The sequence below is a fragment of the Zea mays genome, chromosome 2 (assembly GCF_902167145.1).
Source record: "Zea mays cultivar B73 chromosome 2, Zm-B73-REFERENCE-NAM-5.0, whole genome shotgun sequence".
In the NCBI taxonomy this organism is placed as follows: domain Eukaryota; kingdom Viridiplantae; phylum Streptophyta; class Magnoliopsida; order Poales; family Poaceae; genus Zea; species Zea mays.
Window position 1 is genome coordinate 16,727,083 of NC_050097.1, and position 71,534 is coordinate 16,798,616.

At 47.8% G+C, this 71,534-nt stretch overlaps 2 protein-coding genes and 1 long non-coding RNA gene across 4 annotated transcripts; 1 reads left to right on the plus strand and 2 right to left on the minus strand.

The window, feature by feature from the left end:
• The first annotated feature begins 11,948 nt into the window (after positions 1 to 11,948).
• Positions 11,949 to 27,199, plus strand: LOC100282239 (dihydrodipicolinate synthase 2). 2 transcript variants are annotated; one of them, NM_001155151.2, is made up of 3 exons: positions 11,949 to 12,207; positions 13,245 to 13,331; positions 26,073 to 27,199. In NM_001155151.2, the coding sequence occupies exons 1-3, from the start codon at positions 12,089 to 12,091 to the stop codon at positions 26,998 to 27,000; spliced, it is 1,134 nt and encodes a 377-aa protein (NP_001148623.1). In that variant the 5' UTR covers positions 11,949 to 12,088; the 3' UTR covers positions 27,001 to 27,199. The 2 variants fall into 2 exon arrangements, with proteins under 2 accessions (NP_001148623.1, NP_001399027.1); NM_001412098.1 differs by lacking the exon at positions 13,245 to 13,331.
• LOC103648441 (uncharacterized) lies at positions 27,114 to 35,965 on the minus strand. The gene is made up of 10 exons (XM_035965045.1): positions 35,488 to 35,965; positions 32,198 to 32,652; positions 31,688 to 31,802; positions 30,935 to 31,588; positions 30,735 to 30,836; positions 30,360 to 30,488; positions 29,982 to 30,248; positions 28,682 to 29,263; positions 27,768 to 28,573; positions 27,114 to 27,680 (listed from the first exon to the last, which is right to left on the minus strand). The coding sequence occupies exons 1-10, from the start codon at positions 35,779 to 35,781 to the stop codon at positions 27,296 to 27,298; spliced, it is 3,789 nt and encodes a 1,262-aa protein (XP_035820938.1). The 5' UTR covers positions 35,782 to 35,965; the 3' UTR covers positions 27,114 to 27,295.
• Positions 35,966 to 44,798: 8,833 nt separating this feature from the next.
• On the minus strand, positions 44,799 to 45,287 carry LOC103646051 (uncharacterized). Its single transcript, XR_561958.1, has 2 exons — positions 45,198 to 45,287; positions 44,799 to 44,851 (listed from the first exon to the last, which is right to left on the minus strand). It is a non-coding gene; the product is annotated as an uncharacterized lncRNA (long non-coding RNA).
• Positions 45,288 to 71,534: the final 26,247 nt, after the last annotated feature.

The following is a 71,534-nucleotide window of genomic DNA, read 5'->3' on the forward strand; positions in this document are numbered from 1 at the left end:
TCATGTAAAAACTTGAAACTTAATCCACAAAACTTGATTAGGAGTTAGCACAATTAAGCCAAGTGGCTAGAGAGGAGAGCTTGCACAACACGATAACCACAAAGAGATCAACACAGAGATGGCACAGTGGTTTATCCCGTGGTTCGGCCAAGTCCAACACTTGCCTACTCCACGTTGTGGCGTCCCAATGGATGAGGGTTGCAATCAACCCCTTTCAAGCGGCCCAAAGACCCACTTGAATACCACGGTGCTTTGCTTTCACTTTACTATATCCCACTTGCGAGGAATCTCCACAACTTGGAGCCTCTCGCCCTTACACTTTGATGTTCACAAAGAAGCACAGAGTAAGGGAGGGATGAGCAACACACACAAGACACGAAATGAGAGTACCAACACGCACACAAGTCACAACAAGAGCTCACAACACAACCCGACGAGTTCACAACTCAAATGGAGCTCTAGTTGCTATCACAAAGAATCAAATGCACGGAATCGAAGTCTTGGTGCTTAGGAATGCTTAGAGAATACTTGGTGTGCTCCTCCATGCGCCTAGGGGTCTCTTTTATAGCCCCAAGGCAGCTAGGAGCTGTTGAGAGCATTCCAGGAAGGCAATTCTTACCTTTTGTCGCCTGGCGCACCGGACAGTCCGGTGCACCACCGGACACTGTCCGGTGCGGATCTCTTTCCTTATTTGGCGAAGCCGACTATTGCAGATTCCTAGCCGTTGGCGCACCGGACACTGTCCGGTGCCCCTTCTGACCGTTGGCTCTTGCCACGCGTCGCGCGTGGATTACGCGGCCGACCGTTGGCTGGGCCGACTGTTGGCTCACCGGACAGTCCGATGAATTATAGCCGTACGTCGCCGACGATTTCCCGAGAGCAGCAAGTTCGCCTAAGTCAGCCTGGCGCACCGGACAGTCCGGTGCACCCAGACTGAGCTGACTTCGGCTGAACAAAGTCATCTTTAATTCCAACTTGATTTTTCCTGTTTCCAGCACTTAGACATAATACATTAGTCTCCAAAACAATATACTAAGTCTTAGAAACATACCTTTATACTTGATTTGTACTTTGTCCACCTTTTAACACTTAGGCACTTGTGTTGGACACTAAATCACCAAAATACTTAGAAATGGCCCAAGGGCACATTTCCCTTTCAATGATTTTTCTCGATTCACCTGGGTTTTCTTTTTGAGTGATAAAGGTGAAACTCAAGGAATACTGAAGAAATTCATGAGAAGAGCTCAAAATGAGTTTGAGCTCAAAATCAAGAAAGTGAGAAGTGATAATGGGACAGAATTCAAGAATACAGGTGTCAAAGAATTTTTAGGCGAAGAAGGAATCAAACATGAGTTCTCAGTTCCTTACACTCCACAACAAAATGGTGTTGTGGAAAGAAAGAACCGAACTTTAATTGAAGCAACTAGAACCATGTTGGATGAGTACAAGACACCTGACAACTTTTGGGCAGAGGCGGTCAACACCGCCTGTCATGCAATCAACCGTCTCTATCTTCACAAGATCTACAAAAAGACTGCTTATGAGCTTCTCACTGGTAACAAACCTAAAGTTGATTATTTTAGAGTATTTGGTTGTAAGTGTTTTATTCTTAACAAGAAAGTCAAGAGCTCAAAGTTTGCTCCTAGAGTGGACGAGGGTTTCTTGCTTGGTTATGCATCAAATGCACATGGATATCGCGTTTTCAACAATACCACCGGTCTTGTTGAAATAGCGATAGACGTGACATTTGATGAGTCTAATGGCTCGCAAGGGCATGTTCCTAATGGCACTGCAGGAAATGAAGAACTACCTTGTGAGGCCATAAAGAAACTTGCAATAGGTGAAGTGAGACCTCAAGAAAAGGATGATGAGGAAGGAACTTTGTGGATGACCAATGAGGTTGTTGATGTGGGTGCAAAGGTGGTGGGTGACAAATCCTCCACCCAAGCAAACCCATCAACCTCAAGTCATCCAAGTCTTGAAGAAAATCATCAATTCCAAAGGATGACAACTGTGGTAGAAGATGAACACGAAAGTGTTAATGGTGAAGTGCCTCTTGATCAAGTGAATGATGAGGAGGAGCAAATACAAAGACAACCATCAGTGCCACATCCTAGAGTCCATCATACCATTCAAAGGGACCATCCGGTGGACAACATCCTGGGTAGCATCAGGAGAGGGGTAACAACTCGATCTCGTTTAGCTAATTTTTGTGAATTTTACTCGTTTGTTTCCTCTCTTGAGCCACTTAAGGTTGAAGAAGCATTGGGTGATCCGGATTGGATAATTGCCATGCAAGAGGAGTTGAACAACTTCTCCTGGAATGAAGTTTGGTCCTTAGTCCAAAGACCCAAACAAAATGTGATTGGGACAAAATGGGTCTTTATGAACAAACAAGATGAATATGGCGTGGTTACAAGAAACAAAGCACGGTTGGTTGCCCAAGGCTACACTCAAGTGGAAGGACTTGATTTTGGTGAAACCTATGCGCCGGTAGCAAGGTTAGAGTCAATTAGAATATTAATTGCCTATGCTACTAACCATGATTTTAAGTTATATCAAATGGATGTCAAGAGCGCATTTCTAAATGGACCACTACAAGAGAGGGTCTATGTGGAGCAACCACCGGGCTTTGAAGATCCAAAGAAGCCAAATCATGTTTACCTACTTCACAAGGCACTCTACGGGCTTAAACAAGCCCCTAGAGCTTGGTATGATTGCCTTAAGGATTTCTTGCTTAAAAATGGTTTTGAAATAGGAAAAGTACACTCTACTTTATTCACTCGCAAAGTTGACAATCAATTATTTGTTTGTCAAATATATGTCGACGACATTATATCTGGCAGTACTGATGAAACTTTTTGTGAAGAATTTAGTAGGGTTATGACAAATAGGTTTGAGATGTCCATGATGGGTGAGCTCAAGTACTTCATGGGTTTTCAAGTTAAACAACTCAAGGAAGGAACCTTTCTGTGCCAAACCAAGTACACACAAGACATGCTCAAAAAGTTTGGCATGGAAAAGGCAAAGCACGCCAAGACACTAATGGCTTCAAGTGGTCATCTCGACTTAAATGAAGAAGGTAAATCTGTAGATCAAAAGCTTTATAGATCAATGATAGGATATCTACTATATTTGTGTGCATCTAGGCCAGACATCATGCTTAGTGTGTGCATGTGTGCCCGTTTTCAAGCTAACCCAAAAGAGTGTCACTTAGTGGTCGTTAAGAGAATTTTGAGATATCTAGTTCACACCCAAAATCTAGGTCTCTGGTATCCTAAGGGCTCCTTTTTCGATTTATTTGGCTATTCTGATTCAGACTATGCCGGTTGTAAAGTAGATCGAAAAAGCACCTCGGGGACTTGCCAATTCCTTGGGCGGTCCCTGGTGTCTTGGAGCTCTAAGAAGCAAAACTGTGTTGCACTTTCCACTTCCGAGGCCGAATACATAGCTGCTGGTGCTTGTTGTGCTCACTTGCTATGGATGAAGCAAACTTTGAGAGATTTTGGCTGTGAGTTTAAAAGAATCCCACTACTTTGTGACAATGAGAGCGCCATTAAACTAGCCAACAATCCTGTGCAACATTCTAGAACCAAACACATAGATATAAGACACCATTTTCTGAGGGACCACGAAGTTAAAGGAGATATCGAATTATGTCATGTAAACACAGAAATCAACTAGCCGATATCTTCACAAAACCCCTCGATGAGACTAGATTTTGCTTTCTTAGGAGTGAATTAAATATCTTGGATTCTCGTAACTTAACTTGAAAATGGACACACAGATTATTTGATTCACTATTTTTGATTGATAGTTTTAAAGCTTTGTGATGATCTTTCGAAACTTGGTGGAAATGTTAAAAGTCAAATGAATTTGAGTGCTAAGAATTTTTTATTTTTTCACTTGAAGCTCAACTGGCTTGGCCAGCTAAACTTTCTAGTTCAGCTGGAGGAGGCCAGCTGAACTTCAGAGCTGAACTTCAGCTCAGCTGCTTTTAACCAGAATTAACCTGGACCATCCTGGCCAAAACCGGTTGAACCGGTATTGAGGACCGGTTGAACCGGTCTGGGTCTGCCCGCGCAGGTCTGTCCGCACAGTTTTTCTGCAGCCGTGTCAGGTCACGCAGTAGTTTTTTTCAGCCGCGCAGCAGTGTCAGGCCGCGCAGAATTTTTTTTGGGCCGTCCGGTCACTTCCGCGCAGTAGTGTCAGGCCGCGCAACATTTTTTTTGGGCCGTCCGGTCACATCTGCGCAGCACCTTTTGACTTTTTGTGACGCTTGGAATCTCTGCAGCTTTAATTAATGCCATGACGGGTCGCGTCAGTCACTTTTTGGAACACCTTTTCAGAATTCTGCGCAGTACTTTTTCAGCTTTTACTGTTTGAAGAATCTGCTTTTTACTGCGCAGTCGCGTCAGAAATTTATTTTTTTTGGCATTTTCCCTCTGACCATTTATGGCACTCTGACCGCACTGGTCAGCAGCGGTTGAACCGGCCCTTGGGGGGCGGTTGAACCGGTCCTGGGGACCAACTCAACTGCCTATATATTTGTCGCTCCCCTTCTCTTCCCTCACTCCAACCATTCTCGCCTTAGTCTCTTCGCAGTGTTTAGAGCCTCCTATCTCACTCACCTCAACCGGTTCATAGTTCCAAAACCTCTCCAAACATGGTGCGTCGTCGCAACCCTTCGTGATTGAGTTTAGCAGCGACTCGGACGAGATTCAGGAGGAATCTCCCGTCCCCTCTCCTCCGCCTCGTCGCTCCCTCTCTAAGAGAGGACGCGGCTCTGGTAAGATGGATGTATAGGGTTCTTCCATGCCCTCGCAACCGACTAGCGGAAGGCGCCAAAAGGTTGGCGCCACTCGACCTCGTCGTAGCACTTCTTCCTCTGGGTATGCTCCCTGCCAGGAGGAGGATGGGGCTTTCGACGACTCCATCGACCTTCCGGCACCAGATGCTCTCTACGTCACCAGTCTGCACATGCATCCGGCGAACGTCACCCGTGGTCCACATGAACCTCCTGTCGACTTCTCTCTGAAGGGAGTAGACACCCTTTAGCGCCTGAGGTTCACCAATCCTTCTCTCACTCCTCGTCATCCTGGTATCCAGGACCCTCAGTTCTGAAATCTTTTCTAGGCTGATTTCTACAATTCTGTCATTCTATCCAAGAAACACCTAGTCGTCAGGCATAGGTTTATAGACTGGGAGGGATGTGAGAACATGGGAGATGCTGACATGACGTCAGCTCTCCAAAACTTAGAGAGAAAGGGGTTAAGAAATACTATGACCATGGAATACCCCTGGAACGATGAGGTGGTAGCTCAGTTCTATGCCACCCTCTGGATCAAGAAAGTAGATGAGGAAGCCGATGGGTATGATTACCCAGTCATGTATTTCTTCATCCAGGGTAACTGGCACAAAGTCAGTTATCGTCGTTTTGCCCATATTCTGGGCTTCTCTGATGATGATATTCAGGGCAGCAACATGCGAGTGCATAACATTAGGCTGCCCATGCGGGAAGAGACTGAATTTATTCATGTCTCTAATGATCGGGAGTTCTGGACGACCACTAACATGCATAGGTACTACAGGTACCTTAATTCTTTGTCCAGGATGACCGTTCTCCCGAAGGGCGGGAATCAAATGAACGTCCTTGGGGAGAGTCGAGTCTTCCTTCTCCTCCTTGCTCCCAACAGTCTCGCCCGCATCAATGTGTTTGACATGATCTGAGAAGAGATCATTCGTGCTTCCTGGTCTCCTCTCAGAGGGTGTCTTCATGCACCCTTTATCATGAAGATGATCGAAATGGTCACCCAGACTCACTTCGGAAAACCTGTCAAACACTCCCGCTACGTACCCTACTGGGTTGATTCCTCCAACCCAGCTGCTCATATGAAGCGGGCTCCCTCAGGGTCTGGAGACCCTGCCTCCTCTGCTGAGCCACCTCTCCAGCCTCCCCATCATTCATCTTCCTCTCGCCCCGCCGCTGCCTCGCGTCCCTCTCCTGGCCGCGGATCTCCCATGCCACGTGGTCGTGGTCGTGGTCGAGGTCGTGGCCGAGGGATGGGTGCTCGCTTGGTCCATGGGATTGCGGCATTTTTCTCTATGTGCCGAAACATTTCTGCTGATGTACATGAGCTGGCAAGGCGTCAACGGGAGACTAACGACAGTCTTCGTCATCAAGCTTCCACTATGGGTATGCCCTTTGCCCCTCGCTCGCCTGACGTGCCTCTCCATCCTCCTCCCCCGGAGATCAATGAGTGGCACCAGCAGGCCTACAGGGTGCCATTTATGTCAGCAGACGACGAAGAAGAAGAAGCCTACGTTGATGATCGCGAGCAGTTTGCCCCGCCTCCCTACCATGGGGATCCGGGTCAATCATCCTCTCACCCTCCGCCTCCCTACTCGGGTCCGTGACCCATTCCTGGTGACCCTAGGCCATCCGGCTCTGGTTACCATCACCACCCTCCACCTCCTCCTGATCATCGTACATCTTCGGCATCTGTTTTTTCTGCGGCTGATGAGCCACCTAGGGACTCCACATTCGAGGAAGACGTGATGAGGACCCTCTTCCTTGACTACACTTCATACCCTCCATCATATCCTCCGTCCTATCCTCCTCCTGGAGGATATTGATTCATGTATCCATGTCTCTCTCTTCGTTTTTGGTACTTGTTGCCAAAAAGGGGGAGAAAATCCAAAATTTCTAGTCATTCTGTTCGTGGTTCTTTCGGTTATGTATTTCTTTTGGATTATTTTTGTTTTGGCCACTGTTGTGGCTTGTATCCTCTTATCATTGTATGAAATAAAACTGCTGGGTTATTATTCAAAGTGATATGATGGTCTTCTAGCCATCATCTTTTGTCCCATCAGTTTGTAATGATTGCTTTGCTATGAAGTAAAAATGATGTGTATTTAGAGATAGTCATGTGCATCACAGCTCCTGTTATGACACTCTTGCACCCCTCGGATGGTTGTATTCAGTATGATTTTTGTCACTATCTCTAAATGTGTTGCTCACATGACATATTATGTCAAAACATTGGATTCACAATCGTGCACACATTTAGGGGGAGCCATCTACATACAATCATTCAAAAGAAATTTTCTATTGCAAATGTTTATCTTTTTGACCTTAATTGTTTTGGCATCAATCACCAAAAAGGGGGAGATTGTAAGTGCAATCAACCCCAAGTGAGGGTTTTGGTGATTTAATGACAAAATAAATAAGGGTACTAACAGTTTTTGTTCTCAGTGTATGATTAGAAAGAAACAAGAACTTAAGGAAGCACCAAGGACTTCATGCAACGGACGTATAAAAATTTATGTAAAATCTTGAGTTGCATGATGTAATTCTTCCTTATTCTTTTCCGCACAGGTATAGGTGTTTGCTATAGCTCAAGTCCCCAAATTCAAAAGCTATTTTTGAAAACCAAAAATTACTCTAACATTATTTGGTTGACCATGGTTAAGGTTGAGAAACCTAGAGGGTTCTTGCTGAAAAGCAGCTGAACTTCTTCAACTGCAGCTGAGCTTTCCAGCTAAACTTAACTTCAGCTGTGTTGAGCTTCTTCAGCTGCAGCTGAGCTTTTCAGCTGAGCTGGACTTCAGCTGAGTTGAACTTTCAACTCCAGCTGAACTTCAACTTCAGCTGTGGACCTCTTTGACCATACCCAGCTGAACTTGCCCCCGGGCAGCTGAGCTGGGGTTTTCTCTCCAAAACTCTCTAGTCTAGACCAGCTGAACTGGTCCTGGGGGGTAGCTCAACTGGTCTCTGACCCCTCTGACTTCTGATCTGCAGTCTGCCAGTCAGACTGGCAGTCAGGTCACCAGGGTGTCAGGGGGTGGTTCAACCGCCCTAGGGTGCGGTTCAACCGGTCCTGACCTTTCTTTCAGTCAGTCTGACAGTCAGACTGGCAGACAGTCTGCTGACCTGTCAGGGGGCGGTTCAACCACCCTAGGGGGCGGCTCAACCGGTTTTCTGCGAGGTTTCTGGTCAAACGGCTAGTTTTTGAGCCGTGACTATAAATAGAACCCTCTCTCTCACTTCTTCAATGCGGCTGGACATTCACACATTTATTGCTCACCTAACTTGAGACAAAGCACTCATATCTCCCATCTCTCTCACACTTAAATCTTCCTCAAGATTCAACCTTATTGGAGGAGCTCTTGGGTGTGAGGTTTGTGCTTGTGCTCACGATTTGGCTTTTCTCTCCCATCGCTTTTTACAAAGACTTGAGCTTGTGCAAACCCCTCTTGTGCTTTCTTGGTGTTCTTGAAACCCTAGGTTTCAAGATCTTTTGAGGTTGCTTGGGAGTCTCCAAATTTGTGGACGACCCCAAGAAGTTTGTATCACCCGCTCTTTGAGCTAAGATAAGAAGAGATTGCCTTGACCTTTGTGGTCGGCTTTTGGAGGATTAGGGTTAAAAAATACCCGACCCTTTGTGGGCTCCTCAACGGGGAGTAGGACACCTTTGTGGTATGGCCGAACCTCGGATTAAATCTCGTGTCTTGTGTTCTTGCTTGTCTTTAACTTAAAATATTTTTACTCGCGAGATTGACATAAAGGTTTTTCCATAGAGTTTATCTAAAAGTGAAATAGCCTTTACATGTTCATCTTTTCATTCTAACTTAGCTATATCTTACTTCTCACAAGAACTCGCGAAATACTTTTTCGAGTAGATTTTAGTCTAAAGTTTATAAAATAGTTGGATTGGTTCAGAGTGGTTCAACTTACGCACGTAGCTGTTGAACCGGCCTGCACCAGTCAAACTGTGTATTTAACAATCTTTCGAAGTTTGTTGTGAAAATTTTCAGATTAGCCTATTCACCCCCCTCTAGGCTACTTTCAATTGGTCGACACAGAGGCATTATGTGCCCGTTTATTTTCATTATCTTTAATAGGAACCGCATTCACATGGTATGCCACACTACCTCCTAACTATATTCTGGCGTGGGGAGATTTAGAACAAAAATTCCATGATCACTTTTTTCCGGTGGCTATGAGTTAGATTTGGTAGATTTGTGGCCCTACGACAAGGGAAAGATGAATTGGTTAATGACTACATCCGGAGGTTCTGGATACAAGAAACCGATGTTTCCAAATCTAGTTTCCAAAAAACAACTAGAAAGATTAGCTTTTAATGGACTACGGTACTATTCAAAAGAAAGATTAGAAGGCGTCCAGTTTTTTACGTTGCCACAATTACACCAGAGAGCTTTGGCTTATGAAAGTCGAAGCAAAAAAACTACCAAAATGATTCGTCATAATGTCCATATAGTAGAATGCGACTAAAGTAGCTCGGACGACGAATCAAAAGAAGTATACACTGTTGAAATGGTTTGGCCAAAACAGACCAAGTATTCGGCTTTTTCCTCCTTACAACCGGTTTGAAAGAAACGACAAGAGGAGGTCAAATTTACATTTAATGTTGGCAAGTGTGACAAAATATTTGATGTGTTACTAAAAATGACAGCATTAAAATAAACCATATTGTTCCACACGCCGACGAACTAAAACGCGGTGCATGAAAATTTACATTTAAGTGGCACAACTCATTTTCTAAAGCCACTAATGATTGTAATATATTTTAACGACAAATCTAATTGGCCATTAACGAGGGATGATTGAAATTTTAGGGAATGCAGGTGGATACAGAACCCTTTCCAATAAATATGATCGACTTCGATGGCAAAAAGTCCTGATTCGGCAGGGAAGTGGTGGCGGAAAAGTCTCCTGATGGAGGTGAGACTCTGAAAGTTACCATTACTACCTGAAAGGGAAATGTGCCCTTGGGCCATTTCTATAATGTTTTGGTGATTAAGTGTCCAACACATAGTGAGTGAGATATTATGTGCCAAACAAGCAAAAGGTGCAAATCATGTAACAAGGTATGTTTCTAGACTGAGTACATTGTTTTGAGTACTAACATATATTGTCTAAGTGCTAGAAACAGAGAAAGAAAGAGAAGAAAATAAATGCAAAAGACTTGGCTTGGTACAACCAAAGTCCAGCTCGGTCTGGCACATCGGACTGTCCGGTGGTGCACCGGACAGTGTTCGGTGCGCCAGGCTGGACTCCGGTGAACAGGCCGCTCTCGGGAGAATTTGGCGGCGTACGACTATAATTCACCGGACTGTCCGGTGAGCCAACGACCGCCAGCGCCGGTCGATCGCGCAATCCGCGGGCGATGCGTGGCCCGCGCCAACGGTCGGCAGGGGGCACCGGACTGTCCGGTGTGCACCGGACAGTGTCCGGTGCGCCAACTGCCACGAATCTGCAACAGTCGTCTGCGCCAGAATAGGAAGGAGATCGCGCACCAGACATGAACAGTGGCTGTCCGGTGGTGCATCAGACTGTCCGGTGCGCCACCAGACAGAAGGCAAGGATAGCCTTCCTTGTTGGCCTCCAACGGCTCCTAACTGCCTTGGGGCTATAAAAGGGACCCCTAGGCGCATGGAGGAGTCACCCAAGCATTCAAGAAACATTCTAAGCCTCCAAGACTCCAACTTCGCGCATTTGATTCTTTGAGATAGTGACTTGAGCTCCATTTGAGTTGTGAACTCCGAGAGTTGTGTTTTGAGCTCAAGTTGTGACTTGTGTGCGTGATTGAGTTAACCATCGGGGCCAAGAGCCTTGCTACTGCACTCTTCGTTACTGTTATACAAGGAAATTATAGTCTAATCTTAGAAAGAGATTGGATTCATGCTAATCAATGTGTAACTTCTACTTTACATTAATGTTGCTACAATGAGTAGTTGATGATGTAGAACAAGTGCATGCTGATGCATCACCCTGCATCGCCATGGCCGATGCCCCTATACTTTGGACCTATGAGACCGCTACATGTCTCACAGGAGTTGACTTTTCTGATTATCATTTCATACGTATAGACAGGAAAGGATTCACCCCTATAATGCTATAGTCGATGGAAAACCGGTTGAATCCCAATTAAAGTTTAAATGGTGAGTACATCTATAAGAAACATGTCTGCCGATCCCAAGACAAAGCTTATGATCTCTTCTCCCCGACAGGGTTCCTCTCAGGAGCGATATTTAGGCGTCGCCGGTGAACTCTGCCGCCCTACGCACGTGCGGACCGTCCGACCTCTAGATGTGGACCATCCGACTCGTCAGGCAGGAACACCAGCCCCTGCGCCAGGTCGCGGACCGTCCGGCCCCTGGCCGCGGACCGTTCGCGCCTCCATAGAAAGCATCGTCGTCGGTTATCATCCCAGTGATTGGCGTCCGGATCGGTGCCAACATCAAGAGGATGGACCGCGGTGCTGGTCGGACGCACGGTGGGCGGTAACGTACACAGCTAAAAGGGAAAGAGAAAAACTTTGTGATGGGGAAGAGAAACCCAATCTGAAAAATAACGTGAAAGAGAGGAATAAAACAGAATTAGCTGTTAATTACGGAATTTGAGACTCAAGGGTTTGAGATTAGTGATTTGTTCCGGTCCTAAACAAAACAAACAAGAGTGTAATATACTCCCTCCGTTTCGTTTTAGTTGTCGTTGGATAGTGCAAAATTGAACTATCCAGCGACAACTAAAAATAAACAGAGGGAGTAAGTTTTAGGACCTAGATCTAAGACTCCGCGTTAGAGTTATTGGCAACGACTAATATGCAACCAACCATTATATACAAGCGTGTAAGTAGGTCTTTTGGTCCATTAGATTTAGATCTAACCATATGCTATATTTAAAATTTAAATCCTTCCCATGGATTACACATACGATTACACATACGGTTGGATCTAAATCCAATGGATCAATTGAGCTGTCTACACGCTTGCACCTAACGACTGCTTGCATATTAGTTGTTGGTAGAGTGATTTTGATTTAACTTTATCCATAATAGATAGTGTAAAATAAGTGATTTGTATTATAGATTACATTATTTATCACTGAAGTTTAAAATATAGAATCAAATAGAAAAATTTAGACAAGAGCTCCAAAGTTTTTCGCGGTTGGGTCGGACAATCGTCAACCCTGCTTCTCGAGAACAGGTCGTTTTCACTCTGCGTCTCCGCATCAAAACCCTTAGCTGCCTCGCAATTTTTTTTCCCGTTCACCGGAGAAAGAATGGCGCTGCCGACAGCTAACCCGGGCTTCCGTCTCGGCTGCCAGGAGTCTCCCGCGATGGGATTGAGGTCGGCGCCGCGGTTGGCACTGCGTCGTCCCGGCGCGGTCTCCGGGCACAGGTTTGGACGTTTGGTATCTGATGTCTTAGATTTCTGCCCTTTGTTCCGTTCATATGGAGGGTTGCAGACTTGCAGTCGGTTGAAGCGCTAATCTCATTATTCATTTTGCTTGCCTAGTCCGCCCGCTTACCCATGCAATTGCAAGATCGTATAGTCCATAATTCCATACCCTCAAATACTGTACTCGCAAAAAAAAAAGAAGGAAAAAGAAAAGAAAATCTTCAGTTTGATCCACAATTTTCCCCATTGATGTACACAATATAATTAAATTAGCTTCACAGAACGTAGACCACCAGTTGCCGCTTAGCAGGATTTGGATGACGAGAATTAGAGACCAATGATGAACAATTCATGCCTTGGATCGTGCAAACCTTTGCCTTGTGTGCTCTGTAAACAGTGTGAATGTTATGTTACTTCAGTTAGGAACAAACATATGGAATGAGGTCCGATGGGGAAAACTTCTGTAGGAAAAAGGAAAGGCGGTATTGTATCATATGAAACATGGACACCCAATTAAGACTAACAAGCTGCAGCCAGTGCTAGTCTGCTAGAACAACAACCTGTTTACTAGAAGGGTTTACCAGTTCTAGCAGCTCATTTTTTTTAAAAAAAAAATCTGGATGATGCTTTCCTTTGTGGACATAGTCTTGTCCATTGAGCTACAATTTTAACTCTCTTGTCACAAATACAGTTGTTCTGGACTTGTACAACATCGTCTCCAAACACAACTTTGATAACAATTTTACCAAAATTCGTTAAATTGCAAAATTAAGCATTAGATTCATAAGTATGCTTGATATATTTTCATGTTCCCTGTCAATATTTAAAATATCATTGTAGTCAAAGTTTCAGCGGTTTGACGTTTTTTGCAACCAATGTGAGTGCACAACTTTCCTGGTCTCTTCTTTGGTGTCTCTGCACTACTGAAGATATAATAACCTTCTTTGTTTTTTTTGAAAGATTGGCCTTGAGTTTCTAGATAACTTATTCTTCATACATTGTCTGTACTATCAAGCACAACTATATAACATGTGCAGGAGTAGGACTGGCAGAGGGAAGTTTCCAGTAGCATCCACAAGTCTAGATGACTATCTTCCAATGCGAAGCACTGAAGTGAAAAATCGGTAACTTGTTTAATTCAAAGAGAGTGCTGGATTTTTTTGTTCCTTAATTAATTTATTTATCTGAATCATACTTTCTAGCACTTTTAGCTCGATACCTGTTATGGTCGCTAGATCAGTGAGGGATTGGAGTGGGGTATCGATGGGCAGGAACGTCGGCCGGGGGCCTCTGCCCACGACCGAGCAAGAGGAGGGTTTCTCCCTTCTAATTCTTGTCTGCTTTATTTCTCATCCATTAATTACATAAATAGGTCGGCTGGCCGCCGCTATCTAGCTAGAGATCCTTATCTCGTTAAAACTCTCCTAAAAACTCTCAACAAACTACTAACTGATAACCTTCCTAGATAATCTCAACTAATCTCCTAAATAATCTCAACTAATCTTCTAATCTTATCTCTAACTATCCTTATCTAATCCCCCTTTGGAAGGCCCATGGCTGCTGCTGCTGCAGCCCCTCCGTGGGCCTCCTTAGGCCCTAACACTACACCCCTCCTGGACAAGCAGCTCGTCCTCGAGCTGCAGCATAACGGGTGCTCAAAGACCGAGTCTACTTGACCCAAAACCAGACACCTAGAAGACAAGCCTTTTACATCTCGGCTTATCTTATTATTCCGAATCTGATTTTTTTACCACATAAGATAAGGCGGGCACCCTCCGCGCATTGGACTTGCACGTGTGCAGCCACCTGGATCCCATGGACGCCATATGGACGAAAGGGGAGCACATGGACGGGCACCTGGAATAGGTCGCAATAATAACCAGTGGAGGCGCCCTCGTGGCGGTCGGTAGCGAAATGTGGTGGCGCTAAATAGTGCGCCCTTGCCGATGACGAGGTGAGTGCCTTCCTTACCGTCGTTGCCGTAGAGTTGAAGTTCGTCGCCCGCATGACACGTACCATGCTCGCACTTGGAGATAGCGGTCCGGTGCGCTGCTGATGGCCGTCCGACAGGGCGAGGTCGCGCCCCCGTGTGCCGAGGTCAACCGTCACCAAGGCTGCCTCGAGCATCTGCCGGCGCATCTCCCGCACTCTCCGTCGTGCAAGGAAGCCACGAGCAGCAGCTTGTATGCCCACAGCCGCCAACGTCCAGAGCCGTGCGGACAACGCCAGCTGGTGCTGCTCATGTTGCACTGCTGCCTTGATTTGTAGCAGCCCTTGCTCAACCTTCTGGAGCGTGGCTTGCATCTTTGCAGATCAGGCCTTATGTTGGTCCACAAGTCCCCCATCGATGGAGCTGGTGATTGCTGAGCCGTGGGTGCCCCTAGTGGCGTCGCCCATGGGGATGGAGACGCCGTCAACGAAGATGATGTGACGAAATTTGGCGTTGTCCCTAGGGATGGGCACACCGGCGTCCAAGATGTGGTGACAAAATTGGCAGGCGATGCTGCCCATGGAGACAGGGACGTCGGTTGCCAGGATGACGTGACGAAGGTGGTATGCGGCGCATGATGGAATAAGTCTTGAGCATCTAGAGGACAGCCTGCTTTTGACTGTCCTCTGTAGTCCTTTAGCATCTAGAGGACAACTTGACTGTCCTCTGTAGTCTCTTTAGCATCTAGAGGACAGCAGTCGCTTTTTGACTGTCCTCTGTAGTCGCTTTAGCATCTAGAGGACAACAGTCGCTTTTGACTGTCCTCTGTAGTCTTTTTAGCATCTAGAGGACAATCCTATTGTGTAGTGTTTGAGGAAATAAACAGAAAAATTGCCCCAACTCATAGTGTCATCCTCTTGATGAGAGTTAGAGTCCCTCTACTTACAATTGGTATCAGAACCAAACTATCCTGCAGCCTAAACATCTCGTGCTCATCTCCTTCCCGCGCCTCTCCACACACTCAGTCGGCAGCAAGAGCTCCAACTGTTCCTTCCTCCCCTGCTCAGACGAGCAGCCTTTCGTCTGAGACAGCCTCTTCCACACGCAACGACCCCTCACTAGCCCACCATGTCCCTACGCTCGGCCACTTCGAGTGCGCGACGCCAGCAGGAGGCCGAGGTCGCCGCGGCACAAGAACGCGAGCGAGCAGCAGCAGCGGCTGCAGCGACAGCGGCGAGGGCAGCACGGTTGGCAGCGGCGGAACTGGCAGCGGCGAGAGCGGAAGTAGAAGCAGCGGAGGCGGTGGATGCTGCACGTGCGGCGACAACAGAGCTCGAGGTTCTGCGCGGCAGTAGAGCTGGCAGCTCTGCTTCTGTCGACGACAACACCGACGAAGAGCTCAGGCTGGCGAGGGAAGCAGCGCGAGAGCAGGCGGCACAGTGGGCAGCCGCCCATCCCCATGGGGGCGCGCGTGGCGGCAGCCCGGATAGGCGTCGACGCGCTGACGGCGCTCCAGGCGGGGGCGCACGCGGCGGCAGCCCAGACGGGCGTAGACGCGCCGGCGGTGCTCCCGGCGGCGGCGACCGAGTTGACGGAGATCGCGGCCTCTACAGGCGGCGCGGTTCTCCCTCCCCGGATCGGTACCATGGTCGTCTCATGGCCCAAGCCATTGTCAGGGACATCGGTCCCGGCGGTGGGTGGCCTACTCTCACCAAGACCAACTACGTCGAGTGGGCCGCGGTGATGAGGGTACCGCTCCAGGTTCGCCACATGTGGGAAGCAGTTCGTTATGACGACGTCGACTACCACGAGGATCGGCGGGCGCTGGATGCCCTCATTGCTGCAGTCCCGCCCGAGATGCAATTTTCGCTTTCCCAGAAGCGGACTGCCAAGGAGGCCTGGGACGCCATCGCTGCGACCCGCATCGGCAGCGATCGTGCCCGCAAGACCACACTGCAGGCACTTCGCAAGGAGTGGGAGAACCTGGCCTTCAAGCCAGGTGAGGATGTTGATGACTTTGCTCTCCGCCTCAACACTCTGTTGCAGAAGATGGTGCAGTTCGGCGACAACACCTACGATGAGGAGAGAGCTGTTGAGAAGCTCTTCCGTTGCATCCCCGAGAAGTACAGGCAGATTGCTCGCTCGATCGAGTCTCTGCTAGACCTCTCCACGATGACGATCGAAGAGGCGATTGGTCGCCTCAAGGTGGTCGACGGCGATGAACCACAGGCTCTCTCTGGGCCTATCACTATCGGCGGGAAGCTACATCTCACTCGGGAGCAGTGGGAGGCCTGCCAGGATGACAAGAAGAAGGGGGAGTCCTCCTCGACACGAGGCCGCAAACGCGGCAAGCCGCGCAAGGCGCGTGGAGGCGCCCAGGCCGAGGCGCGAGGACATGCTGAGGGTGGTGCACGTGGAGGTGCCCAAGGCGGCGCTGTCGGCAACAAGAAGCCGGCACGAGACGACGGCTGCCACAACTGCGGCAAGCTTGGCCACTGGGCCAGGGATTGTCGGCAGCCACGACGTGGCCAGGCCAACGTCGCACAGGCGGAGGCGGAGGAGGAGGCCCTGCTCCTGGCACATGCAAGCATCGAGCCATCTCCAGCGGCACCGGCCACAGCGGCACTCCTCCACCTTGATGAGTCGAAAGCACGCGCTTTCCTCGGCGACGGATCCAACAAGGACATGATCGAAGGATGGTGCCTCGACACCGGCGCCACTCATCACATGACCGGCCGACGGGAGTTCTTCACCGAGCTTGACTCTAGCGTCCGAGGCTCCGTCAAGTTTGGGGATGCCTCCGGCGTAGAGATCAAGGGCGCCGGCTCAGTCGTCTTCACCGCCGCGTCTGGTGAGCACAGGCTGCTCACCGGAGTCTACTACATCCCCGCGTTGAGGAACTCTATCATCAGCTTGGGACAGTTGGATGAGAACGGTTCGCGCGTGGAGGTCGAGCACGGAGTCATGAGGATCTGGGATCCCTCTCGTCGCCTTCTTGCCAAGGTACGCAGGAGTCCAAATCGGCTATACATCCTCAATGTGAAGGTGACACAACCTTGCTGCTCGTCGAGACGACGGGGCATGGCAGTGGCACGAGCGCTTCGGGCACCTTAACTTCGAGGCCCTGAAGCGGCTCAGTGCCAAGGAGATGGTACGAGGCCTGCCGTGCCTTGACCATGTGGAACAATTCTGCGATGTCTGCGTGTTGACAAAGCAGAGACGACTCCCCTTTCCCCAGCAGTCGAGCTTCCGAGCCAAGGAGAGGCTCGAGCTCGTGCATGGGGACTTGTGTGGCCCGGTGACACCAGCCACACCAGGAGGACGACGCTACTTCTTGCTGCTCGTCGACGATCTCTCCCGCTATATGTGGGTGATGATCCTTGGCAGCAAGGGAGAGGCTGCGAACGCCATCAGGCGTGTGTAGGTCGCTGCGGAGGCGGAGTGCGGCCGCAAGCTGCGCGTGCTGCGCACCGACAACGGCGGCGAATTCACGGCGGCTGAGTTCGCGTCGTACTGCGCGGATGAGGGCGTTCAGCGCCACTACTCCGCGCCGTACAGCCCGCAGCAGAACGGCGTCGTCGAGTGGCGCAACCAGACGGTTGTGGGGATGGCTCGGGCTCTCCTCAAGCAGAGAGGAATGCCAGCTGTCTTCTGGGGAGAGGCGGTGGTGACAGCGGTTTACATCCTCAACCGCTCGCCCACCAAGGCTCTCAACGGGATGACACCGTACGAGGCTTGGCATGGGCGCAAGCCGGCGGTCTCTCACCTACGGGTCTTCGGCTGCCTCGCGTTCACCAAGGAGCTTGGCCACATCAGCAAGCTCGACGATAGGAGCACCCCGGGGGTGTTCATTGGCTACGCGGAGGGCTCGAAGGCCTACCGCATCCTTGACCCAAGAACACAGCGTGTGCGCACGGCGCGCGATGTAGTGTTCGACGAAGGGCGAGGATGGGCGTGGGACAAGGCGGTGGACGACGGCACGACTCCGACGTACGACTTCACCATCGAGTACGTCCACTTTGAGGGAGCTGGGGGAGTAGGCAACTCTTCTCCGAGCAGGTCTACCCCAGCCCCCAAGTCTCCACCGACTCCAGCGCCAAACTCTCCAGCTCCTGCTACAACGAGCTCTTCACCACCACGCACTCCAGCCACGACTCCGGCTACAGCAAGCTCTTCGCCACCACGTACTCCAGCACCGACGGTACCCTCTCCGGGAACGTCCTCTTCGACACCAGCTCGTGTCGAGCACGACCCAGTGGAGCTCGTGACCCCTCTGTCCCGCGACGAGGAGCGCGTCGACGCGTGCTACGACGGCGAGCCGTTGCGGTATCGAAGGGTGGAGGGCCTTCTCATCGACCCATCGGTGTCAGGCCCTGCATCTCGCATTCTGGCAGGAGAGTTGCATCTTGCATGCGACGATGGTGAGCCTCGGTCTTTCGCGGAGGCCGAGAAACATGCCGCTTGGCGTGCCGCGATGCAGTCAGAGATGGACGCGGTTGAGACGAACCGCACCTGGGAGCTCGCTGATCTCCCTCATGGTCATCGCGCGATCACCCTTAAGTGGGTGTTCAAACTGAAGAGGGATGAAGCCGGCGCCATCGTCAAGCATAAGGCTCGCTTGGTGGCACGCAGTTTCTTGCAGCAGGAGGGGATCGACTTCGACGATGCCTTCGCCCCTGTAGCACGGATGGAATCCGTGCGACTCCTCCTCGCACTGGCAGCCCTGAAGGGCTGGCATGTTCATCACATGGATGTCAAGTCGGCGTTTCTTAACGACGACTTAAAGGAGGAGGTCTATGTACACCAGCCGCCAGGTTTTGCGATCCCTGGCAAGGAGGGCAAGGTGTTGCGCCTGCGCAAGGCTCTCTACGGCTTGCGACAGGCACCAAGGGCGTGGAATGCCAAGCTGGATTCCACGCTCAAGAGGATGGGCTTCATGCCAAGCCCGCACGAGGCGGCCATCTATCGGCGGGGCAATGGAGAAAATGCCCTGCTGGTGGGTGTCTACGTCGACGACTTGGTGATCACCGGCGCCAAGGATGCAGAGGTGGCAGCGTTCAAGGAAGAGATGAAGGCCACCTTCCAAATGAGTGACCTGGGGCATCTCTCCTTCTACCTGGGGATTGAGGTGCACCAGGGAGACTCCGGGATCACACTTCGCCAGACCGCCTATGCCAGGCGCATTGTTGAGCTGGCTGGGCTCACCGACTGCAACCCAGCTCTCACTCCGATGGAGGAGAGGCTGAAGCTGAGTCGCGACAGCACGACGGAGGAGGTGGATGCTACTCAGTACCGGCGTCTTGTGGGGAGCCTTCGCTACCTCGTCCACACACGGCCTGACTTGGCATACTCCGTCGGCTACGTTAGTCGGTTTTTGCAGCGACCGACGACGGAGCATGAGCAGGCTGTGAAGAGGATCATCCGCTATGTTGCGGGGACTCTCGACCACGGTCTCTACTACCCGAGGTGCCCTGGGGAGGCACACCTTGTCGGGTACAGCGATAGCGACCACGCCGGCGACATCGACACCAGCAAGAGCACAAGCGAGATCCTCTTCTTCCTCGACAAGTGCCCCATCAGCTGACAGTCGGTCAAGCAGCAGGTGGTGGCCATGTCCAGCTGCGAGGCCGAGTACATAGCGGCGTCCACTGCTTCGACTCAGGCTCTCTGGCTGGCTCGACTGCTCGGCGATCTCCTCGGGAGAGACACTGGAGCGGTGGAACTCAGGGTGGACAGCCAGTCCGCTCTGGCATTGGCCAAGAACCCCGTGTTCCATGAACGGAGCAAGCACATCCGGCTGAGATACCACTTCATCCGAGACTGCTTGGCAGAAGGGAGCATCAAGGCGCGCTACATCAACACCAAGGATCAGCTTGCAGACCTGCTCACCAAGCCCCTTGGGAAGATCAAGTTTGTTGAGCTTTGCTCCAGGTCCGGGATGGCCCAACTTTCTCACAAGACGACGCCCAAGACTTAGGGGGAGAATGATGGAATAAGTCTTGAGCATCTAGAGGACAACCTGCTTTTGACTGTCCTCTGTAGTCCTTTAGCATCTAGAGGACAGCTTGACTGTCCTCTGTAGTCTCTTTAGCATCTAGAGGACAGCAGTCGCTTTTTGACTGTCCTCTGTAGTCGCTTTAGCATCTAGAGGACAACAGTCGCTTTTGACTGTCCTCTGTAGTCTCTTTAGCATCTAGAGGACAATCCTATTGTGTAGTGTTTGAGGAAATAAACAGAAAAATTGCCCCAACTCATAGTGTCATCCTCTTGATGAGAGTTAGAGTCCCTCTACTTACAGCGCAGCCCATGGAAATGGGGACGTCGGTTGCCAGGACGACATGATGAAGGTGACATGCGGCATAGTCATGGAGATGGGGACGCCGGTTGCTAGGATGACGCCGCGAAATTGGCAGCAGAAGCCATGGGATCAGATCGAAACCCAAGCTAGCCGATACCAGATGTTATGGTCGCTAGATCGGTGAGGGATTGGAGAGGGATATCGATGGGTAGGAACGTCGGTCGGGGGCCTCTGCCCACGACCGAGCAAGAGGAGGGTTTCTCCCTTCTAATTCTTGCCTGCTTTATTTCTCATCCATTGATTACATAAATAGGCCGGCTGGCCGCCCCTATCTAGCTAAAGATCCTTATCTCCTTAAAACTCTCCTAAAAACTCTCAACAAACTACTAACTGATAACCTTCCTAGATAATCTCAACTAATCTTCTAATCTTATCTCTAACTATCTTTATCTAATCCCCCTTGGAGGGCCTATGGCTGCTGCTGCTGCAGCCCCTCCGTGGGCCTCCTTAGGCCCTGACAATACCACTGGGTGTGCTGTTAACTATGAGTAAAAATTGCCATCAGTATCAATTTTAAAATAATAAATTCAGTCATTATTAGATGTTCTATGGCCATGTTTGCCCTTCTATTCTGAACTTGTATTGTCGAAATCTCCTGGGCCACTTGCGCCCCAACGCACCTCTTGACATAAGCATTTGAAGCCCCTAGCGCATCGGGGCACCTGCCGTTATAAGCCCCCATGGCTCCTCGTGCCCAACCGATATAAGTCATCGGGCCCCTCGTGCCCTGAGTCATCTATCGGTATAAGCTCTCGGGCCCCCTTGGGCCTCGAGGTACTTACTATTAAAAGCCCCTAGGGCCCCTCGCGTCCCAGGACACCTGCCATTATAAGCCCCTAGGCCCATCGCACTTTGGGGACACCTATCAGTATAAGCCCCCAGGCCCCTCATGCTTTGGAGCACCTGCCGATATGTGCCCTCGGGCCCCTCACGCCCCGAGGCACCTAACGTTATTAGCCCTTGAGGCCCCTCGCGCCCTAGGTCACACGTTGGTATAAGCCTCTGGTGCCCCTCGCGCCACGGGCATCTGCCAATATAAGTCCTCGGGGCCCCTTGCGTCCTAGGGCACCTGACGGTGTAAGTCCCTAAGGCCCCTTGCACCTCGGGACACTTGATGATATATACTCTCGGGGCCCCTTACGCACTTGGGCAACCGATCATATATACCTCTAGGCCCCTCACATCCTAGGACACCTGATGATATATACCCACGAGGCTAGAGGATCCATGGAGGAATTGAGGATTCTGAGTGACGCCCTAGGCTTGTCTCAGAGTTGAAGGATGTAACAGGCCCACCAGTGATAGTATGATGCCGAGACATGGGTCCTACACCTAAATGCCTTGTAGACTGCCCCACATGCGATGGCTTAATATATAAGTCTCGAGTATTACACATTAAATGCTCAATGGGAAACATTACGATACTGACTCAGTGTGTAGGCATGCAACACAGATTGCAGGGCACTCTAGGCCACTGCACAGTGCACACGACGATCCTATAACCACACAAGCACACACATTGTGTTCTCGGAAATACAATAAACTACAAGAGACTATACCAGCAGCCAATCACCCAAGGCCCATCCCTTCGCAAGGTGACCATCATACCGGATATCAGGTAGGTATTGCAACCTACGACATTACATGCACACCTTGGCCATGATAACACACATAGGGGCAGGTGTACCCAAGGCCATTGAGTAAGCATACTTTAGTATTTATCACCGTATCCATGCAAGTGATCCCCCGTGTCGGAGGATCGAGAGAATCCTTATAGCTAACACTAGACAGTACCGGGGCCCTCACGTGTGATAAAGGGTACAAGGAATCATACTAGTATCCATTAAGACCTAGTCCTTACTCTAGGCGGAACCACAATTACATACCTCCACAGGAACGATTACACAGATGCATGACTTTTGTAGGTCACGAGGTCACAAGACCAAGACAAGAAAATGGTTGTTGGCCCGATGACGGGTAGGGACCACAAGAGGTATATACATGTAAAACTACCACCCCTTTTGACTATAAAAGGGGACGGTAGAGCAACATTCAATTTAGGTAAGACATTTAACTCCCCACAAGAATCCACAACATGATCCTCTAAACCCAAGGCAAGAGAGTCGAAGACAATCCTACCAAGACGACAATAGTGAGAGTTAGTGTAGCTTGTCCATACAACTCCTCTTCAAGGAGGTGTTGTGCCTCTCTAGGTTGGGACACAACGTAATCTTGCGTACAATTTACACTCAATAATCCATGATCATCAAGATGACGTAGGGTATTACGTACATTGCGGCTTGAACCTCTATAAACATACTTGTGGATTAGGCTCTCGATGTCATGATCTCATGACTCACTCCCCGCTCCCCTAGCATCCTTCCTCAGGTACTTTTGGTATCCTAATGTCTTTTCTATGACAAGTTCTTATTTCAATGAGACTTCAAAGTCATGCCATTGCTCATTATGATCTTACATAATGTAGACATGCTTTGTGGATGATGATAAGTTTAACTCTTGCATGGAGAAACATTTACTAAATTGTGAAGTAGAAAATGATGTTGTTTTTCATGAAGCCAATCCCGCAAAATTACGTACCACCTCTTGCCTCTGCAAGTTGGCAACTTCTAACGTGGAAGAGCCTAAGCCAAAATGCTAAATTTGAACTCAATATACTGTAATATCTATATGCTCGATAATGTGGAGCTTCTACTGTAATATGAGTTTACTTGGTTATGGATTGGAGCAAAGTGGGACCATACAACCTCTGGTGAGTGCAATTCAGTTTGATGTTACTTGCCTCGATCCAAATTGTAAGTCGTTCTACCTGTTTTAGTTACACAGTAAACTATGTCCTAACGATGCATAGCAAAATCTTATGTATATAGAAAAACCAAAACAATTTACACACTGGAACAAGTGAAAGTTTGTTGAATACCATTGAAATTTATATTCTTTTCTTATATGCCATTGGAAATTAAAACTTCCCTTCATTGCCATTGAATTGTAATTTTGTTTTCCTTATATACCATTAATGTATGACATATGAAATTAGTTAGATGGATGCTAAAGGACGGAGAAAATGACAATTATACCCTTATCGTTAGTAAAGGCACAACCTAGAAAACACAAAGATACTTCTTCCATGCAAACAACACTTAGATGGTACCACTACATGCATTTGAACACTAGAAAAATTAGACAACACTTAATTTGGCACACACAAATAATTTAAATATACACAAGCAATTAGTGATGAAGGTAGCGGTGGGGTGGGCGCGGGGCTTGAGCCCCCTACCACTCTCGAGCCCATGGGGCCTCACTGAAGCCTCCTCTAAAATTTAAAACATACACAATTGTCAGGTACCTAGGAACGGGGTACCCAAGGCAAGTCCCATAAATGTACCCAAGGTGAGGCCCATAAACCTCTCTCAGGCCCATTTACCGACCAAGTCCCCGCCGAGCGAGTCTGCGAGGCGGGGCGAACGACCATGTCCCCGTCGAGCGAGTCTGCGGGGCGGGGCGAACGACCAAGTCCCCGTCGAGCGAGTCTGCGGGGCGGGGCGAACGACCAAGCCCCGCCAAGCAAGTCTACGAGGCGGGGAGAACGACCAAGCCCCCGCGAGCGAATCTGCGAGGCGGGGTTAAAGACCAATTGCCCGCCGAGCGGATCCACAAGGAGGGAACTCAGGCCGACGTTGTCAGCCGACAGCGGCCGCGACAAGACGTAACATCGCCAAGTCATGTCCGAACCGTACATATAGTACCAAAAGTTCTTTGGCAGACACGATGGAACACCTCCGCATGCACCCACGAATATACCCTCACTGACTCGTGGGGCCAGTCAACGTCGGTCGTAGGGGCCTCAGTGTCAGAGTCTCTACAGTGACCCGCATACTCGAAAGAACGCAACAGGTACACCATACCGGGGTGTATGCCTACGCACGCCAGGGGGTGACGCAGGCCCGTGACGACAGGCAGAACCGCGCCACGTACGACCGCTCCGTGGGACTGACCTGAGGGACCCTCCCGCGCACTACTATGGAGATGTCAGCAACGGACTAGTTACAGGGGGCCGTATGACGGACGAGCGAGACGATACGCCATACCAGGAGTACGTCTACGCACGACCCTATGGAGAACACGCACGACGACTCGGAGGAGTCGATCTCACACACTCTCTCTTGTAGAAAACAGATCTCCTCTGTAATGTCCAACCCTTAACTATAAAAGGGCAGACCCTCTTTTCTCTAAAGACACAAGCACACCTGTTGTAACACGTCTCAAAAGCACTACGATCAACACTACACTGGACTAAGGCGAAAGCCTGAACCAGTATAACCCCTGTGTCTCAGTTCTTCGTTCGGATTCACGTGATCCATCATTCGGAGTGAGTCTGCACTTGCATCCCCCACCGAACATAAATCTATTATCCTCCGATTTCCGAAACCACGATAACAATATAGTGTAGGAGGGACTCATATACTTGAGCGGTTTAATTCAGTCCCCCTAAAAATTTTTCTGGCTCCCTCCCTGTAAGCAATATGATAGCATCGCATTAATCGAACATACACAAGTGTGTGCTAAATTAAATAGGTTATGCATGTTTAAATTAAAAGTGCATGTAGCAGTCTATATAAACTTAAAATACATGTAGCAGTATATATGTGTAGCGACATATTTAAATTAAAATTATGATGCTATCATATTTCTTATGTATATTTAAATTATATGTGTGATAAGTTAAGTGTTCTTTAATTGTCCAGTGTCCAAAGTAAAATGTGGCGATACTATATAAGTGCTACTATCATGGAAGGGAGGAATTGTTAGAGTGGACGTACTAACCAGTTCAATCTAAAAACTTAAGTTGTTAGGAGAAAGTAGACAATCTATTTATACACTTCAACATCCCCACTCACGTGCAACCGGAGAGAAATGTGCAAACGTGGAAATAAAGAGGTGAAGGCACAAATAAAGCCTCCGCCAGAATTCGAACTCGAGATCGTTGGCTTTGATACCAAGTTAGAGTGGACGCACTAACCAGTTCAAACCAAAAGCTTAAATTGTTAGACTATCTCCTGCAACTTACCCATCCCCATATCATATTCAAACTATATTCTGCGAACAGTGCAGTTTACAGTGTAGAACAGTGCAAAAACAATGTTTTGGGTAAACTTTGGGTAAATTGCTGAACACGGTCTTAGGAGAAGGTAGACAATTCACTTATACACTTTAACAGGAATATCTCTATATTTTCTAGGTTATGCATCCACTGATGACAAGGATATAATTGTCATTTTCTTCATATTTTAACATCCATTTAACTGATTTCGTGCGTCGATGGCTTGCAAGAGAAAAAAAACAATTCAAGGACAATGAAGGATAGTCTTAATTTCTAATGGCATATAAGAAAATACTATAAGTTTCAGTTGCATTGAACAAATTTTCTCTTGGAATAGAGGGAGTATAGCGCAACTGTCATGAGTCATACTGTTTGTGCACCAGTATTTGTGAGCTTTAATACTTGTGTTATCTACTTCCTGAGGTCTTACCTCTATCTTTGATTCTATGGTGCAGGACATTAACTGGTGATATCACAAGTCTCAGACTAATCACTGCAGTGAAAACACCTTATTTGCCAGATGGAAGATTCGATCTTGAAGCATATGATTCTTTGATAAACATGCAGATAGAGGGTGGTTCTGAAGGCGTAATTGTTGGTGGAACAACAGGAGAGGGTCACCTAATGAGCTGGGATGAACACATTATGCTTATTGGGCATACCGTTAACTGCTTTGGCACTAGAATTAAAGTGATAGGCAACACAGGAAGTAATTCTACCAGAGAGGCTGTTCACGCAACAGAGCAGGGATTTGCTGTTGGCATGCATGCAGCTCTCCACATCAACCCCTACTATGGGAAGGTATCAACTGAAGGATTGATCTCTCATTTTGAGGCTGTTCTGCCGATGGGTCCAACCATCATTTACAATGTGCCATCCAGGAGTGGCCAGGATATTCCTCCTCAAGTTATCGAGACACTCTCAGGTTATCCAAACATGGCAGGAGTGAAAGAATGTGTCGGACATGAGAGGGTCAAGTGCTACACCGACAAAGGTATAACAGTATGGAGCGGTAATGATGATGAGTGCCATGATTCTAGGTGGAAATATGGCGCCACTGGAGTTATTTCTGTAGCAAGCAACCTTGTTCCTGGCCTCATGCGTAGTCTCATGTATGAAGGGGAGAATGCGTTGCTAAATGAGAAGCTGTTGCCTCTGACGAAATGGTTGTTCTGTCTGCCGAATCCCATCGCACTCAACACTGCTCTGGCTCAGCTTGGGGTGGCAAGGCCTGTTTTCAGGTTGCCGTATGTTCCTCTTCCTCTTGAGAAGAGGATTGAGTTTGTCCGGATAGTTGAAGCTATTGGACGGGGAAACTTTGTAGGACAGCAAGAGGCACGTGTTCTCGACGATGATGATTTTGTTTTGATCAGTAGGTATTAGTAAGCGAGCTTGTTTACTTTGGTGAATAAAATATAATAGCATCATGTTATGAGGATTTTTCAGTCTTTTGTAAAGAAATAAAACAGCTAATCCTGATTTTGCTTACAGTTTCCTGTAGATCTAGGTGGCCATTTCATATGCGGAACTGCCCTATATCATTAGGGAATAAAGTAAGAGATGTATAGCATCACTTATTATTATTATGTTCTTCCTATACTTATGGGAAAAATACATTTCTTCTGGCTAATGTATATAATAATAATAATATATCCTAATCCATCTATATGAGCCATTCTTATTCAGTTCTCTCTTCTTCCTCCTTGTCCGCCGAGTGGCTCTTGGTGATTGAGGACACGAGGGAGAGGGGCGCCTGCTTGGCCCATCGCTTGATGTCGTGCACTCTCTTGCTGGCCCTCTTCCCCCTGTCATTCGGCTTCACCGCGCCGTTTTGCCGGTCCTTGGTGATGGCGATGGCCAGGTCGTTGGGAAAGAGCGATCGCCAGACGAGCGCGTGCAGGAGCGTCGACACGAGCAGCATCGACACCATGGTCGACGACATGAGGGAGAGGCTCAGCGCGAGGGCCCTGCTCGCGAAGCACGGCACAGCCTCGGCATACTTGACGGTGGCCAGCGACGCCGTGGTCATGGGGAACGTGTACGACCACCACGCGAGGGAGAACCTGCGGTGACACGTACGCGTCCACAGCCAGTGGTCAGCTTGGTCCGACGAGCAATCGAACGGGAAGAGCTTAGCTAGGACGACTCACCGGAACCCCCGGAAGAAGTTGATGCGCACGACGAGGGACAGGTACAAGAAGATGGCCATGAAGAAGAAGGTGCGCGCCACGGCGTCGAAGCTGCCGTAGATCGCGGCCCAGGCGAGGCTGGCGGCCGACGGCGTGGCGATGAACATGGAGTACACCGGGTGCAGCTCCTTGGGCAGCGCCTCGTTGGTGGGCAGCCGCTGGTACAGCGTGACGAACACGACGATGTAGTGCGCGACCCCGATGGCCCACAGGAGCTTGCCGGCCTCCGTCCACCCGACCCTCGCCGCCAGTATGGCCCCGACGAAGTTGCCCACCACCGAGAGGTGGGACGACGGGTTGGCCACCTTGCACAGCCGCCGCTTGCCGCCGGACAGCCACTGCCCGTATATCTTGAGCTCGAGCGCGAAGAGCGGCAGGACGAAGGCGCACCACACGGCCGGGTGCGGCCGCTCGGGCGCGTAGGAGCGGGGTAGGCCGATGGTCACGAACATGGCCGCGATCCACGGCGCGAAGAAGAAATTGACGCGGACCGGGTGGAAGTACTCGCGTCGGATGGCCTCGAAGTAGAAGATGCACTTGAGCGCGTAGGTGACGGACGTCGCGACGAGCACGGCGACCGCCAGCAGCCACAGCGCGACGTTGATCATGGGCGTGACGTGGAGGAAGCGCATCGCCGGGCTCGCCGCCAGCGCGCCCCACAGGATGGCCTGGCTGCCGAGGCCCAGGCACACACCGAAGCAGCCGATCGGGAACCGCAGCAGGAACGGCCACACCTCGTCCTTGGGCAACAGGATGTCCTCAGTATCCTTCAGAAACAACGGCACGTTTCATTCAAGAAGTGTCAGACGTGCGTGCATACCTCTGATCTGATCCATCGTGACAGGAATGCCAAGAACGAAGAGACTACTGCTTACGCGGACTTCGTCGAGCTCAGGGCCACGGAGCGCCGCGAAGTAGCGGCCGGCGGGGACGCTCTTGTTGAGCGGGTCCTCCGCCGGCCTGCTGCTGGCGGACTGCGGGTCTTCGACGTGCGTGGGCAGTTCGAGGTCGGACTCCCTGATCCTCGTCGGCAGCATCGAGTTCTGCTTGCTCAGCGTCGACTTGGTCCGGAACATGCTGAAGTCGCCAACCCTGCGCGCGGCGCCGTCGCCGGCGGCCTGGACCAAGCCGCCGCTGTGGTTGAGCACCCCGAGGCTCCTACCACTGCGGGGGAGGGTCCGTTGGCCCCTTGCGCCACCGCTCCTCCCCGCTCTGTCCATGCCCAGCACCGTCACGCCGCTGCCGAGCGAGACCTGCCGGCTGAAGGCCCTCTGCATCGGCGGCGGCCTCCGGTCGCCCCGGACATTGAGCGGCCCGCTCATTGCCATCTGCCTCGAGTCCTCGGGCGGGGCCGCGCGGATGTCCGCCGTTTGTTGCCCCGTGGAAGAGGACGAAGGATCGGCTGCCATTTCTGCAGCCAAGTGATGATCGAGGCGCGAGCAGAAGTGCCGGTCGAGTTACGTGCGGCGGCGCCAATATATGCTCGGCGGCGGCACTATGTCAACATGACCGGTGCTTTCACGTGCACCGGCCGGCGCCACCGAGTGCGTACGTGGACAAAGCCGGGGCAAGGGCAGGCCATTGCTGTCCAAGTGGTTGGTCGATGGGGAGGAGATGGATTGCTGCTGGCCATGCCTTTTTGCTCCAAAGGAAGAAGCCAATGGCCAAGTCACGAGATGTGGAATCCATTGGCTGTGATCTGCTCCTACCTTTCAGAAAGTTGAGTTTCATGCAGATGTTACCGTGATACTGTATGCATCACTGCATCAGAGGTCGAGATTCGAGAAGAGACGATGGCCTCCTGCTGACTACCGGAGGCTGGCATTCAGCGGCAAAAGGCTCACGGGCGTGTTGCCAGTTTGGCAGGAAAGCGTCCATGGTGGATTCCAGACACACGTACGCAAGTCTCGCAGCAAAGGAGTAGGACAATTCAGCAATCCAGAGATGTACGTCGAATGCGAATGGCGATTCCGCTTGGCTCAATAAAATGTGTTCCAAAATGAAGCAAAAACATTAGCACGAACCAGAACGAATGTGATTTCGAACCTTTAAAGTTATGAAGATGTGCACGACAAAATTACGGAAAGCAGGCACAAGGGAAGGAAGAAAGCCTGTTATTGATTGTATATGAGGTAAAATTGCATCAAAATCACGCATCATGCGGTTTCCTTAATCATCCTGCAGCATTTCTGAATGAAGATGCATACATGTAGTGCTGCAGTATTTGTAGTTGTATCGGTGGAATGGCACCTTGCCGACCAAGGAACCGAAACAGCACGAACACGAATTGTCATCTGGTGCCGCCCTCTTCGCGGAGCAGTTTGTTGCTGCTGCACCTGATGCGCTCGTTCCGGCAGATTGGACAGCGAGAGCCGCAAGTCTTCTCTCTGCTGCAGCTGCTCTCTTCTCTCTTTCTTCAGCTTGTTTTCTCTGTCGTTCCTCCTGATTAAAAAGTTCAGCAACGAATAAATTTATAATCGTGTGACCTGTGTGTAGTTCGAAACTACTAAGAAATTCGCCAGGCGTGAAATCCTTCCTCTTTAGATCACATACCTCCTTTGCTATAAGTATTTGCTGTGGCGTCTGATGCTTTGGTACAAGGCCTGGCGCAGTTGCAGTTCTGTTGGCCATTTGGCCGCTCGAAGTGCCTTTAACATCAGATTGTGATTGTGATGCTTGAGCCTACAGTTCAATAGTATAAAATGGCATAAATACAAAGGTAAGTAGAAGTCATTCAGAGGCAATTTAATAACTAGTACACTTCGCTAACCAGAAATTAATGAAATATGGATTAATGAACTAAGCACCACATTTTCGGGGCAAACAATGACACTAAACACCATTAAACTATGTCAATCATTCATGAGCAGCAAGGACAAATTGGATTACACAACCAGATGCACTTGTAATTCTGAGTTCAGTACTAACCTTAGCCTTCTCCTTCTCCTTCTCCTTTTCTTCCTTTTCTCTTTCTTTTTTTAATTTCTTCAATTCCTTTGCACGTGCTTTCCTTTTGGCGTCCTTGTCTGCCTATAGTAAGATACACAACCATGTTCAGTGCATTTACTTAACGAATTTTACAGTGAAAAACTTATAAATTCATGAAACGGGGGCACAAAAAAACTCACTTGTTTTGCAGCTTGTGATTCTTCCATTTCTTTTGTTAGTGCACTAGGCACATCTGCAGCATGCCAGTCCCATTTGTCAAGATTGAGCGCCATAAATCTTCTGAATGTATTCCTAACTTCCTTATCTGAAGCCAGCGAATAAGATGTCTTTCCTCTTGCATCTTTTACGCAAGGATCCAAACCCTGCTCAAGTAACTCCAGGGTCAGCTGAGCATTGCCACACTTTGCTGCCTCATGAAGAGGTGTTGTTTCGTTCTTTGATGATGGTATGGTTGCTGCTTCATTCTTATTCAACAATTCCAAACGGGCAGACAAGTCAGAAATAGATTCCCCAGGGTCTGCAGTCACTTCATTCTTTTTTCCTTGACCTTGTTCAACATTTTTCACACTTCCAGCATCAGGTAGTGTTTCATCTGTGGTTGAACATTCCATCTCATAGTAGAGTTGTGTTAGGTTACAATATACCCGTTTCGCTTCCTTCATGGTGGGGCGATGAACAGTCAATGGAACTGGACGAACATCACAAGACTGAATTACTGACTGAGTCTTCTCCCCGTCGAAGAGCATCTGGCGGTTCCTAGATGGAGCATAAATGAAGGCACAAACACATGTCTCAAAGTATGACTTCCATGAAACAATTAATTCTTGAACTTCCTGCAATAAGGCAAACAAAAACGAAAGACACCTAAAAAATAAGCTGAGACATTTGCTTTTACTGCACACATAAAAGTCAACAAGCATCAAATTCAACACCTTTTTCAGTGCTGCTTCATTATAGCGCCGTAGAGAAGAACCTGCTGAGTGTGCAACTTTTCCAGTAGCATCTTTTCCAGATTGCCTTTTACCAGCCTTTGCTCTTACGACATACCTAAAGAAATGTATGGCCAAATAAGAACAAATTGCCACTAACATCGAAAACAAAGTATCTACAGTAAAAGGTACGGGCAACAAAGCAGTCAATCTAGCTAGCCACAAAGCTAAAACTATTGTCCATAAGCCAAAAAAAAATGTTACTAAACACAAAAGTGGAAGTAGGAAGTCAATTTTGTTGATAGCAAGATTCACAATTATATTTACATTGACACAGGAAAGTAGAAGCTTTTTGCGGCACTCAAAAGACTCATTTTTACTGGCTGCGTACTGCTAGCACATAATAGAACGCTGCTGTCACCTGAGATTCAAAGGTTAATCAAGTTACAAGTAATAATGCAATATGACTCACAAGTTCTTATGCATAAAAGTTGAAACTGGTAATGCCGTTACCTATGAAATGTTTTATGAGCTATGATAGAATTTCCATCAAACACACATCCAGCAAAATGCCCACCGCTTGTTAGTAGAACAATTCTCAAATGTGACGTGTCACGGGGTTCACAAGCCAAACACTTCACCCTATTTATCATCTCCTCCTCCTGTACACAAGATGCATTCTCCATCTGACCAGACTTACAATCAATTAATGGTTCTTCATGTTCTTTCAACAGCATGCATCTATAGATAGAAATCATTTCACCCGATGCACAACGAAAGTAAAGTTTCTTCCTGAATTCTTCCTTGCCTTTAACCGAGAGTACACGTTCTGATGCAGGTCCATTTTCTTGTTCGTCCTCTGAACCAGAGACACTAGATATCTCCAAATCATCAAACAGAGAATCAGAATCTGCTTTATCTAGGTCCTCTTCCTTTATAATAGTTTTACCAGCCATGCTCAACTTAACCTAATAGAATGCCCCAAAAAAAATGCAAGAGGATCAATAAGTTGAGACATAAGAGTGATATACTTAGTACAATGTGAACGTCATTTTGCAGAGAGCCAAATGCCCAAATAGTTATTGGACCATATGGAAATAAACAGTAGGACAGTTACTCATTTTCATCCAAAGCTCTATGCAAGGATATAACTGGTCATTTTCTAAGTATGTGAAAAACTGGCAACTACAAAAAAATCCCATAGAATCTTCCAGCAGCACAATATAGTACAATGCAACAATTCTAATGTGACATTCCAAAGTTTCTGGTGCTTGAATGTATGGTTTGGGAGCTTCAGTGCAATGGCAATGAGTTATGTTCCTTTTTTTTAACTGAGAAACATCTCTGCTTATTAGAAAGCATATAAAGGTTCAACAACCAAAACTTACAGACGAGTACACTGGGGATACCAGCTGACATATTAACCCAAACTAGCACATAACGCCATGAAAACGTCAGAAGGACCAACAACCATATAGAACAGACGCAACCCGACTTCCAACTAGCCTACTCAAATAACCACTATATCACTTCCTTCGCTCCTCTTGAAGTTGCAGATCCCAGCTTCCACTATCGCAACCAACTTCTCCAGGGAAACCAAGTTCTTAGGGGACAAGCTCACACTCTATCTCTGCAGAAACGAAATAGCATCACGCAGGATCCCAAAGGCACTGCGCGGAAACTTTTTCTCAAACACCATCTTATTTCTATTACGCCACATGGCCCACACCAGGCCAGCGAGCATGAAAACATTGAGGTGGTGAGACCCCATGAGTTTGGCTTCTCCGCATTTGCCAAAAAGCTCATCAATTGTTCTAGGGATGTTAGCCCAGCCAAACAAATGTTTCAGATATCACCAAACAAAACAGGAAAAATGCATTGGAAAAAAATATGATCAACTGTTTCCTGATGCCGGCATAATGGGCATAACTCACTACCCTTCCAACCTTTCTTCTTAAGCACCGTGCCTGCCTGAACTTTCCTATTGTACACTTGCCATAAGAAAACTTTAATGCGTAAAGGCAACTTGGACTTCCATAAATCTTTATAAATCCTTTTTCCTTATCCCCCCGTCAATCATGAATCTATAAAGAGAATTAGTGGTAAACGCATTGGATTTGTCAAAGGCCAATAACACTACATCCCTCCCATGAGAAAGTTGCTGGTTATTGAGTTCCAGCATAAGGACCCCCCATAGCTCAAACTCTTTCCCAGTTAGCGGGCGCATCAAATCAATGTTCCACTCTCCGTCCTCCAAAGTCCAAACAATCTGCAACCGGGACATCCTTGTCCATGCAAATATCAAAGAATCTAGGATATTTGATTTTTAACGGAACATCCCTGAGCCAAATATCTTTCAAGAACAAGGTACCTTCCCCATTCTTAACTTGGTTCATCGCACCCCCACATAAACAGATGCTTTCACTTTATGTGACCCCTTCCAAAACTGTGAAGCTCTTCTATCATTAGACAGGAAAAAACTGTCCTCCGGCATGTATTTTAGCTCTTATTAGCTTAAAACAAGTGTCTTCAGATCCCTGACAAATTTTCCAAATCCATTTTACTAGCAGGCACTCATTCATCAACCTACTGTCCAGGATTCCTAACCCCCCTTGGTCTTTCGGCCTAGTCACCATATACATTTAGCCATATGATACCATTTTTTTCTTTTCTGCTCCTTGCCAAAAAAAATAGACCTGATAGAATTCATTTTTTGATGAGTCTCCTTAGAGAGGAGATAGAATCTCATGGAGTACATAGGAAGGCTACTAAGGCAAGAATTAGTCAAAACCAGCTTACCACCGGCTGACAAATGTTTACCCTTACATGGGTCCAACCTCCTATTCATTTTGGCCAAAATAGGTGCAGAAACTTCCGTGTTGATATTATGATCTGATACAGGAATTCCAAGGTATTTAATGGGGAAGGAGCCTAGAGAGCAACTCAGCATGTTAGCCATCTTTTCTTTCTCAGGCTGTCCTACTCCAAAATGTACACTTCACTCTTATGAAAGTTTACACTTCACTCTTATGAAAGTTGATTTTTAAACCCGATAGCCTTTTGAAGCAGTATAGTATTAATTTAAAATTCAGGATCGACTTTTTGCCGAACCATCAATCATGATCACTGTATCATCCGCATATTGTATGTGAGATAGACCCCCAGGTAAAGTATCCAACATAACCCCCGTAATATGTCCTTTAGAAACCTCAGCTTCCAGAAGCACGCTGAGAGCATCAGCCACCAGATTCAAAAGAGGGGGGGGTAAGGGGGTCTCCCTAAGACCCCTGAAAGTCTTGAAAAACTTACTTCTCTCTCCATTGATATTCACACACACTTTTCCATTTTCCACTGTGCTCGTCGCCATATTATTCCAATTGTCAGGAAAACCCTTGGATTTTAATACTTCAGCTAGAAACTCCCACCTGACTTTATCATACGCCTTTTAAAAATCAATTTTCAAAATTAAACCTTCTTCTTTTTGGCTTTTAAATCATGAATCACCACATGCAGAAGCTAAGAGACTCGATTAGTGATAATCCCACATAAATTGTTTCTCTCCATTCTCCAATAAGTAATCAAGGGACTCAACTATTCTACCTACATGCAAACATCTGATAACTAAGCGTTCCATCTACTAAATAGTTCCAGCTATGATCAGTGCTGGGACGCTGTCTGCTAAACAAAATATCAGGAGGAGCCCTTGATACTGTATCAATACTGAAATTCCAAAAATCGATCAGAAGGCTATAAAAAAATCGATCAGAAGTGCTCAAGTGAAGAGAAAGGGCACAGATGGATACGTTGAGGCGGTGCAGGTCAGACTTAAAGTGCTCGCGCTGCTCCTGTAGCGACTCGAACTCGGAGGCACATGTGTTGCACGTCCACCTGGACCCCGCAGCCTCTGAAAGTTGTTGGTGCTGCTGCTGAGTCGGCGGCGGCCGGGAGGGTTCGGACGGTTCCACCGCGGAGGGGGCCGTGGAGGGGTGAGCCCGGAGAAGAACGGATGAATCGAAGAAGTCAGAGGGGAGTTCAAAGAGCGAGCGAGGGGGCCTCTTCTCTGACGGTGGCGGCAGCGGCAGCGGCAGCGGCGCCATCTAGGAGGAGGAGGAACCTGGCGGCGAAAGGGGAGCGTGGATCCGATGTTCCGGCCTTCCGGGTGGCGTGCGGTTCGTGAGTTTTGTGAGCTGTGAGTCTGTGACTACTTACTAGGGAGACGGCGGGTCGGCTACGATCTCCCCAAGACTGCACGCTGGAGGACCGTTAGATCAGATCGGGGATTAGACTTCGATTACGTCTGGATCGACGCGTATTAATAATAATTAAATCTCTTTTATTCAATTTTGATTAGAAATAAATTAATCTCTTCCAATCCACCGGAATAGATTTAATCTCTTCCAATCCACTTATAACCGAATAAGTCTTTAGAATACGTCAGGGAAAGTTTTTCATCCTCGTCCCTGCAATAAAAAAAGTTTCTCTAGAATCTTACGAACGTTTGTGGGGAACATTTCTTTTACATTCTATTCACCACGTGCGATGGAAGATTTAGGATCAATATCTAAATGAACTACTAGCCTACTAAAATAAGGCTAAAAACTAAATGATCTAATTAATATTTAATATGACATAAATAACATGATACAATTCAAATATCTAAGAAACATAGTCAAATGCCCGTGCTTCGCTACGGTTTTCTGAACAAAATAAATTGTCACGGTTCACGGATACGATTAGGATAAAGCACTGTATAATTAGTATAAATCAGAATGGATTAAAGCTAAACAAATAGGTTATGATGTCTCCAAAAAGACCGGAGTCTTGACGTCCCGTCTTGTATGAGAAGTCATAATTACGCGCGTGTACCATGCATCATGGCTTTGAACCAGGAAGCAATAACAAAATATTCACAAGTCTCGAGCAATATATAACCTAAGAGTTTATTGTGAAATATCTGTGCAGGTTCTGATAGCTCTAATCCGTACAGTCTCATTAGATTGTACAGTATAAATACATCAGCTGTACCACACTGATACACTGCAGCTAAGCCTTGCTCAACCTGGCCAGAAGACAGATTGCTTACATCTTACTAAAGTCATCGACCTAGGTGCCTATGATCAAACTGGAACTTTAACTAATCCTAACGGCAGGCCCTCCTCCTTCCCTGTACTCCCATGGAAATAATCAACAGTGCCCCTGACCAAGGACCGAATTTTCTTTTCTTCCTCTTGCAACAAAGAAACATCAATTTGGCACTGCTCTGCAAAATGCTTCAGCTTGCGGTGAAACCCACTGTGTTCATCCAGACTTCTCATGCTCGTGTTAAGGAATTCTTTGGTTTTGACAATCTTGTGGCCAAGAGTTGCTGTCTTAAAAAAACCAATGTCCATGAATTCAAACAGGATTTTGGTATAGCTCTTCCTCAAAGTCGAACAGTAGCCAGGGCTAGGAGTCCGAGGCTTAAAGTGATGAATCGCAAAACATTTCTATTGCTTTCTAGAGCATAATGTATCCCTTGCTTTTCATCACAGAACAGTTAGAACACAACAACGTTGTGATGAGTGACAGACAAGGTGCACAACTACATGGACCAAAGATGCAAGCTTTACTGATAAATGAACTACTGAAAGGCTTCCACAATGTCTACAGGGCAAATGTACCAACATCAAATTCATGTCCTACAGTTCCTCTGCCCAAAAGAGGGGGGCAAAAATGAACTCCCTAAAATTCTTTCCTGCACACAAATACAAGAGGAGCAGAGCATCCTATTTCAGAGCATATCAATGTCTGGAATTTGGTGTTGTATACATTAATATGAATCAAGTCATTTTGAAAGCTGCCCATAAATAGAGCCCAGAATCACATCTCCACCCTCCATTTTCATTCCTTCTTGACCCGGTTCCGTGCCGCCTAGGCTGAGCTCGACCGCTCAGCCTGGGAGAACATGATGAAGACGTGCATGACCCCGTCACAAGTGCCATCCTTGCGGCAGTGAATGCCACTCCTCTCCATGTCGAGAGGAGCTGCGTCCACTTGAAGAACTCGATGGCACCAAACAACAGCAGGCACGACCAAAACAGGGTCACCTGCTCCATCAGTGGGAATAGAAAGTCAGTGGCCAGAGCCTAGAAGACATATCAATATATTTATAGGATGCACATTTGGCAAAAAAACGGATTCATTGAGCTACGAAATGGGAAACAGATTCAACCATAAGTACCAAGGAAGAGCTCCCAGCTGCAATGCAACAACTGCCAGAGGTTTCAACACGGTGGTACTCCTAATAAATCCTAATAAGGCATATAGCACCGGCACAGTGACCTTTTCTGCGCTCTCATATAACCCCAAAAACATGACCACCACCCTCCCCCACAACTGACAACTGAGTATGTGACACAAATTAATATCCGGTCATTCTGATGTAAACCCATGACCTCTTCGGTTCACTTAAAACAGATGCCTTGCTTTGTATGTACTATTTAGCATTTTCAATCTCGGCAAAATGGCCAGTGAAGCTGGGGAATAGATAAATTTGTACTGTTTGATTGGTTCTGCAAGATCATGAGTTGAGAAAATCAAGATTCTACATGACATTTGCTTGCCTTTTGTAACCTGGGTCACTGGCACAACCCTGTTTTCTAACAAGCTTTACACAATACCATTCTGAGGGGACTTTAGACAGTCCAACACAGATACTATTCTTAGGGGGAGATTGTAATTAATTCCAAGAACTTGCAAAACTACCTAGATGAAATGACCTTGATCAGACTTTGCACGGGAAAGTATCCAGATCAGGCAATGAAAAAAATGATGATTGAGGAAGAGTGGGGAAAAGAGATTGAAAGTAACCTTGTTTTGATGAAGACAACAAAACTGTGTTTTGATGAAGACAACAAAATTGTCGAAGATGTTCTAGCTATCATACTGATGGAGAAAAAAAAAGTCCCCAAGATTTTGTGATATCCATTAGATTAGAATTAAAGAGCAGAATTGATGGACATGTTCTAGCTATCCATGAGCAGATCTGCAACATTACTCATTCTTGACATGTTTGATAGCGACCCAAAAAAATACCCTGCAAATTCACAATTTTAACTGATAAGCGAGATTATTATATGCAGTCAACCAACAAAAAGTGTTGTGCTGCCTTTGAGTTAATGCACAATTAACTTTATTATTTCACCCATGTTGATGTAGTCCTTATTCCTTCATCTACCTTGTTAAGTTCCTGAATCAACGGAAGGTCTCCAAGTTTGCAAATGTATAAAAATGAGCATAAGAAAATAATGTGGCTATAATATAAGCATTGAAAAGGTACAACTCCTTTTGTGCCTAAACTAACAAAAAACATAGAAATAAGCTGTAAATTTTATCTAATAGGCTAAAGGAAAAAGAAAACTTCTAAAAGAAGTTTTAACCTTCGGACCAAATAAGAAATCAAAAGGTACACATCAGCTTTTTTGAATGCATCAATTGTAGCTAAAATCACTACTGTGTTTGTAAACTGAACTCTATGGACAAAAAACAGGAAACAGGCGTCAGATGACATCTTTAACTTCTCCATTAGCTACTGCTGGAATATCCAATCATAAAAAACAAAAATGTGTGACCATAATACAATCCTTAGCCATTGTCAATTCTTTCAGCATATTCTCCCACTACCGGAATCAGCTTCTTTGCCGTGTGTTCTAAACACACGGCAAAGGCTATTTTACACTCGGCAACGCCTTTGCCGAGTGTAACACTCGGCAAAGAAGGCTCGGCGAACTGTACATCGGCAACAGCTTCTTTGCCGAGTACTTTTTGTCGGGCACTCGGCAAAGACTTTGCCGAGTGCCATTTGGCACTCGGCAAAGAAAAGTCACCGTCACGGCGCCAAGTGACGGTGACGGATCCTTTACCGAGTGCCAACGGCGACACTCGGCAAAGACTGGTCTAGTGGACCCCACAGCCAGTCTCTGTGCCGAGAGCCCTAGTAGGCACTCGGCAAAGGAGGTTTCTTTGCCGAGTGTCTGGTGGACTGGCACTCGGCAAAGAACCCTCCAGTGGGCCCCTTTGCCAGTCCCTTTGCCGAGTGCCTTGGCAACGGCACTCGGCAAAGACATCTTTGCCGGTTCCCAGGTTTCCTTCTTTGCCGAGTGCCATGGTCAGCACTCGGCAAAGATGGCTTTACCGGTTCCCAGGTTTCCTTCTTTGCCGAGTGCCATGGTCATAGCACTCGGCAAAGCGACCTTTGCCGAGTGTTACACTCGGCAAAGTGACCAGGATGTCCCTTTTTTACTTGTTTTTGCTGTTCCATCCAAACAAACAAAAGATATATATCATTCACATCACATTATATATCATTCACATCACAGAATCAACACATTTATCATCAACACCATATATATCACAAATATCACCACATAAATCAGGTTTCACAGCACATAAGTCTCATTAAGTATCTCACAAGACCAAGTATAACTAACATCACCAACACTCACAAATATAAGTTTGGATCATCACAAAACAGATATAAGTCTGGATCATCACTAACATCACCAAGTATCTCACAAGACCAAGTCTAGCCAAACATCACCAACACTCACAAGACCAAGTCTGGATCATCAACGAGGTGGGCATCTGGACTGGTTCGGCGAAGGGCTGGACGAAGCATGAGGGTTGTTCGACGCCGCCGATTGACGCTGCACAGAGAATAGATTGTATGTGTGAGAACATATGAATATATATCATGCAGTACTAAAATTTTGATACTCACAGGAGTAGTGAACTCAGCAGGGTCAGTTGCAGGGAACAACGGAGGTGGTGGAGCATGACCCTGTGCGGCGCCAAGGCTCTGCACGTACGCGAACAATTAAGACACGTAAGTGAATAAAAAAATTAAGCATCTAAACAAAAATACAATAGATTACTAAGGTATGTGCATTGACTAAGACCTTAGCCTCTGGTTCATCTAAAGTGTCCAGACTTTCACAAAGCGTAGCAATGATAGACTCATACCTGTAAAATTAAGTGAGAACAAAACAGTTATCATATACACACACCATTTCTTGTGCAGAACAGAAATGGAGTTCTTATAGATTGATAGTCCAAAAATATACAACAAATTAATTGAGAAGCAACTCACGTGTTAGGGTAGCGTCTGAAGATGTCTTTGATAACAATTATAGCTTCCTGAACAACATAATTCCATGAACTTTGCAATCCCTGCAATAATAGGTGTCCCATCAGTGCCTGTCCCACCTACTATTCTAGCCTGCAAAATGAAATTGAGGATCAAGTTATTTCTTCTAAATCAATGGACATATATTAGTTTATTATTGTTCTATTTGTCTAAAGGAAAGTAGTTTGGAAACACGATGATCTGCTCCCCAATTCCGTTTCCGCTTGGGCCGCAAATTCCTCCGCCATTGCTGCTCCCCTCGCTCCTCCTCTTCCCCCGCTCGTATAGGGTGCATGTAACAATTACAAGGGAGCATAGTAACACTGATAGAACTATGAAACTTTAAAGATACATTAGTACATACAGATGTATTGATAGCTGTTTTCAAAGAACACATAAAACTTTGAAATAGTATATAGTTAGTTGTCTTTAAAATAGTAAGGACCTAATAGAAAAAATGGAATTACATATCAAAATTTTGATCTCAGTGAAACAAATAGGAAATACAGAGAACTAAGTAATAACGTAACTGAAACAATTAGAAATAGCTGTCATTAGAGCCCTAATTAATTTTGATGCAAATGCAACTATTTTCTTTCTATTAGACCACACTGATCAAATGATTCTTCATGTTTGCGAGTGTCAGTCGGTATTCTACTTGCAAGCTAGCATCCCCAGCCAGGGTCATTGTGGCCATACTCTGTTGCAATACGTTGTCCTTTAAAAGCAGGGTTCTAAGCTATTTCTATAAGTAAAAACCAACAGATGTAGCGCAGAGAGATTTATAAATCAATGTACTGAAAGAATTTATCTGATCTGGGTACAAGTTAGTAGCATCCGATGACTACTAAGAGCTACACGCCTACGCCCACATATCCCCATATCAATTAGAGCAAAATAAACAAAGGGACATGGTAGAAAATAATCAATCAACCTCAATACAGATTCATCAAACAAGATCAGAAAAATAGATACACAATAGAGTTACCTCCGTTCTAGCTCAGTAATGTTGTCAACTTGAGTCTGGTTGTACTGAACCAACTCAGAGAACAAGAATGCAAATGCACTCAAACTGACCTACAATAGGCAAAATACTAAATAAGCCTGTATGGTAAGAAAAAGGCAATGAGAGAAAGCAAACTTCCTAGAAAACTTAGAGATCATCAAGCATATCAGGAAAGCTCATCAGTCTTTGACCTCTCGTTTGCAAAAATTGACAGGAACTTTAAAAGGGGGAGTAACATCAACATTCAACAAAGGACCCAATTCAGATATCAGTTTCTTGTGGAAAGCAAAACAATCTCAGATGGCTGGGATTGGGAATGAATAATAAATTTGACAGCAGGGATCAGGAGCCAGGGTGTGAATGCAACATGGCAGTCAAAACTCCAATAAATCATTGTTTCCAGAGTACTATGGTAAAGACGACCCTTTACCCTAGCTATATAGATGCAAAAAACTTATTTTATATATCAGAAAAATGAAGAAAAAAATGTTGCTACCGTTCTTCCACCTGACAGGTCATGCATTAACATGGTTTATGTGCCTATATGAGAGAACTGCTTCATGGCCCTTTTTTCTGAAACTACTAAATGGTTCAAACTTTTGCCAAGAAAGAACTCTCTGGGATAAACTCATGGGCTGGGATGACAGAAGGAATAAACAGGTCCATTTTTAACCTAGATCTATCAGGCGAAAATTCTATGGATGGCCCAACAATTAATGCTATTCACACCAGAATTAACAGATCGCTAGCATCTCACATAAGTCAGGCTCTGCGGATCAGTAACCTTGCCACTGCTTATATAAAACTGATCAACAGTGTTCCACACGTCCCACGAAAGTGCAACTACATCTCACGCCACTGCTCCCACAGGCATAAAAATTGTTCAAGTCCAAGTCGAAGACGACGTAGTGGCACTCGCTGTCGGGCTTGGAGCTGGCGAAGTCGTCATAGGTGTCGCCCGGTTGCTTGATCAAGCATGTCCCATCCTTCGTGCACAACCAGCATGCGCGCGACATCGACCACCCTAACGCGCAGTTGCTTCAACTAACAACTCTAGGGGTGCTGTTAGCATTAATAAACTTTTTTAGAGCAACAACAACAAAAACCTGCATAATGTAACCATCACTTTCCAGCCAAAGCAAACACACCACTGGAAGGCATTTATTTAATCTATGAATAATGATATCCAACATGTTAACTAAAACTCGCAGTGATCTATCACATCTGCTACCTAAGCTATCATGTATCGGCAGCAAAATTGATCTATGATATCAAGCATACAGGTCGGGATTGACACAAATGAATAATGTATTCTCTGATAGGGGACTGAATCAAGCATACAGGGAAGACGTACTCCTAGATCCTCTCGACAATGTTATCGACAATGTTAGAAAGTTGTGGCTTCGTGATTGCGGGAAGAGACGAGATCTGCCAGCGGGGGAACGACAGCGGCATACCTTGAGGTAGGTGGTGCCATTGGGCTCGACGACCCAGCCGACCTAGTTGCATAGCGCCTTAAGCAGCTCGTTATTGTCTAGTGCTTGTAGCCACCGTGCGCGCGGAGGCCTGCGAAGATCTTGGCGGCGACGCTCCTGGCACTTGTTGTTCTCGCGCTCCCTCCACATGGGCATCCGATCCCCCACGGGGGGAGAAGCGAGCAGCAAGGGCCCTGTTGCGGCTCGCCCACGGAGGATGGCACATAGGGTGCGGCAGCGGAGGAGGGGGGTCCGACCAGATCGAGGACGAAACCCTAATTTTGTGGCTGCTTCACATGGATGGGTATCACGAGTTGGTGGTGAGGGGGAGGGGGGGCGGGATCACCGCCCGGCTACGCGAGGGGGCTAGGGCTGCGAGGGAGGGGGAGGGGACGCGCGGGCGAGGGCACAGAGGGGCTGAGCCGGGGGGTGACGCGGCGGCGGACGCGAGCGGGGGCAGGGCTTCGCGACAACGAAGGAAGGGGATACGCGGGACGGAGGCGAGGATCGCGGGAGCGGGGGCACATTTGGTGTGGATGCTGACACTACTCTCTTAATAGAGTAGTATAGATAATGTCAGGAGAATGAAATAAAGGCAATACTACTGTGGCAGCATAAAATAATACTATAAGTTATAAAAACAATGGGAAAAAAGAACAAGCATGTATTATGTATAGCACAAGAATGGCACCAGACGGACGAGGCTAAGTCCTACCAAATGCTAGAGTAGCTTACACCAGTAAAAAAACAATTCAACAGCCTAGTTTGTAACAGCAGCAGAAAAACAACATATCTGAGCGAATGCCAAGACATAGATAGATACCTCTCGTTTGAGATGTGTCTTGTGCTGTCCACTGCTTCTTCCTGCTGGAGTGTTTCAGCCAGGTGAAAATCTGAATGTTCCAGCCTCTCCTCCTCGAAGCCCAGAGGCAGTTCAAATCCACAGATGGAACAAATGTAGCCATCAATCCATGACTGTTGGTCAGGTTTACTTGATGAAGACACAGCCTTCGGGCTGACCAAGGGATCAGGTTCATCCAACTTCGTAGTGGGCGTAACCTTATGAAAAGCAAGTTTCACGTGCTGAATTTGTGCATGAAGACATGGACAAAAAAAACCACCCAATTTTCTTAGCTGTGAAATAATGGAAATTTTAATTCAGACAAACCTTTGCCTGTAAGACACATCATCTGACTTTGTTCCACCTAACGGGTCGCTTAGGACAGCCTCTTTAGTATCGTTGTCTAAACTCCGTTGTTGTTCGGGAATAAAACAGTTCTCATCATGTAGGAAGAAATCCTGTTGGCCTGTGGAAACACTTGTTCCAGCATCAGGTGCCAAGTACTCCTTGCTTGTGAGACTAATAGAGTCATTATCCTGCCCTGGGGAATTAGTGGTTCTCTGAACATTGGTTCCATTGCCATTTGAGTTACTGTTTGATGAATGAAAGAATATATCTAGTGTCTTTTGTGTTGAAGTAGATGGATCGTCCTTCTCATCATGTAGCTGAGACATCCGCAACCCTATTAGTTTGTATAAAGTTTAGTGTCAGGTCTGACTTCCTCAAGCAGTAAGAAAAAAAACAAATGCAAACAGTGCAGCATTGTCCAAACAGAATACATGACATCAAAAAATAACCACACAAAAATGATAGTCATTGCAGTCCAACTGATAAGGTAACTGAAACATGCACTATGACAGAACCACATGACTTTTAGTTGTCAAAGCAGCTAAACGAACTTGTGGACAAACAAAAAAATGTCATATGAACTTAAGTTAGAAGCTAAAAGCCCAATCCTATAGGACTTTCACGCATTAGTAGTCATAAAGTTTGAACCAACTAAAATAGTCAGATGCACACACACTAACCCATCAATCTCAAAGAAATAGGCATTTCAGCTTTAATCAACTTTGTAGCATAGACCAGAATATCTTCCTTGGAGTCAATGTAGTTCCATGCCGCAACCGGAGAGGCGAAGAAAGTAGACATCAAACAACCAAATAGATAGGGGAGTGGAGAGGAGGGCGCCACAACACCTGTATGAGTTGGGGAGCAGGGACGTGGAGAGGGAGGCTGGGTCATCATCGCCGACGATCGGCCTGAGATCGAAGAGGAGAGATTGAATCGAGGGTTGCAATGCCCATGGCCGAGGTGGAGATATTACCAACGGTTGGGGCGCCATCAGGGATAGAGAGGGCTCCTTGGCAGCAATGAGGGCGCGAAGATGCTCAGCGACGAGCAACAACGTCCTCCTCGACCGTCCCCCCCTTCCTTGCGGAGCATCCTCCTCGGTCGTTCTCCCCTTCCTCGCGATTGTAGGGGTCTAGGGTTTGGCGGCGGGGGTGGGGCGGCAAGCTCGGAGGATGGATGGAGGCAACATCTGGAGGTGTCGGGGCTGGCGGCAGGCACAACGTGGCTCCTGCGGCGGGGGACGCGGACGGGCGTGGAGCTGCATCTCAGCCGCTCAGGGGGAGGCGGCGACTGTTGCAGATCCCGGGCATCACGGGGTGAGGCGAAGGCGTGTTGGTGGGGAGTGGGAGGTTGCTCATGACTCCCGGATGAGGCTGGCGATGTTGGACATGTGTGGCATGTGGCGGATGCGGATGGGGCGCGAGGTCGGCCTGCGCGACATTCGGCCACCGGCGGCGGATGCGGATGGGGCGAGGAGGACCGATGACGGATGAGGCTGGTGACACTGATGAGGCTGGGGTTTGGGGCGGGGTGCGTCGGATGGGGCTGCTAGCGGACGGTGTAGATTGGATGATATAGATCAACGGTGCAGATTGGCTGAAGGCAGAACCAGAGGAGGCAGCCTACCCCTTAGAGCCTTAATAGGTAGTATAGATATAGACCAAATACTCTATATATTTTTCATGAGTTGCATTAGAAATATCTTTTTTTGTTCTTGATGAGAAATCTATCTATCCTATCTCTCTAAAAAAATAGCAACTTAGCTAGCAAATAATTTAGTAATTGACGAAACAAAAAAAATAAGTCTAGAAATCTAATCTGGTAGCAAGTGACAAGTGAACAATTATATGTGTTAGAAAGTAAAGTCTAGACTCACAGCTGATCTTAGCAGCAAGTTTAATGATATAGCCCATAGTGAGCTCTATGATGTTGACATATTACATATAATCAACTAAAGTTTAGTCGCACAATAACATATGTTGTACATTTAATGATTGACCCATCTATTCTTCTCACAATCTAACTTGGAGTATGTGAGCAGGATGCTTTCAACTGACTACTAATGAGCAGCCCGCTTCAACTCTCTTTCTATTTCTCTTCTTTCCATGTCACCACAAATCTACTGTGGCATATCTTACGGCCTGTCGGTGTTTTGGGTCCGACCGCACACCCGGGGTTGCCCCTCAAGGTGTTTTTAGGAGTAGGACGGTGTCGACGACTGTAGCAAAATGGTTCGTGCCGATCGCACGAGGGACAATGGACAAGATTTACAGGTTCGGGCCGCTTAGAAGTGCGTAATACCCTACGTCCTGGTGAGTATATGAGCGTGGTTACAAGAGGATTCTCTGGGTAGAGGGCGCAGAGAGTTTTTGTGGGTGACTAAGTAGAACAGAGTCGATCGTTCTGAAGGGGTGCCCCCTAGGCCTTATATACTCGACCGTGGAGCAGTACATGTGATATGATAACAACAAGTAGCTAAAAGATAGTGAACCTCTTTGAGTTTATCCCTACGTAACCCTTGCCGACTTATCCTCGCATGCTGCGCTTCATGGGGGCTTCAGCGCGGGAAAGTCGGGTCTTTGTTGTGATTCATTCGTTCGACGTTGTGGGTCGTCCGGGTCTCACGTCTTCTCTTCTTTGTTGGTGGTCTTTCCCTAGGCCCACGAAAGAATGACCTTACGAATTATTGGGCCCTCGGGCCTTTCGCGAGGCCTTTTACTTCTTTAGTGGACCCAGGGGATATCTATCCCCCACAAGCCCCCAATCTTTGGGTTGATTTAGAAGTAATCGACCCAAAGATCCAAGGTCCAAAAAATGACTTCCTGCTGTTTTCTTTGACTCTGATCGCTCGTCCGACCAAAGTTTGGTTTTGTGCTTGTGCCTTAGAGGTCGGCATTTTTGGATTGTAAGACCCTGGATTTTATTGGGTGCACCGGAGGTGCACCCAATGGGTGTAGCCCCCGACCTTTGAGTAGATTTTAGAAGATAATCTACTCGAAGGTCTTCTTCCAAAGGTTATCTCCATTCGCGCTCCTGCATCTCGGTTGAGGATTAATCTTTTCAATCTTGCTCTACGCCTTAGAAGTCGGCGCTATGTCGGTTTAGAACAATATTCCATGGGGTGCACCAGAGGTGCACCCAATGGGTGTAGCCCCCGACCTTCAAATGGATTTTTTAAGGATAATCCATTCGAAGGTCTTTCTTTCGCTTGTGGAAACTGGCATGAGGCTATTTTGCATTATGCTTTGGAGGTCAGCATTATGTCATCAATATTTTGCTGCCCAGGTCAGCGTATATTTTGTCTTTAGCAGCCGAGTTTGCAATCCGTCCATATCTTGCTAGGTAGTGCAATTTATTTGCTTCTGCGATTTGATTGGACGTTTGACGGACGTTCTCTGTCTAGTCTTCACGTCGCTTCTGTCGGCCATATCTTGTACTTTGCTGGTTATATTTGGCTTTCCTCTGATCCTTACTGATATCTCATTTTTGTCTTGAGGTATTCACTGCATGCCCTGCACGGATGTGACCGTTTGAAAAATATACTGATAATTCCTGGGCGTCCCCCCCAATGGGTGTGGGCAAGGGACGGCTTGGTACGCTGAGTGTTTTAGCCGGTTGCCTCTGAGTAGTAATGCGATGGGACGGCTAGTGTAATCATATCCTTTGCGCTGTTGACTGGAGTCCCAATGGGTGTAGAGTTGCATGAAACGGCGTCCGCCGTCTGACGTGTCTTCGGGTGGGTGGAAGTGCTTATTGAATGCCTTGCGACTGTTCAGTGACCGCGGTTAGAAGTGAGCGGTTGCCTTTCCCTTCTATAAATAACCCCTTTGCTTCTCTGGTTTCTTCACATCTCTTCGCTGCTCCTTACTGCCTCTTCCCTTTCTTCTCTCCCAAAACTTTAACCATGGGCAAGAACAACAAGCGCAAGCGTGAGCCGACTCCTCCATCGGAGGAGTTTGGTGACTCAGAATACTCGGAGGAGGAGTTCTCCTCCGAGCCCGAGGGGTCTCCGACTCCCGTCTCTCCCCCGGCGTCGTCCGATGACTCGGACGACTCCCAGGGGATAGCCGCGGAGGTCTGGACATATATCCGGGCCGTCGAGCGCGCCGGGCTCGAAGGCTCGGATGAGTCGGAGTACTCCTCGGATGAGGAGGACTCGGACGGCGGCGACGAGGGTGAAGACGACGACGACGACGACGACGACGGCGACGGCAGTGGCAGGGGCGGCGGCGACGGCAGCAGGGACAGCACCAAGGGCAGCAGCAGGGGCAGCACCAAGGGCGGCGGCAGCGGCAGCGGGGACAGCACCAAGGGCAGCAGCAGGGGCAGCACCAAGGGCGGCGGCGGCGGCAGGGGCAGGGCCAGTGGCTAGACGCCACTGGTCTTCTTAGATATTAGTATAGTTTAGTATAGCTAGAATAATGTAGTAGTAATTAGTGTAATTTAGTAGTAGTAGTAATGTAGAGTAGTATATTGTAGTTTAGTAGTAGTAGTAATGTAGTGTAGAATTAGGGAAGTACCAACTCGTAAAGAGTTGGTTTGTAACTCGTCAACTTCCTTTTAATGAAGATTGTCGCTTATCCCCTCTTTTTGATGACTTGTCACTGCTTTTGCTGAATGTTGAACCGATTCTTTTGATATAGCAAAAAACAGCGCCGAGCGATGCGAAGATTGACATCAGCGTTTTTTTAGAAGTAACACTGAGCAATCGAACACAAGACCAGCGTTTTAGAGGCAATGTCGAATGATAGAAGGTCGGCATCGGCATTTTAGAAGTAATGCCAAGCGACAAAATACGGGGCTGATATTTTAGAAATAACGCCGAGTGATTAAATGTCGGCATCAGCATTTTAGAAGTAATGTTGAGTGTTTGGACACGTGGTCGGCGTTTTAGAGGCAACACCGAGTGATTGAAGGTCGGCGTCGGCATTTTAGAAGTAATGCCGAGCGATTGAACACGTGGTCGGCGTTTTAGATGCAGCGCCGAGTGATTGAAGGTCGGCGTCGGCATTTTAGAAGTAATGCTGAGCTATTGAACACGTGGTCGGCGTTTTAGAGGCAACGCAGAGTGATTGAAGGTCGGCGTCGGCATTTTAGAAGTAATGCCGAGCGATCGAACACGTGGTCGGCGTTTTAGAGGCAGCGCCGAGTGATTGAAGGTCGGCGTCGGCATTTTAGAAGTAATGCCGAGCGATCGAACACGTGGTCGGCGTTTTTAGAGGCAGCGCCGAGTGATAGCCAGCTTCTCAAGTTACTTTGAGGAAAATGGCCGAGTGATGAGGTGGCACATCAGCTTTCTTGGAAATAACTGTTAGATATCCACGTGGCATGCCGGGATTTCGGAGATGACCGCTGGGTGATGACTGGGCACTTTTGAAAAGGTATCTGGCTCAAGAATATCCCTTAAGAGTCGCGCTTTTAGCCGCCTTTGCTTTCCGTGCCCTAGTTCTTGCATTTCCGCATCTGAGTCTTCTCCGCCACTCGCCTCCTGCTTTGTTTCGCCAGCGAGAAACAAGATGGCGCCCAAGAGGAAAACCGCGAACTCGTCTGCTGCAGTGATCCCCGCCATCGACCCCAACAGTCAGTTACCTTTCGCAGGTAACCATATGTCTGTGATTTCTGAAGCTGAGCTTCTCCGCCTTGTTTCCATCGGGGTTCTCCCTCCACGGGAACTCTGTTCTTGGCGTTTTTGCCACGGGACCACTGTCCCAACTGAAGATACCCACGAGTCAGTGGTTTACACTCCTTTCCTTCTTCGCGGCCTCGGCCTTCCCATATCTCCTTTTTTCCGTGGTATCCTTGATTTTTATCACATCAACCTGACTCACTTGAACCCTAACTCCATTCTCCAAATCTCTATTTTCGTTCACCTTTGCGAAGCTTATCTTGGCGTGCTGCCGCATTTTGGCTTGTGGAAGTATCTGTATCACTGCCATCCTGGGATGGCCGGGGGGCAACATCAATTGGTCGGAGGTGCCAGTTTAGAGATGCGCCGGGGGCGGAAGACCGAGTATCTCGAGATACCCCTCAAAGACAGCATTAAAGGTTGGCGTATGGAGTGGTTTATAATGGATAATTATGGAAATTCTCTCCCTTCCCGCTCAGGGAGACAGGCAGACGTTCGTACTCCGAGTTGGACTGAATCTCCCACGGACCAAGAAGTAGCCGAGGCAGGCGTGTTGCTTACTGAAGTTGGACTACTGAAGGAAAGAGGTCTGACTGCCGAAGCTGTGGTCACAGATTTTGTTTTCAAAAACATTCAGCCGTTGAAAGACAGGGCCTATCCGGCGTATATTTACCGAGGGCTGGCCGACTCAACCCGAGTTACTAATAGGAGAATTCCTTCTGTTGATTTGGTGAGCCGACTCGAAATGATCCTCAGGGGTAAAGTTTCAAACGTTGGAGCTCCAGTGGCATACTCGGCTTGGAACCTACCTTCTTCCCAAGCATTCACTCTTTTTGTGTCCAATCCACCCGTGACAGATAGCAATTTGGGTCCTAGAGTGCGACCTTCTGCTGAAGAGGTCCGTTCCTTAGTTGCTTCGCTCGGGGAGATACCTGATGATGAACGGCAGATTTATTTTGAAGTGCCCCTGAACCCTAGTGATGCAGACATAAATGACATGCTCGATCTGCTAGCTGAGGATTCATCTGATACTGCTCCTGATGGTACATTGGCAGTGGTGCCTCTTCCAGAGGTTGATGCGACCTTGGACGTCTCGAAACCTGTCAGTACTCGCCCGAGGCGCCCTAGCTGAACCAGTCAGCCCGAGCCTTCTGCTGATGAGCAGAAGAAGAAAAGGAGACGCCTCCAGCGAGTGTCCAGCTTTGACGAGGATACCAGCACCTTAGCTCCTGCTATCGAAGAAATGACTGCAACTGGCCTAGCTGACATTGATCCCAATGGGTGTGCTCCGCCTGCTGCTGACCCCAATGAGGGTGCTGTTTGTGCTGTTGCCGTGGAAGATGAGGAGGAAGAGAATGAAACTCCATTGACTCGGAAAAACAGTCGGCAGTTCGTCGCTAGCGGCGGTAGTAGTGGGGTTCCTTCTCCTGCCTTGTCTGCTCTTATTGGTCTGCAAGAACTGTCCATGGCCAATTTTGATCAAGCTCTAGAGGATATAGTCCCTGAGAACTTGTTGTTGGAACCTGCAGACGTTGATGCAACAGAAACTTGTGCGGCCGTGCCAGATGCTGGGTTGAGGTCGTCCCGTGCCTCGTCGACCTTAGAGCACGATCTCGAGGGCCGGGATGATGACTTGGATCGTCCTGATCCTGCGGAGGTAGCTGAAGGCCCGTCGACCTTAGAGGTGGTCACGGCAGAGAGCTTGGATCCTTTGAATAGTGCTGACATGTGCCCAGCCCCCCAGGGTGTCGCCGGGGAGGACTCAGCTCAGGTGAGGAGCGTAGGCCACTACCCAGCCCCCGAGGGTGTTGCCGGGGGTAACCCGGCTCAAGTGGGCAGTGCCAACCTTGACCCAGCCCCCGAGGGTGTCCGAGCGAGGTCTCCCTCCTGCACTTCCATGGATGTTCATGTGGGTTCACCTCCACACTCTGGCGGCATGATGGTGGCTCAAACTCCGGATCAGGGGGTCGCTTTGGAGGGCAGCATCCCCACTGGTCTGGCGTTAAGCTCTGCTGAATGTACTGAGCTCGTTCCTGCTGGTCTACTGCAAACTGCTTCGGGTGGTGGTCTGACACCTGATTATCAGCTGATTTCTCCTGACTTGGGGATCCCTTCGTTCTTTTCCAACCTCCAGGTGCTGTGCTGTGCTTTAGTTTGATCTTTATGTTGCATGAATTGCTGTCATTATGCTCATCTGTTCTTCTCGTCAGGCTTTGGTGAATGGATTGGCCAGTCAACTGAAATCGCAGGGTGCTTCCATCCCGGAGGTGGCTTCATCTCTTGAGTGTTGGAATCCGGTGTTGCTTCGGGGTCGTGTATCTGAGTTGGAGGCCACCAATGCTGGTCAGTGTCCTTTCTTCTTCTTCTTTGCTCTTGCCCGTAGGTTGTTTTACCTTCTGACCTCATTTTGTTTGAATACCTCTTGATAGGGATGACTCGGCAGATCTCAGTTCTTGAAGAAAAACACTTTCAAGATCAAGCTGAAATGGCTCGACGATGCGCTGACTTCGAGGAGAAGTATTCTCAAAGTCAGATCGAGTTGAGTCAGGTCTCTGCGGCTTTGGATGATGCCAACGCTCTGAGTTCTTCTCTCCATGCTCAGCTTGACTCTGAGAAGGTAGCTTACGAACCTGTGCTTTGCCTTATCATGCTTTTGGATTCTGAATGAGTTTGATTTTTGCTTGTAGGAAGAAAAACGCATCCTTGCTGCTTCTCGCGACAACTTGGACAGATTGTACCGAGATTCCAGTAACTCGCTGACCATTTTGGAGAGGAGCCACCGTTTTACGATGGAGGAGCTTGACAATCAGCGCCGTCAACTGCAAGAATCTTCGGACGAAGTGGCCCGCCTTACTCAGTTGCTATCGGCAAAGGACGCCACCATCAAGGGACTCCGAGCTTCTAAGAAATCCATTGCTCAGGAGTTGGAAACTGCTCAGCAGGCTGTTAAAGTTGCTGAAGAAGCTGCTGTCACTTTCAAAGCTCAGCGCGATAAGGCCCTGGACAAGGCCATTCGGGCGGGACGAATCTTGATGAGAAGACCCGGCGTGGCTGTCCCTGAAGATATAAGAGCCGACGTGAATGCTGCCCCTGATTCCTCGAATCGCCCTTCTTCGTCAGTCGTTCCTGAGAAAGACATTAGAAAATAAAGAAACAGTTCGCGTGCTCTGAGCGCGCAGTTAGCATGATCAAGTATTCGTTAGAGGTTATCGGCTTATCATTCGAATGACGTGATTACTCCCTTATTGTATCAGAATTTATTAGTTTGCAAGTTTGTGGTAACGCTGCATGATGATTATGAAGTTTGCTTATGGGATATGGAGATCATCCCTTGAACTGTATAAGCGCGAGTATGCTATACTGGTTTAAGCTGTCAATGACTTTTAGCCGGTAACTTCCGTTAGTAGGGTTTAGTGGTCACCCTAGGTAAAGTAAGCGTAAGCATGTTGCACCGCCTTAAGTCGTTGCCGACTTAAGTCGATTGCTCCGTTTGCAGGGCATAGTGGTCACCCCGAGTTAAGTAAGCGTGAGCATGTTGCACCGCCTTAAGTCGTTGCCGACTTAAGTCGATTGCTCCGTTTGTAGGGCATAGTGGTCACCCCGAGTTAAGTAAGCGTGAGCATGTTGCATCGCCTTAAGTCGTTGCCGACTTAAGTCGATTGCTCCGTTTGTAGGGCATAGTGGTCACCCCGAGTTAAGTAAGCGTGAGCATGTTGCACCGCCTTAAGTCGTTGCCGACTTAAGTCGATTGCTCCGTTTGTAGGGCATAGTGGTCACCCCGAGTTAAGTAAGCGTGAGCATGTTGCACCGCCTTAAGTCGTTGCCGACTTAAGTCGATTGCTCCGTTTGTAGGGCATAGTGGTCACCCCGAGTTAAGTAAGCGTGAGCATGTTGCACCGCCTTAAGTCGTTGCCGACTTAAGTCGATTGCTCCGTTTGTAGGGCATAGTGGTCACCCTGAGTTAAGTAAGCGTGAGCATGTTGCACCGCCTTAAGTCGTTGCCGACTTAAGTCGATTGCTCCGTTTGTAGGGCATAGTGGTCACCCCGAGTTAAGTAAGAATGCAAGTCAATCATAAATGAGCCAAGTATCTTTGAAATCTCTCTTTATTGATGACGTATTTCCATTATACAGAATACATGGTCACTTCGGCTGTTTTGAAATACAGCTAGGGGTAGAACTTTCGGAGGTGTTCTATGTTCCAGGAGTTCCCAACTTCCGTGCCATCCATTTGGGTGAGGCGATATGATCCGGGACGAGTGACTTCTGCTACTACGAAAGGTCCCTCCCATAAGGGTGATAACTTGTGCCGTCCCTCCCCCGTTAGAATGCGGCGGAGGACGAGGTCTCCCATCGAAAAGAAACGTTGCCGCACAGCTTTGTCGTGGTAGCGCCTTAGAGTCTGCTGGTATCGTGCTGATTGAATCACTGCATTCAGTCGTTCTTCCTCAAGTACGTCAATATCCTCCAGCCTAGTAGCTTCGGCTTCTGCTATGCTTTCGAAGATCAATCTTGGCGCCCCAAACTTGAGATCAGCAGGTAGCACTGCCTCCGACCCATAGACCATGAAGAAAGGAGTGTTTCCATGCAGGGCCCGGCTAGGTTGAGTTCTCAAGCTCCAAACAACATAAGGCAATTCTCTTATCCATTTTCCTGCGAATTTTTCATTTTTATCAAAGACCCTTTTTCTAAGTGCCTCCAATATCATTCCGTTGGCTCGCTCAACCTGCCCGTTGGCTCTCGGATGGGCTACAGATGCATACTTGATCTGAATGCTTTTTTGCTCGCAGAAGTCAAAGAATTCTGAACTGGTGAAGTTAGATCCCAAGTCAGTGATGATACTGTTCGGTATTCCAAATCTGAATATTATGCTTTGTATGAATTCCACGGCTTTAGCAGAGGTTAAGGAGGCAATGGGCTGAAACTCTATCCATTTAGTGAACTTGTCAATTGCCACCAATACATGGGTGTATCCTCCTTGAGCTTTCTTGAAAGGTCCAATCATATCCAATCCCCAGCATGCGAAAGGCCAAGTTACTGGTATGGTTTGTAGCTGCTGTGCTGGCATGTGCTGTTGTTTTGACAGGTATTGGCAAGCTTCGCATCTCTGAACTAGCTCGGCTGCATCATTCTTCGCCGTCGGCCAATAGAATCCTGACCTGAAAACCTTCCCGACTAACGTTCTGGATGCTGCATGTACTCCGCACTGCCCAGCATGGACTTCCTCCAGAAGTTGCTTCCCGGTGGACGGGAGAACGCACTTCATGAGGACGCCTGACGCGCCCCTCCTGTATAATATCTCCCCAATGAGTGTATAGTGAGCTGATTGTCTGGCAACACGCTCTGCCGAGTTCTTGTCATCTGGTTCTTCTTCATTCTTTATATACTTAATAATCGGTTGCCTCCAGTCATCAGAGTCTGACTCGGGTTGGTCTATGATGTTGCACTCTTCTATTTGATCCGTCGAGATGCTCGGCTGAAGGATTTCTTGCACGAAGACCCCAGGCGGGACTTGAGTCCGACCGGATCCGAGCTTGGACAGTACATCAGCCGCCGTGTTCCGATCTCTTTCTATATGATGAAACTCCAGACCTTCGAATTTATCTTCTAGCTTTCGGACGGCGGCGCAGTATCTTCCCATTGAATCACTTGAGCAATCCCATTCCTTGTTTATTTGACTGATGACTACCAGAGAATCTCCGTACACCATCAGTCTCTTGACACCCAGTGATATGGCGATGTTTAATCCGTGTATCAAAGCTTCATACTCGGCAGCATTGTTAGAGGCCGGGAATAGCAACTGGAGAGCATACTTGAGGTGCTCGCCTCCAGGTGCAGTGAAAAGAATTCCTGCTCCTGCTCCCTGCAGCTTTAGCGAGCCATCAAAATACATTCGCCATACTTTTGCGGTTTCTGGATTATCCGGCACTTGCTGTTCTGTCCACTCTGATACGAAATCGACCAGTGCTTGAGTTTTGATGGCAGTGCGAGGTCGGAACTCGATATCATGAGACCCCAACTCGCAAGCCCACTTGGCTATTCGGCCAATGGCTTCCTTGTTGTGAAGAATGTCCCCTATTGGAAAACCAGTAACTACTATGACTTTGTGGTCGTCAAAGTAGTGGCGCAGCTTGCGGGCAGTTAGAAGTACTGCATATAATAGCTTCTGAACTTGAGGATACTTTTTCTTCGATGGGCCTAGAACCTCACTGATGAAATAGACGGGATGTTGTACCGGGTAGGCATGCCCTTCTTCCACTCGCTCGACTACCAACGCAGTGCTTACCACGTGAGTCGTGCAAGAGATATATAGCAGCAAATCTTCAGCTGGCTGAGTCGGCGTAGCTCGCCGGGGCGGTTTCAATACTGGCGGTGTTGTCAGGAATTTCTTCAGTGCGTCTAGAGCTTCCTGTGCCTCTGAAGTCCATTGAAACTTATCCACCTTCTTCAGCAATTTATAAAATGGTAGACCTTTTTCTCCCAGCCTGGATATGAATCTGCTCAGGGCTGCCATACATCCAGTGAGTCGCTGAATCTTCTTTTGCGATCGAGGAGCTTCCATCTTCATGATAGCTTCAATCTTATCTGGATTAGCTTCAATTCCCCGGTGGCTGACAATAAATCCGAGTAACTTTCCTGCTGGTACCCCGAAGACGCATTTCTCAGGATTGAGCTTCCATCTATATCTTCTCAGGCTATTGAAAACCAGCTGTAAATCTTCAATGAAATTTTCTGGATTCTCCGTTTTAATCACCACGTCGTCTACGTAAGCCTCCACACGCTTGCCCCAGTGATCGGCTAAGCATGTTTGAATAGCTCTCTGATAAGTCGCTCCAGCGTTTTTGAGGCCGAACGGCATGGAGGTATAACAGAAAGCACCAAACGGGGTGATGAACGCCGTTTTTTTCCTCGTCTTCTTTTGCCAAACTAATCTGATGATACCCGGAATAGCAATCTAAGAAAGACAGCATCGAACATCCAGCGGTGGAATCCACCACCTGATCTATCCTCGGGAGCCCGAAGGGATCCTTCGGACAGTGTTTGTTGAGATCAGTATAGTCGACGCACATGCGCCAATCCACTTTATTCTTTTTGAGTACAAGAACAGGGTTGGCTAACCACTCGGGGTGTAATACTTCTCTGATAAATCCGGCCGCGACCAAGCGGGCTAACTCGGCACGAATGGCCTCTCTCTTGTCGGGCGTGAAACGACGCAGCTTTTGCCGGATCGGCCTCGCCTGGGGATAGACCTTCAATTTGTGCTCGGCCAGTTCTCTTGGGACTCCCGGCATATCCGCAGGTTGCCATGCGAATACGTCTCGGTTATCTTGCAGGAACTGGACGAGCGCGCTTTCCTATTTGTCACTCAAACTGGAGCTGATGATGGCCGTCTTGCGCTCATCAGCGAACCCCAGGTTGATCCGCTTGGTGTCCTCAGTCGGCCGCATAGAGGTCGCGGCCTGAGCTTCGTTTGCCGGCACGGCGAGGTCTTCTTCAGGCTTAGAGTTCGCCGGTGTAGAAGGAACCGCTGATGGCTTGGTGGTGAGGGCTGCTTGGATGGCCACTCGGAAGCATTCTGCGGCGCCTTGGAAGTCGGCGCGTACAGTTATGATTCCTTGCGGCCCTGGCATCTTCAGTATCATGTACGTATAGTGTGGGATGGCCATGAATTTGGCCAGCCCCGGCCTCCCGATGATGGCGTTGTACCCGCAGTCGAAGTTCGCCACCTCGAACCTCAGGAACTCGGTTCTGTAGTTATCCGGAGTCCCGAAGGTGACCGGCATGTAGATGTGGCCCAGCGGGTACTCCCCTTCCGTCGGCACGATGCCGAAGAAAGGAGTGTCTGACTCGTGGAGCTCTTTGAGGTGAACTCCCAAGCCTTGGAGCGTACGGGGGAAGGTGACGTTGATGCTGCTCCCCCCATCCACTAGCACCTTCTTCACCCGGCTCTCTCGGATCACCGGATCGACGAGGAGCGGATATTTGCCCGGGTGGTCGAAGTTGAGCCATTGATCCTCCCGAGTGAACGTGATTGGGTGCTCCGACCACCGGTACGGAGCGGGAGGGCCGGTGGTCGCCACCAGTATCTGGCGATCGTTGAGCTTTTGTTGTCTCTTGTTCTCCTGCGACCCATGTCCACCGAAGATGACGTTGACCTCCCTGTCAACGCGCGGGAATGCTCCTCCTCCCCCCTCCTCCGGCTGATGGGGCTGTCGTGGTTCATCTGGTCCTCCCCTCGGCGGAGGAGGTGGTAGAGGTTGGAAAGGTCGGCCATGCCCGACGGAGTGCTTGAAATCCCGGCAGTTGCGGAGAGTGTGGCGCATATCCTTGTGGTACGGGCACTGGGCGTCGAGGATGTCGTCCAGCGTGCGTTCGCCTCCACGAGGTCCTCCTCGGGCGCGAGAGGCGGGTGGTCCGGCAGCGTGTACTTCTTCGCGAGGCCTCTTCTCCCAGCGCTTGTCGGGCGGCTGGTTCGCGTCGCGTCGTGGCGCCGCCGGTGCGGGCTTTGCTCCTCCGATGAGGTCCTGGGCCCGCTCGTCAGCGGTGATGTAGAGGTCGGCTTCCCGGAACAGCTCCTCGGAGGTAGTCGGCGCCTTTTGCAGTATGGCTCGGACGAAAGCCGAGTCGTTAGATCCTCTGTAGAAGTCCTCGATCACGGCCGCCTCCGTGACCTCGGGGATGCGGTTTCTCATGGTCTGGAACCTTTTAAGGTATGACCGGAGAGTCTCATCCCCCCGGCGCTTGATGGATTTGAGGTCCCATGGTTGCGCTGGCTTGTCGGAGAGAGACTGGAAGTTGGCGGTGAAACGTCGACTGAAGTCTCCCCAGTCGTCGATGCAGTGTCGGGGTAGATGTCGTAGCCACTGTAGCGCGTCTTGCCCGAGGACGATGGGCAGATACGCAGTCATGACGTCCTCGGATGCCCCGGCAGCCCGAGCAGCGGTGGTGTAGACGGCCAACCAGCCCCCTGGATCCTGCTTAGGTTCATATTTGTCGACATTGGATACCTTGAAGTTGGGAGGCCATTGGATGGCCCTAAGGCGCGGAGTAAGGGCAGATACTCCGCACGTGTCCTCCTGTCGTCGAGGATGTCGTCTGTCCCGGGGAGGGGAGTGGCGGTGGTGGTTCCTCGACCGTCCCCGGGTGGTTCCACCAGTTGAAGCTGTTGCCGACTCAGTTCGGGTAGCCTGGCTTTGAGTCGGGAAGCCATGATCTCGGTCATACTCCTCCCGACGGCGAATTTCGTTCTCGTGCCGCTGTTCGCGCGAAGCATTGATAGAGCTCCGCGCGTCTCGGCGACTGTTGATGGCGTGTCGCAGATCGTTCGGCGGGTGAGCGAGCGGTAGAAGATGGTTGGCTGCCTGAGTGAACAGGCGCCGGTATCCCTCGGCGTCGGGGGTCCGAGGAAGTCCGTCAGCTATCCGGGCTAGAACGCCTCCGACCTCGCTCGGCGTGTTCATAGCTCGGGCGAAGTCAGGGTTCAAGTTACGCCCGAAGAGCGGATTCTCGCGTCGTTGCCTTGCATCTTGTTCGGCTTGCTCCTGAGTCCGACGGCGATCACGTCGTCGGGAGTTCCTTCGTTCCCTGAAGACGCGTTCTTCCGGAGTTTCTCCTATCTCTGAGACCTCGTCTCGCGAGACAGGCTGCTCCGGATCCCGTTCTCCAGCTGCGTGATGTCGTCGAACGTTTCTGCGTCGGTTCCTTCGTCGGCGGGATTCTGGCTGAGGCGGTTCTTCTCCGGGCGCGGTCGGTTCATCGTCGGAGACGGCGGGCGACTCTGCCCTCCCGATGAAGAGGACGTCGGGGTAGAACGGTATTGCTGCCGCGGCGACTTTCTTTCCGTTCTCCTTTGAGGTCGGAGGAACGGGAAGAACGACCGGCCTCTCCCTGATCTCCTTCCTTCTCATGATCTGTGTCCATTCTTTCGTCGGGGAAGTAGACAGCGGAGTCTTCCGGGTCAGCGAGCTTCTAGCTCCAGCCTCCCCGGAGACGATCTTGTTCCAAAGAGCCGGAGGTAGCGTCTTTCCAGCATTTTCGGAGTTTGTTGGAGGAGACTTCTGTTCCGGCTGATCCGCGAGGCGGTGTAGGATTCCTTCTTCGTCCGCCACGGATGAGATTGTCCCGAAGCAGAATATGGATCCGGGACGCATGGTGATCTTGCTGTGGAAGGTGACGGCCATTGAGCTAGCTTGGATCGTCGACACACCCCCTACCTGGCGCGCCAGCTGTCGGTGTTTTGGGTCCGACCGCACACCCGGGGTTGCCCCTCAAGGTGTTTTTAGGAGTAGGACGGTGTCGACGACTGTAGCAAAATGGTTCGTGCCGATCGCACGAGGGACAATGGACAAGATTTACAGGTTCGGGCCGCTTAGAAGTGCGTAATACCCTACGTCCTGGTGAGTATATGAGCGTGGTTACAAGAGGATTCTCTGGGTAGAGGGCGCAGAGAGTTTTTGTGGGTGGCTAAGTAGAACAGAGTCGATCGTTCTGAAGGGGTGCCCCCTAGGCCTTATATACTCGACCGTGGAGCAGTACATGTGATATGATAACAACAAGTAGCTAAAAGATAGTGAACCTCTTTGAGTTTATCCCTACGTAACCCTTGCCGACTTATCCTCGCATGCTGCGCTTCATGGGGGCTTCAGCGCGGGAAAGTCGGGTCTTTGTTGTGATTCATTCGTTCGACGTTGTGGGTCGTCCGGGTCTCACGTCTTCTCTTCTTTGTTGGTGGTCTTTCCCTAGGCCCACGAAAGAATGACCTTACGAATTATTGGGCCCTCGGGCCTTTCGCGAGGCCTTTTACTTCTTTAGTGGACCCAGGGGATATCTATCCCCCACACGGCCAGCATACATCACCTATTATATTTGCTCTAATAGAAAAATACTAAGAGCACGATGACACACTGATTTTCCTATCCCCTTGCTGATACTCTAATCAGGCAGAATGTGTTGTAGCGTCGTGTCTGGCAGTTGACGTCCTACTGCGTGGACGCGCGACTAAGCACTTGTCGGCTACCACATCCTTGCCATTGTGTCGCGGTGCCGCCCGCGCCGGGATCGGGGCTACAACTTGGGCAGCCCCGGGTTCAGATCTGTCTCTGATCGCAGGATAAATTCACGACGAGGATTTGCTTAAATTATAATAGGAATGCACGTCCTTTATTGTTAATGCAAAACATTACCACTTATATACATTGTCAAAATGTAATAAATTATTATGTGTACACTAAAATAAACACATTTATACAATGCACGATCTCTTGGCAAGGTTGAAAGTCGCCTAGAGGGGGTGAATAGGCGAAATCTAAAAATTATAAACTTAAACACAAAACTTCACCCATGGTTAGCATTAGAACAAGGATAAATGAAGTTTGAGTGTGGAATAGAAGTTCTTCTTACTTAGAGTTACTCAATCAATTGCTGATTACTTTGAGAGCCAACTCAAAACGTTCGCAATCAAGAGAACTAGAGAGGGGAGGAGAAGAATCAAATTGTAAAGTAATGGTCAACACAAATAAACACAACGATTTGTTTCTCGAGGTTCGGTTCTAAAGAACATACTCCCCGTTGAGGAGCCCACGTATGACAGATCTCTTTTAACACTTTTTCCTCTCTTAGACAGTCATTTAGACTGATCGAGTGCTTCTTCTTAATCTTGAGGGCCACCCAGACCCGCAAGAATCACCACACACTTAGGTGTCTCTTGCGAGCTTTGCAGGTTAATGGGAATTTAGGAGAGGAAGAAAGCACAATCAAGAGAAACCAAACACCAAGAGCAACAAGAAAACACAATATCACACTCTCGAATATATCTCACAAGGCGCCAATCGCTGATGATCACAATCACGATTCTGGCACTTGGAGGATCTTTTGGAGCTTTGAGTGTGTCTTTGAGTGGAGTTCCTGCTCTTGTATTGAATGTGAATGAATGAAGTGCTTGAGGGTTGCTGAAGGGGGTGGTTGGGTTGTATTTATAACCACCAACCATCTCATAGTTGTTGCCCTTGTTCTGGCACATGTGGACGGTTCGCGCTCCTGATTCGAACGGTCCGCCCCTACACATCGACTTATGGATTTGTAGTGGTTAGTTACATAGGCTATAATCACATTAAATGTGTCGTTAGATGTCAAATAGAGTGTGACGCGAACGATCTGTTCGTGCCTCCGAACGGTTCGCGTGTACGTTATAATTCATTTTACTGAACCCCCCACCTTCGGGTTGTTCTATCTTTCAACGGTCAGACGGTCCACACATCAGGTCGGACGATACTTATCTTTCCTTCGAATGGGCCATAGTGGAAATGTGCATTTGACCTAGTTTCTGTCCAAAGTGTATCGAGGTGTCGTGGATGGCCCGCCGAAAGGGACTGGACGGTCTGCGCACATGTGATATTTCCAAAAGGAGCTCATAATTTATTCTGGACAGCCCGCTTTAGAGGCTTGGACGTTCCTGGAATCATAAATTAGTAAACTAGTTAGCTCAACTGGTTGTGATGGTCGTCAATTGCCAAAACAAGAGTGTAAACAGTTTTATGCCTATTTCCCTTTCAAAGATAATTATTTATTGTTATCATTAAATATTACACGAAAACATTATCGCACGCAAGTAACATTCAAATGATCCCATGATAATCTTGTAGGGTTGTTTGGACATTATATCCCATCACACCTAGACACCCCTAAGCATTTAAGTGTACTTAGTTTATCCAGGTGACAAAGGTATGGATAAACAAGTGTAATTAAGCATAAATGCAGCAATTGTTTTCAAACAACTCATACACGTAATGCAACAATCATAGATAGGTAGGTGAATAAAAACAATTATTGCAAAACATGATAATTTAATGTCGGGGCTTGCCTTTCTTGAAGGAACTGGGGCGGTGATCAGGACACTCATAAGCTTCAGCTTCTGGTTCACCCTTTTCCACGAGAATTCTTGGCAGCTCCTCAACAATCCCCACTGTCACTTCTTCTTGCGATCATGTATGTATGGATGTAGTATAAGGATAAATGATGTTTATGGGTACATGAAGTGTGCACATTCCTTTAGACTTACTATGCAGAGGTTATTATAATTCGTTTCTCCAAGTCTACATCGTCTAAGAACATATAGTCTGTGTAGGAAACTAAAAAGTGACGCGCGGACGATCCGCGCGTGCGCAGAGTCAGTTAGGGTTCCTAGTTTCTCGCGGGATTTGTTACCTAAAACTGCAGGATTAACTCAGAAATCAGTTTGAAGCGGATCCATACCTCCCCCTTTATATAGATGAAGGGCTACGGCCGATTGAACCCCCACCAATCGATCAAATCAAGTCTATTTCTCGTTTTTACCTTATGCATTAGGAGTAGCTCTAGTTTAGTTCTAGTTTAGTATTCCAATCCCCAAATTCCCCGCTTCTCTTCGGCTCTACATCGATTAGAGGAGCCTAGGTCGGCTTGCCGAGCCTAGACATCACCTAGGATCTCTCCTCCCCGACGGGGTCCCTCCCGGGAGCGAGATCCAGACGCCGACGACGACCTTCGCCGCCCCCTGCGCACGCGCGGACCGTCTGGCGTCAAGCAGGGAACCCAAGCCCCTGTTCTAGGTCGTGGACCATCCGGCCCCTGGCCGCGGACCGTCCGCGCCTGTGCAGAGAGCACCGCCGCCGGTTCGTAATGAGTGATTGGCGCCCCAAAAAGGCACCAACATACTTTTGGCGACTCCGCTGGGGAAGGTGTTTAGATCTACTAAAAATCAAGCCCTCAAATGGCCGGTTCTAAAGATCACATCGATATCTCCCCGGACAATATCCTGAAGCTGGCTATTGAAAGTCTGACGGCCGATGAGCAACAACAATACGAAGACTACATGCGTCAAGCGAAGGAGAAATTCTTATCACAATACACGGTGGATCGCCACTAGAAAGTTGTCAAACATGGAGAGACCGACGTCGCATTTCTTATATCTTCGCTTCAAGTCCCCAACGTAAGTAAACCCGACGACATCCAATCTATTAAACAGTATGTAGATCATCAGCATAATCAAATGAAACAACAGATTGGAGGGTTAGAAGAGTCAATTAGAAAATTAACGCACACGTTGGAGAAGTCTGTTGCTCCTAGTTTTCCATCATATGAGATTAGTAATAGGATATCTATGTCTAATACATCGACAACAAATGGGGATTTGCAGACCCAACCATTATATGGTATGCCGATGAACTCATATCCAGGGCAAGTACCACCACCGCCATCCCTACTTGGCAGATCGGCGCCCCTGAACACGGTCGGGCCGTCCGAGCTTGTGCCCGAACCATCCAGCCCATACGCGGACCGTCCGGCTTGCTCTGCCGGACAGTCCGGGGCCGCCCTAGGACCGCCGCCGTCCCTGAATGGCAGATCGGCGACCCTGGACGCGGTCGGTGAAAGTCGCCTAGAGGGGGGTGAATAGGGCGAAATTGAAATTTACAAAGTTAATCACAACTACAAGCCGGGTTAGCGTTAGAAATATAAGCGAGTCCGAGAAAGAGGGTGAAAAACAAATCGCACGCAAATAAAGAGTGAGACACAAGGATTTGTTTTACTGAGGTTCGGTTCTTGCAAACCTACTCCCCGTTGAGGTGGTCATAAAGACCGGGTCTCTTTCAACCCTTTCCCTCTCTCAAACGGTCACTTAGACCGTGTGAGCTTCTCTTATCAATCACACGGGACACTAAGTCCCCGCAAGGACCACCACACAATTGGTGTCTCTTGCCTTGGTTACAATTGAGATGTTCACAAGAAGAATGATAAAGAAGAGAAGCAATCCAAGCGCAAGAGCTCAAATGAACACAAATGTCACTCTCTCTAGTCACTATTTGATTTGGAGTGATTCCAGACTTGGGAGAGGATTTGATCTCTTTGGTTGTGTCTAGATTTGAATGCTATAGCTCTTGTAAGGTGTTGGAAGGTGCAAAACTTGGATGCAATGAATGGTGGGGTGGTTGGGGTATTTATAGCCCCAACCACCAAACTAGCCGTTTGGTGGAGGCTGCTGTCGAATGGCGCACCGGACAGTCTGGTGTGCCACCGGACACTGTCCGGTGTGCCAGCCACGTCACTCGACCGTTAGGGTTCGACTGTTGGATCTCTGACAGATGGGGTCTTCTGGCTGTCCGGTGGTGCACCGGACATCTCCTGTAGACTGTCCGATGCGCCTTCTGGCGCTGCTCTGACTCTGGCGCGCACTGTAGCGCATTGAATGCGGTTGCAGTCGACCGTTGGAGTTGAAGTAGTCGTTGCTCCGCTGGCACACCGGACAGTCCGGTGCGCCACCGGACAGTCCGGTGCCTCACCGGATAGTCCGATGAATTATAGCGGGGCGCCCTTTGATTTTCCCGAAGGTGACGAGTTTGGAGCTGAGTTCCCTGGTACACGGGACACTGTCCGGTGGCACACCGGACAGTCCGGTGCGCCAGACCAGGGCACGCTTCGGTTGTCTTTGGCTCTCTTGGTTTGAACCCTTTCTTGGTCATTTTATTGGTCTATTGTGAACCTTTGGCACCTATACAACTTATAATCTAGAGCAAAATAGTTAGTCCAATTATTTGTTTTGAGCAATTCAACCACCAAAATCAATTAGGAAAAGGTGTAAGCCTATTTCCCTTTCAATCTCCCTCTTTTTGGTGATTGATGCCAACACAAACCAAAGCAAATATGGAAGTGCAGAATTGAACTAATTTGCACAATATAAGTGCAAAGGTTGCTTGGAATGAAACCAATTAATATTACTTACTAGATGCGCATGGATGGCTTTTCTTCTTATTAACATTTTGGACCACGCATGCACCACATGTTTTGTTTTGCAAAATGTTTTGGAAATTCTTTTCAAAGTTCTTTTAAAAATAGTCAAAGATAAATGAATAAGATTTTGAGAAGCATTTTCAAGTTTTGAAATTTTCTCCCCCTGTTTCAAATGCTTTTTTCTTTGACTAAACAAAACTCCCCCTTAATGAAATCCTCCTCTTAGTGTTCAAGAGGGTATACCAATTTGAAATTATATCAAAATAAGATACCAATTGAAAAACTTCTTTTAAAACCAATTAAAAGACTATATTTTTGAAGTTGGTGGTGGTGCGGTCCTTTTGCTTTGGGCTAATACTCTCCCCCCCTTTGGCATGAATCGCCAAAAACGGATGCTTGAGTGAAATATTAGCCCTTTTAAACTACTCTCTCCCTTTTTGGACGGAAGTAAAGGAGTGAGGATTATACCAAAGTTGGAGAGTTAGTGCGGAGCGACGGCGAAGGATGAATGATTCGATGGAGCGGAGTGGAAGCCTTGTCTTCGTCGAAGACTCCTTTTTCCTTTCAATCTATGACTTAGTATGAAATGGACTTGAAACCACATTAGTCATAGCACATGAAAGAGATGATCAAAGGTATATATATAAGCTATGTGTGCAAAACATCAATAAAAATTCCTAGAATCAAGAATATTTAGCTCATGCCTAAGTTTGGTAAAAGTTTGTTCATCCAATGGCTTGGTAAAGATATCGGCTAATTGTTCTTTGGTGCTAACATATGCAATCTCGATATCCCCCTTTTGTTGGTGATCCCTTAAGAAATGATACCGAATGGCTATGTGTTTAGTGTGGCTATGCTCAACGGGATTATCCGCCATGCGGATTGCACTCTCATTATCACATAGAAGAGGAACTTTAGTTAATTTGTAACCATTGTTCCTAAGGGTTTGCCTCATCCAAAGCAATTGCGCGCAACAATGGCCTGCGGCAATATACTCGGCTTCGGCGGTTGAAAGAGCCACAGAATTTTGCTTCTTTGAAGCCCAAGACACCAGAGATCTTCCCAAGAACTGGCAAGTCCCCGATGTGCTCTTTCTATTAATTTTGCACCCTGCCCAATCGGCATCGGAATAACCAATTAAATCAAATGTGGATCCCCTGGGGTACCAAAGGCCAAACTTAGGAGTATAAACTAAATATCTCAAGATCCGTTTTACGGCCCTAAGGTGAGCTTCCTTAGGATCGGCTTGGAATCTTGCACACATGCATACGGAAAGCATAATATCCGGTCGTGAAGCACATAAATAGAGTAAGGAACCTATCATCGACTGGTATACCTTTTGATCTACGGATTTACCTCCCGTGTCAAGGTCGAGATGCCCATTAGTTCCCATGGGTGTCTTGATGGGCTTGGCGTCCTTCATCCCAAACTTGGTTAGAATGTCTTGAATGTACTTCGTTTGGCTAATGAAGGTGCCCTCTTGGAGTTGCTTCACTTGAAATCCTAGAAAATACTTCAACTCCCCCATCATCGACATCTCAAATTTTTTAGTCATGATCCTACTAAACTCTTCACATGTAGATTCGTTAGTAGACCCAAATATGATATCATCAACATAAATTTGGCATACGAACAAATCATTTGCAAGTGTTTTAGTAAAGAGAGTAGGATCGACTTTTCCGACTTTGAAGCCATTAGCAATGAGAAAATCTCTTAGGCATTCATACCATGCTCTTGGGGCTTGCTTGAGCCCATAAAGCGCCTTAGAGAGTCTATAAACATGATTAGGATACTCACTGCCTTCAAAGCCGGGACGTTGCTCAACATAGACCTCTTCCTTGATTGGTCCATTGAGGAAGGCACTTTTCACGTCCATTTAATAAAGCTTAAAGCCATGGTAAGTAGCATAGGCAAGTAAAATGCGAATTGATTCAAGCCTAGCTACGGGTGCATAGGTTTCACCGAAATCCAAACCTTCGACTTGTGAATATCCCTTGGCCACAAGTCGGGCTTTGTTCCTTGTCACCACACCATGCTCGTCTTGTTTGTTGCGGAAGACCCACTTGGTTCCTACAACATTTTGGTTAGGACGTGGAACTAAATGCCATACCTCATTCCTCGTGAAGTTGTTGAGCTCCTCTTGCATCGCCATCACCCAATCTGAATCTTGAAGTGCTTCCTCTACCTTATGTGGCTCAATAGAGGAAACAAAAGAGTAATGCTCACAAAAATGTGCAACACGAGATCTAGTGGTTAACCCCTTATGAATGTCGCCGAGGATGGTGTTCACGGGGTGATCTCTTTGGATTGCTTGGTGGACTCTTGGGTGTGGCAGCCTTGGAACTTGCTCATCCTCCTTGTCTTGATCATTTGCATCTCCCCCTTGATCATTGTCGTCGTCTTGAGGTGGCTCATCTTCTTGATCTTCTTCTTCACCATCTTGAGCCTCATCCTCATCTTGAGTTGGTGGAGATGCTTGCATAAAGGAGGAAGGTTGATCTTGTGCTTGAATGGGCTCTTCGGATTCCTTAGGACACACATCCCCAATGGACATATTCCTTAGTGCGACGCATGGAGCCTCTTCATCATCTAATTCATCAAGATCAACTTGCTCTACTTGAGAGCCGTTAGTCTCATCAAACACAATGTCACAAGAAACTTCAACTAGTCCAGTGGACTTGTTAAAGACTCTATATGCCCTTGTGTTTGAATCATATCCTAGTAAAAAGCCTTCTACAGCCTTAGGAGCGAATTTGGACTTTCTACCTCTTTTAACAAGAATAAAACATTTGCTACCAAAGACTCTAAAATATGAAACATTTGGCTTTTTACTAGTGAGGAGTTCGTAGGATGTCTTCTTGAGGATTCGGTGTAGATACAACCGGTTGATGGCGTAGCAAGCGGTGTTGACCGCCTCGGCCCAAAACCGATCTGAAGTCTTGTACTCATCAAGCATGGTTCTTGCCATGTCCAATAGAGTTCTATTCTTCCTCTCTACTACACCATTTTGTTGTGGCGTGTAGGGAGAAGAGAACTCATGCTTGATGCCCTCGTCCTCAAGAAAGCCTTCTATTTGTGAGTTCTTGAACTCCGTCCCATTGTCGCTTCTAATTTTCTTGATCCTCAAGGCAAACTCATTTTGAGCCCGTCTCAAGAATCCCTTTTAGGTCTCTTGGGTTTGAGATTTTCCTGTAAAAAGAATACCCAAGTGAAGCGAGAATAGTCATCCACAATAACTAGACAGTACTTACTCCTGCCGATGCTTATGTAAGCGATCGAGCCGAATAGGTCCATGTGGAGGAGCTCGAGTGGCCTGTCAGTCGTTAAGATGTTCTTATGTGGATGATGAACACCAACTTGCTTCCCTGCTTGGCATGCGCTACAAATCCTGTCTTTCTCAAAATGCACATTCGTTAGTCCTAAAATGTGCTCTCACTTTAGAAGCTTGTGAAGATTCTTCATTCCAACATGGGCTAGTCGGCGATGCTAGAGCCAACCCATGTTAGTCTTAGCGATTAAGCAAGTATCGAGTTCAGCTCTATTGAAATCAACTAAGTATAGCTGACCCTCTAATACTCCCTTAAAAGCTACTGAATCATCACTTCTTCTAAAGACAGTAACACCTGTATCCGTAAAGAGACAGTTGTAGCCCATTTTACATAATTGGGAAACAGAAAGCAAGTTGTAATCTAAAGAGTCTACAAGAAAACATTGGAAATAGAATAGTCAGGTGATATAGCAATTTTACCCAATCCTTTGACCAAACCTTGATTTCCATCCCCGAATGTAATAGCTCGTTGGGGATCTTGATTTTTCTCGTAGGAGGAGAACATCCTTTTCTCCCCTGTCATGTGGTTTGTGCACCCGCTATCGATGATCCAACTTGAGCCCCCGGATGCATAAACCTGCAAAACAATTTTAGTTCTTGATTTTAGGTACCCAAATAGTTTTGGGTCCTTTGACATTAGATACAAGAACTTTGGGTACCCAAACACAAGTCTTTGATCCCTTGTGTTTGTCCCCAACATACTTGGCAACTACTTTGCCGGATTTGTTAGTCAAAACATAAGATGCATCAAAAGTTTTAAATGAAATGCTAGGTTCATTTGATGCACTAGGAGTTTTCTTCTTAGGCAATTTAGCATGGGTTGATTGCCTAGAACTAGATGTCTCACTCTTATACATAAAAGCATGATTAGGACCAGAGTGAGACTTCCTAGAATGAATTCTCCTAATCTTATGCTCGGGATAACCTGCAGGGTACAAAATGTAACCCTCGTTATCCTGAGGCATGGGAGCCTTGCCCTTAACAAAGTTAGATAATCTTTTAGGAGGGGCATTAAGTTTGACATTGTCTCCCCTTTGGAAGCCAATGCCATCCTTGATGCCAGGGCGTCTCCCACTATAAAGCATACTACAAGCAAATTTAAATTTTTCATTATCTAATTCATGCTCGGCAATTTTAGCATCTAATTTTGCTATATGATCATTTTGTTGTTTAATTAAAGCCATATGATCATGAATAACATCAATGTCAATATCTCTACATCTAGTGCAAATAGAAACATGCTCAACGGTAGATGTAGAGGGTTTGCAAGTTTTTAGTTCAACAATCTTAGCATGTAAAATATCATTTTCACTTCTAAGATCGAAAATGGAAGCATTGCAAACATCTAAGTCTTGGGCCTTAGTAATCAATTTTTCATTTTCAATCCTAAGGCTAGCAAGAGAGGTATTCAATTTTTCAATCTTAGCAAGTAAACTAGCATTATCATTTCTAAGATTGGAAATTGAATCATCACAAACATTAGCATCAACCTTAGCAATTAATCTAGCATTCTCATTCCTAAGGTTGGCAATCAAATCATGGCAAGTGCCTAGCTCACTAGTTAATTTTTCACATTTTTCCATTTCTAGAGCATAAGCATTCTTAACCTTAACATGCTTCTTGTTTTCCTTAATTAGGAAGTCCTCTTGGCTATCCAAGAGTTCATCCTTATCATGAATAGTGCTAATTAATTCATTTAACTTCTCCTTTTGTTGCATGTTAAGGTTGGCAAAAAGAGTAAACAAATTATCCTCATCATCACTAGAATTAGCCTCATCACTAGAGGTGGCATATTTAGTGGAGGATTTAGATTTAACCTTCTTCTTTTTGTCGTCTTTTTCCATGAGGCACTTGTGGCCGACGTTGGGGAAGAGGAGTCCCTTGTTGACGGCGATGTTGGCGGCGTCCTCGTCGGAGGAGGAGTCGGTGGAGCTCTCGTCGGAGTCCCACTCCCGGCAAACATGGGCATCGCCGCCTGTCGGGGACCATAATTAGGGGTACCCTCAAGGCTCCTAAATCTCAGCTGGTAACCCCCATCAGCACAAAGCTGCAAAGGTCTGATGGGTGCGATTAAGTCAAGGATCGGTCCATTCGAGGGACGCGATCACGCCTCGCCCGAGCCCAGCCTCGGGCAAGGGCAGTCGACCCCGGAGGACCTGCGTCTCGCCCGAGGATCCCCTCCAGTAACAGGCACACCTTCGGCTCGCCCGAGGCCTAGTCTTCACCAAGAAGCAACCTTGGCCAAATCGCCACGCCAACCGACCAAATCGCAGGGGCATTTAATGCAAAGGTGGCCTGA

Excerpts from the sequence above, each read along its gene's own strand:
- LOC103648441 (XM_035965045.1), bottom strand. The coding sequence starts at position 35,781 with ATGGCGCCGCTGCCGCTGCCGCTGCCGCCACCGTCAGAGAAGAGGCCC. Across the intron at positions 30,249-30,359 it reads AAATACTTATAGCAAAGGAG|GAGGAACGACAGAGAAAACA; the intron begins GTATGTGATCTA and ends CTTTTTAATCAG. Across the intron at positions 28,574-28,681 it reads CTGAGCTCGACGAAGTCCGC|GATACTGAGGACATCCTGTT; the intron begins GTAAGCAGTAGT and ends TTGTTTCTGAAG.
- LOC100282239 (NM_001155151.2), top strand. The coding sequence starts at position 12,089 with ATGGCGCTGCCGACAGCTAACCCGGGCTTCCGTCTCGGCTGCCAGGAG. Across the intron at positions 12,208-13,244 it reads GGCGCGGTCTCCGGGCACAG|GAGTAGGACTGGCAGAGGGA; the intron begins GTTTGGACGTTT and ends TAACATGTGCAG. Across the intron at positions 13,332-26,072 it reads AGCACTGAAGTGAAAAATCG|GACATTAACTGGTGATATCA; the intron begins GTAACTTGTTTA and ends TCTATGGTGCAG.